Here is a 72,089-nt window from a genome sequence, read left to right as displayed (position 1 = left end):
ATTCTACTGCGGCTAGGACTCAACTCGGAATCTACTGCAGCTACGTCTCAACTCGGAATCTACTGCGGCTATGTCTCATCTCAGAATCTACAGCGGCAACGACTCAACTCGGAATCTACTGCGGCAACGACTCAACTCGGAATCTACTGCGGCTACGTCTCAACTCGGAATATACTGCAGCTACGTCTCAACTCGGAATCTACTGCGGCTACGTCTCAACTCGGAATCTACTGCGGCTATGTCTCATCTCAGAATCTACAGCGGCAACGACTCAACTCGGAATCTACTGCGGCAACGACTCAACTCGGAATCTATTGCGGCTACGTCTCAACTCGGAATCTACTGCTGTTACGTCTCAACTCGGAATCTACTGCGGCTACCTCTCAACTCGGAATCTACTGCGGCTAGGACTCAACTCGGAATCTACTGCGGCTACGTCTCAACTCGGAAACTACTGCGGCTACGTCTCAACTCGGAAACTACTGCGGCTACATCTCAACTCGGAATCTACTGCAGCTACGTCTCAACTCGGAATCTACAGCGGCTACGTCTCAACTCGGAATCTACTGCGGCTACGTCTCAACTCTGAATCTACTGCGGCTACGTCTCAACTCGGAATCTACAGCGGCTAGGACTCAATTCGGAATCTACTGCGGCTACGTCTCAACTCGGAATCTACTGCAGCTACGTCTCAACTCGGAATCTACTGCGGCTACGTCTCAACTCGGAATCTACTGCGGATATGTCTCAACTCAGAATCTACAGCGGCTACGTCTCAACTCGGAATCTACTGCGGTTACATCTCAACTCGGAATCTACTGCGGCTACGTCTCAACTCGGAATCTACTGCGGCTAGGACTAAACTCGGAATCTACTGCAGCTACGTCTCAACTCGGAATCTACTGCGGCTACGTCTCAACTCGGAATCTACTGCGGATATGTCTCAACTCAGAATCTACAGCGGCAACGACTCAACTCGGAATCTACTGCGGCAACGACTCAACTCGGAATCTACTGCGGCTACGTCTCAACTCGGAATCTACAGCGGCTACGTCTCAACTCGGAATCTACTGCGGCTACGACTCAACTCGGAATCAACTGCGGCTAGGACTCAACTCGGAATCTACTGCGGCTACGTCTCAACTCGGAATCTACTGCGGCTACGTCTCAACTCGGAATCTACTGCGGCTAGGACACAACTCGGAATCTACTGCGGTAACGACTCAAATCAGAATCTACTGCGGCTAGGTCTCAACTGGGAATCTACTGTGGCTACGTCTCAACTCGGAATCTACTGCGGCTACGTCTCAACTCGGAATCTACTGCTGCTATGTCGCAACTCGGAATCTACTGCAGCTACGCCTCAACTCGGAATCTACTGCGGCTAGGACTCAACTCGGAATCTACTGCAGCTACGTCTCAACTCGGAATCTACTACGGCTACGTCTCAACTCGGAATCTACTGCGGCTAGGACTCAACTCGGAATCTACTGCGGCTACGTCTCAACTCGGAATATACTGCGGCTAGGTCTCAACTCGGAATCTACTGCGGCTAGGACTCAACTCGGAATCTACTGCGGCTACGTCTCAACTCTGAATCTACTGCGGCTACGTCTCAACTCGGAATCTACAGCGGCTAGGACTCAACTCGGAATCTACTGCGGCTACGTCTCAACTCGGAATCTATAGCAGCTACGTCTCAACTCGGAATCTACTGCGGCTACGTCTCAACTCGGAATCTACAGCGGCAACGACTCAACTCGGAATCTACTGCGGCTACGTCTCGACTCGGAATCTACAGCGGCTACGTCTCAACTCGGAATCTACTGCGGCTACGAATCAACTCGGAATCTACTGCGGCTAGGACTCAACTCGGAATCTACTGCGGCTACGTCTCAACTCCGAATCTACTGCGGCTACGTCTCAACTCGGAATCTACAGCGGCTACCTCTCAACTCGGAATCTACTGCGGCTACGTCTCAACTCGGAATCTACTGCGGCTACGTCTCAACTCGGAATCTACAGCGGCAACGACTCAACTCGGAATCTACTGCGGCTACGTCTCGACTCGGAATCTACAGCGGCTACGTCTCAACTCGGAATCTACTGCGGCTACGAATCAACTCGGAATCTACTGCGGCTAGGACTCAACTCGGAATCTACTGCGGCTACGTCTCAACTCCGAATCTACTGCGGCTACGTCTCAACTCGGAATCTACAGCGGCTACCTCTCAACTCGGAATCTACTGCGGCTACGTCTCAACTCGGAATCTACTGCGGCTAGGACTCAACTCGGAATCTACTGCAGCTACGTCTCAACTCGGAATCTACTGCGGCTACGTCTCAACTCGGAATCTACTGCGGATATGTCTCAACTCAGAATCTACAGCGGCAACGACTCAACTCGGAATCTACTGCGGCAACGACTCAACTCGGAATCTACTGCTGTTACGTCTCAACTCGGAATCTACTGCGGCTACGTCTCAACTCGGATTCTACTGCGGCTAGGACTCAACTCGGAATCTACTGCAGCTACGTCTCAACTCGGAATCTACTGCGGCTACGTCTCAACTCGGAATCTACAGCGGCTACATCTCAACTCGGAATCTACTGTGGCTACGTCTCAACTAGGAATCTACTGCGGCTACGTCTCAACTCGGAATCTACTGCGGCTACGTCTCAACTCGGAATCTACTGCGGCTAGGACTCAACTCGGAATCTACTGCAGCTACGTCTCAACTCGGAATCTACAGCGGCTACGTCTCAACTCGGAATCTACTACGGCTACGTCTCAACTCGAAATCTACTACGGCTAGGACTCAACTCGGTATCTACTGCGGCAACGACTCAACTCGGAATCTACAGCGGCAATGACTCAACTCGGAATCTACTGCGGCAACGACTCAACTCGGAATCTACTGCGGCTACGTCTCAACTCGGAATCTACTGCTGCTACTTCTAAACTTGGAATCTACTGCAGCTACGTCTCAACTCGGAATCTACTGCGGCTAGGACTCAACTCGGAATCTACTGCGGCTACGTCTCAACTCGGAATCTACTGCGGCTACGTCTCAACTAGGAATCTACTGCGGCTACGTCTCAACTCGGAATCTACTGCGGCTACGTCTCAACTCGGAATCTACTGCGGCTAGGACTCAACTCGGAATCTACTACAACTACGTCTCAACTAGGAATCTACTGCGGCTACGTCTCAACTCCGAATCTACTGCGGCTACGTCTAAACTCGGAATCTACTGCGGTTACATCTCAACTCGGAATCTACTGCGGCTACGTCTCAACTCGGAATATACTGCAGCTACGTCTCAACTCGGAATCTACTGCGGCTACGTCTCAACTCGGAATCTACTGCGGCTATGTCTCATCTCAGAATCTACAGCGGCAACGACTCAACTCGGAATCTACTGCGGCAACGACTCAACTCGGAATCTACTGCGGCTACGTCTCAACTCGGAATCTACTGCTGTTACGTCTCAACTCGGAATCTACTGCGGCTACGTCTCAACTCGGAATCTACTGCGGCTAGGACTCAACTCGGAATCTACTGCGGCTACGTCTCAACTCGGAAACTACTGCGGCTACGTCTCAACTCGGAATCTACTGCAGCTACGTCTCAACTCGGAATCTACTGCGGCTACGTCTCAACTCGGAATCTACTGCGGCTAGGACTCAACTCGGAATCTACTGCAGCTACGTCTCAACTCGGAATCTACTACGGCTACGTCTCAACTCGAAATCTACTACGGCTAGGACTCAACTCGGAATCTACTGCGGCAACGACTCAACTCAGAATCTACTGCGGCTAGGACTCTACTCAGAATCTACTGCGGCAAGGACTCAACTCGGAATCTACTGCGGCTACGTCTCAACTCGGAATCTACTGCGGCTACGTCTCAACTCTGAATCTACTGCGGCTACGTCTCAACTCGGAATCTACAGCGGCTAGGACTCAACTCGGAATCTACTGCGGCTACGTCTCAACTCGGAATCTATAGCAGCTACGTCTCAACTCGGAATCTACTGCGGCTACGTCTCAACTCGGAATCTACAGCGGCAACGACTCAACTCGGAATCTACTGCGGCTACGTCTCGACTCGGAATCTACAGCGGCTACGTCTCAACTAGGAATCTACTGCGGCTACGAATCAACTCGGAATCTACTGCGGCTAGGACTCAACTCGGAATCTACTGCGGCTACGTCTCAACTCGGAATCTACTGCGGCTACGTCTCTACTCGGAATCTACTGCGGCTAGGACTCAACTCGGTATCTACTGCGGCAACAACTCAACTCAGAATCTTCTGCGGCTATGACTCTACTCAGAATCTACTGCGGCAAGGACTCAACTCGGAATCTACTGCGGCTACGTCTCAAGTCGGAATCTACTGCGGCTACGTCTCAACTCGGAATCTACTGCGGCTACATCTCAACTCGGAATCTACTGCGGCTACGTCTCAACTCGGAATCTACTGCGGCTAGGACTCAACTCGGAATCTACTGCAGCTACGTCTCAACTCGGAATCTACTGCAGCTACGTCTCAACTCGGAATCTACAGCGGCTACATCTCAACTCGGAATCTACTGCGGCTAGGACTCAACTCGGAATCTACTGCGGCTACGTCTCAACTCGGAATATACTGCGGCTAGGTCTCAACTCGGAATCTACTGCGGCTAGGACTCAACTCGGAATCTACTGCGGCTACGTCTCAACTCGGAATCTACTGCGGCTATGTCTCAACTCAGAATCTACAGCTGCAACGACTCAACTCGGAATCTACTGCGGCAACGACTCAACTCGGAATCTACTGCGGCTAGGACTCAACTCGGAATCTACTGCGGCTACGTCTCAACTCGGAATCTACTGCGGCTATGTCTCAACTCAGAATCTACAGCTGCAACGACTCAACTCGGAATCTACTGCGGCAACGACTCAACTCGGAATCTACTGCGGCTACGTCTCAACTCGGAATCTACTGCGGCTACGTCTCAACTCCGAATCTACTGCGGCTACGTCTCAACTCGGAATCTACTGCGGCTATGTCTCAACTCAGAATCTACAGCTGCAACGACTCAACTCGGAATCTACTGCGGCAACGACTCAACTCGGAATCTACTGCTGTTACGTCTCAACTCGGAATCTACTGCGGCTACGTCTCAACTCGGATTCTACTGCGGCTAAGACTCAACTCGGAATCTACTGCAGCTACGTCTCAACTCGGAATCTAATGCGGCTACGTCTCAACTCGGAATCTACTGTGGCTACATCTCAACTCGGAATCTACTGCGGCTACGTCTCAACTAGGAATCTACTGCGGCTACGTCTCAACTCCGAATCTACTGCGGCTACGTCTCAACTCGGAATCTACTGCGGTTACATCTCAACTCGGAATCTACTGCGGCTACGTCTCAACTCGGAATCTACTGCGGCTAGGACTCGGAATCTACTGCAGCTACGTCTCAACTCGGAATCTACTGCGGCTACGTCTCAACTCGGAATCTACTGCGGATATGTCTCAACTCAGAATCTACAGCGGCAACGACTCAACTCGGAATCTACTGCGGCTACGTCTCAACTAGGAATCTACTGCGGCTACGTCTCAACTCCGAATCTACTGCGGCTACGTCTCAACTCGGATTCTACTGCGGCTAGGACTCAACTCGGAATCTACTGCAGCTACGTCTCAACTCGGAATCTACTGCGGCTACGTCTCAACTCGGAATCTACAGCGGCTACGTCTCAACTCGGAATCTACTGCGGTTTGAACTCAACTAGGAATCTACTTCGGCTACGTCTCAACTCGGAATCTACTGCGGCTACGTCTCAACTCGGAATCTACTGCGGCTAGGACTCAACTCGGAATCTACTGCAGCTACGTCTCAACTCGGAATCTACAGAGGCTACGTCTCAACTCGGAATCTACTACGGCTACGTCTCAACTCGAAATCTACTACGGCTAGGACTCAACTCGGTATCTACTGCGGCAACGACTCAACTCGGAATCTACAGCGGCAATGACTCAACTCGGAATCTACTGCGGCAACGACTCAACTCGGAATCTACTGCGGCTACGTCTCAACTCGGAATCTACTGCTGCTACTTCTAAACTTGGAATCTACTGCAGCTACGTTTCAATTCGGAATCTACTGCGGCTAGGACTCAACTCGGAATCTACTGCGGCTACGTCTCAACTCGGAATCTACTGCGGCTAGGACTGAACTCATAATCTACTGCGGCTACGTCTCAGCTCGGAATCTACAGCGCTAAGGACTCAACTCGGAATCTACTGCGGCTACGTCTCAACTCGGAATCTACTGCGGCTAGGACTCAACTCGGAATCTACTGCAGCTACGTCTCAACTCGGAATCTACAGCGGCTACGTCTCAACTCGGAATATAATACGGCTACGTCTCAACTCGAAATCTGCTACGGCTAGGACTCAACACGGAATCTATTGCGGCAACGACTCAACTCAGAATCTACTGCGGCAAGGACTCTACTCAGAATCTACTGCGGCAAGGACTCAACTCGGAATCTACTGCAGCTACGTCTCAACTAAGAATCTACTGCGGCTACGTCTCAACTCGGAATCTACTGCGGCTACGTCTCAACTCCGAATCTACTGCGGCTACGTCTCAACTCGGAATCTACTGCGGCTACGTCTCAACTCGGAATCTACTGCGGCTATGTCTCAACTCAGAATCTACAGCTGCAACGACTCAACTCGGAATCTACTGCGGCAACGACTCAACTCGGAATCTACTGCTGTTACGTCTCAACTTGGAATCTACTGCGGCTACGTCTCAACTCGGAATCTACTGCGGCTACGTCTCAACTAGGAATCTACTGCGGCTACGTCTCAACTCGGAATCTACTGCGGCTACGTCTCAACTCGGAATCTACTGCGGCTAGGACTCAACTCGGAATCTACTACAACTACGTCTCAACTAGGAATCTACTGCGGCTACGTCTCAACTCCGAATCTACTGCGGCTACGTCTAAACTCGGAATCTACTGCGGTTACATCTCAACTCGGAATCTACTGCGGCTACGTCTCAACTCGGAATATACTGCAGCTACGTCTCAACTCGGAATCTACTGCGGCTACGTCTCAACTCGGAATCTACTGCGGCTATGTCTCATCTCAGAATCTACAGCGGCAACGACTCAACTCGGAATCTACTGCGGCAACGACTCAACTCGGAATCTACTGCGGCTACGTCTCAACTCGGAATCTACTGCTGTTACGTCTCAACTCGGAATCTACTGCGGCTACGTCTCAACTCGGAATCTACTGCGGCTAGGACTCAACTCGGAATCTACTGCGGCTACGTCTCAACTCGGAAACTACTGCGGCTACGTCTCAACTCGGAATCTACTGCAGCTACGTCTCAACTCGGAATCTACTGCGGCTACGTCTCAACTCGGAATCTACTGCGGCTAGGACTCAACTCGGAATCTACTGCAGCTACGTCTCAACTCGGAATCTACTACGGCTACGTCTCAACTCGAAATCTACTACGGCTAGGACTCAACTCGGAATCTACTGCGGCAACGACTCAACTCAGAATCTACTGCGGCTAGGACTCTACTCAGAATCTACTGCGGCAAGGACTCAACGCGGAATCTACTGCGGCTACGTCTCAACTCGGAATCTACTGCGGCTACGTCTCAACTCTGAATCTACTGCGGCTACGTCTCAACTCGGAATCTACAGCGGCTAGGACTCAACTCGGAATCTACTGCGGCTACGTCTCAACTCGGAATCTATAGCAGCTACGTCTCAACTCGGAATCTACTGCGGCTACGTCTCAACTCGGAATCTACAGCGGCAACGACTCAACTCGGAATCTACTGCGGCTACGTCTCGACTCGGAATCTACAGCGGCTACGTCTCAACTAGGAATCTACTGCGGCTACGAATCAACTCGGAATCTACTGCGGCTAGGACTCAACTCGGAATCTACTGCGGCTACGTCTCAACTCGGAATCTACTGCGGCTACGTCTCTACTCGGAATCTACTGCGGCTAGGACTCAACTCGGTATCTACTGCGGCAACAACTCAACTCAGAATCTTCTGCGGCTATGACTCTACTCAGAATCTACTGCGGCAAGGACTCAACTCGGAATCTACTGCGGCTACGTCTCAAGTCGGAATCTACTGCGGCTACGTCTCAACTCGGAATCTACTGCGGCTACATCTCAACTCGGAATCTACTGCGGCTACGTCTCAACTCGGAATCTACTGCGGCTAGGACTCAACTCGGAATCTACTGCAGCTACGTCTCAACTCGGAATCTACTGCAGCTACGTCTCAACTCGGAATCTACAGCGGCTACATCTCAACTCGGAATCTACTGCGGCTAGGACTCAACTCGGAATCTACTGCGGCTACGTCTCAACTCGGAATATACTGCGGCTAGGTCTCAACTCGGAATCTACTGCGGCTAGGACTCAACTCGGAATCTACTGCGGCTAGGACTCAACTCGGAATCTACTGCGGCTATGTCTCAACTCAGAATCTACAGCTGCAACGACTCAACTCGGAATCTACTGCGGCAACGACTCAACTCGGAATCTACTGCGGCTAGGACTCAACTCGGAATCTACTGCGGCTACGTCTCAACTCGGAATCTACTGCGGCTATGTCTCAACTCAGAATCTACAGCTGCAACGACTCAACTCGGAATCTACTGCGGCAACGACTCAACTCGGAATCTACTGCGGCTACGTCTCAACTCGGAATCTACTGCGGCTACGTCTCAACTCCGAATCTACTGCGGCTACGTCTCAACTCGGAATCTACTGCGGCTATGTCTCAACTCAGAATCTACAGCTGCAACGACTCAACTCGGAATCTACTGCGGCAACGACTCAACTCGGAATCTACTGCTGTTACGTCTCAACTCGGAATCTACTGCGGCTACGTCTCAACTCGGATTCTACTGCGGCTAAGACTCAACTCGGAATCTACTGCAGCTACGTCTCAACTCGGAATCTAATGCGGCTACGTCTCAACTCGGAATCTACTGTGGCTACATCTCAACTCGGAATCTACTGCGGCTACGTCTCAACTAGGAATCTACTGCGGCTACGTCTCAACTCCGAATCTACTGCGGCTACGTCTCAACTCGGAATCTACTGCGGTTACATCTCAACTCGGAATCTACTGCGGCTACGTCTCAACTCGGAATCTACTGCGGCTAGGACTCGGAATCTACTGCAGCTACGTCTCAACTCGGAATCTACTGCGGCTACGTCTCAACTCGGAATCTACTGCGGATATGTCTCAACTCAGAATCTACAGCGGCAACGACTCAACTCGGAATCTACTGCGGCAACAATTCAACTCGGAATCTACTGCTGTTACGTCTCAACTCGGAATCTACTGCGGCTACGTCTCAACTCGGATTCTACTGCGGCTAGGACTCAACTCGGAATCTACTGCAGCTACGTCTCAACTCGGAATCTACTGCGGCTACGTCTCAACTCGGAATCTACAGCGGCTACGTCTCAACTCGGAATCTACTGCGGTTTGAACTCAACTAGGAATCTACTTCGGCTACGTCTCAACTCGGAATCTACTGCGGCTACGTCTCAACTCGGAATCTACTGCGGCTAGGACTCAACTCGGAATCTACTGCAGCTACGTCTCAACTCGGAATCTACAGCGGCTACGTCTCAACTCGGAATCTACTACGGCTACGTCTCAACTCGAAATCTACTACGGCTAGGACTCAACTCGGTATCTACTGCGGCAACGACTCAACTCGGAATCTACAGCGGCAATGACTCAACTCGGAATCTACTGCGGCAACGACTCAACTCGGAATCTACTGCGGCTACGTCTCAACTCGGAATCTACTGCTGCTACTTCTAAACTTGGAATCTACTGCAGCTACGTTTCAATTCGGAATCTACTGCGGCTAGGACTCAACTCGGAATCTACTGCGGCTACGTCTCAACTCGGAATCTACTGCGGCTAGGACTGAACTCATAATCTACTGCGGCTACGTCTCAGCTCGGAATCTACAGCGCTAAGGACTCAACTCGGAATCTACTGCGGCTACGTCTCAACTCGGAATCTACTGCGGCTAGGACTCAACTCGGAATCTACTGCAGCTACGTCTCAACTCGGAATCTACAGCGGCTACGTCTCAACTCGGAATATAATACGGCTACGTCTCAACTCGAAATCTGCTACGGCTAGGACTCAACACGGAATCTATTGCGGCAACGACTCAACTCAGAATCTACTGCGGCAAGGACTCTACTCAGAATCTACTGCGGCAAGGACTCAACTCGGAATCTACTGCAGCTACGTCTCAACTAAGAATCTACTGCGGCTACGTCTCAACTCGGAATCTACTGCGGCTACGTCTCAACTCCGAATCTACTGCGGCTACGTCTCAACTCGGAATCTACTGCGGCTACGTCTCAACACGGAATCTACTGCGGCTATGTCTCAACTCAGAATCTACAGCTGCAACGACTCAACTCGGAATCTACTGCGGCAACGACTCAACTCGGAATCTACTGCTGTTACGTCTCAACTCGGAATCTACTGCGGCTACGTCTCAACTCGGATTCTACTGCGGCTAAGACTCAACTCGGAATCTACTGCAGCTACGTCTCAACTCGGAATCTAATGCGGCTACGTCTCAACTCGGAATCTACTGTGGCTACATCTCAACTCGGAATCTACTGCGGCTACGTCTCAACTAGGAATCTACTGCGGCTACGTCTCAACTCCGAATCTACTGCGGCTACGTCTCAACTCGGAATCTACTGCGGTTACATCTCAACTCGGAATCTACTGCGGCTACGTCTCAACTCGGAATCTACTGCGGCTAGGACTCAACTCGGAATCTACTGCAGCTACGTCTCAACTCGGAATCTACTGCGGCTACGTCTCAACTCGGAATCTACTGCGGATATGTCTCAACTCAGAATCTACAGCGGCAACGACTCAACTCGGAATCTACTGCGGCAACAACTCAACTCGGAATCTACTGCTGTTACGTCTCAACTCGGAATCTACTGCGGCTACGTCTCAACTCGGATTCTACTGCGGCTAGGACTCAACTCGGAATCTACTGCAGCTACGTCTCAACTCGGAATCTACTGCGGCTACGTCTCAACTCGGAATCTACAGCGGCTACGTCTCAACTCGGAATCTACTGCGGTTTGAACTCAACTAGGAATCTACTTCGGCTACGTCTCAACTCGGAATCTACTGCGGCTACGTCTCAACTCGGAATCTACTGCGGCTAGGACTCAACTCGGAATCTACTGCAGCTACGTCTCAACTCGGAATCTACAGCGGCTACGTCTCAACTCGGAATCTACTACGGCTACGTCTCAACTCGAAATCTACTACGGCTAGGACTCAACTCGGTATCTACTGCGGCAACGACTCAACTCGGAATCTACAGCGGCAATGACTCAACTCGGAATCTACTGCGGCAACGACTCAACTCGGAATCTACTGCGGCTACGTCTCAACTCGGAATCTACTGCTGCTACTTCTAAACTTGGAATCTACTGCAGCTACGTTTCAATTCGGAATCTACTGCGGCTAGGACTCAACTCGGAATCTACTGCGGCTACGTCTCAACTCGGAATCTACTGCGGCTACGTCTCAACTCGGAATCTACTGCGGCTATGACTGAACTCATAATCTACTGCGGCTACGTCTCAGCTCGGAATCTACAGCGCTAAGGACTCAACTCGGAATCTACTGCGGCTACGTCTCAACTCGGAATCTACTGCGGCTAGGACTCAACTCGGAATCTACTGCAGCTACGTCTCAACTCGGAATCTACAGCGGCTACGTCTCAACTCGGAATCTACTACGGCTACGTCTCAACTCGAAATCTGCTACGGCTAGGACTCAACACGGAATCTATTGCGGCAACGACTCAACTCAGAATCTACTGCGGCAAGGACTCTACTCAGAATCTACTGCGGCAAGGACTCAACTCGGAATCTACTGCAGCTACGTCTCAACTAAGAATCTACTGCGGCTACGTCTCAACTCGGAATCTACTGCGGCTATGTCTCATCTCAGAATCTACAGCGGCAACGACTCAACTCGGAATCTACTGCGGCAACGACTCAACTCGGAATCTACTGCGGCTACGTCTCAACTCGGAATATACTGCAGCTACGTCTCAACTCGGAATCTACTGCGGCTACGTCTCAACTCGGAATCTACTGCGGCTATGTCTCATCTCAGAATCTACAGCGGCAACGACTCAACTCGGAATCTACTGCGGCAACGACTCAACACGGAATCTACTGCGGCTACGTCTCAACTCGGAATCTACTGCTGTTACGTCTCAACTCGGAATCTACTGCGGCTACGTCTCAACTCGGAATCTACTGCGGCTAGGACTCAACTCGGAATCTACTGCAGCTACGTCTCAACTCGGAATCTACTGCGGCTACGTCTCAACTCGGAAACTACTGCGGCTACATCTCAACTCGGAATCTACTGCAGCTACGTCTCAACTCGGAATCTACTGCGGCTACGTCTCAACTCGGAATCTACTGCGGCTAGGACTCAACTCGGAATCTACTGCAGCTACGTCTCAACTCGGAATCTACTACGGCTACGTTTCAATTCGGAATCTACTGCGGCTAGGACTCAACTCGGAATCTACTGCGGCTACGTCTCAACTCGGAATCTACTGCGGCTAGGACTGAACTCATAATCTACTGCGGCTACGTCTCAGCTCGGAATCTACAGCGCTAAGGACTCAACTCGGAATCTACTGCGGCTACGTCTCAACTCGGAATCTACTGCGGCTAGGACTCAACTCGGAATCTACTGCAGCTACGTCTCAACTCGGAATCTACAGCGGCTACGTCTCAACTCGGAATATAATACGGCTACGTCTCAACTCGAAATCTGCTACGGCTAGGACTCAACACGGAATCTATTGCGGCAACGACTCAACTCAGAATCTACTGCGGCAAGGACTCTACTCAGAATCTACTGCGGCAAGGACTCAACTCGGAATCTACTGCAGCTACGTCTCAACTAAGAATCTACTGCGGCTACGTCTCAACTCGGAATCTACTGCGGCTACGTCTCAACTCCGAATCTACTGCGGCTACGTCTCAACTCGGAATCTACTGCGGCTACGTCTCAACACGGAATCTACTGCGGCTATGTCTCAACTCAGAATCTACAGCTGCAACGACTCAACTCGGAATCTACTGCGGCAACGACTCAACTCGGAATCTACTGCTGTTACGTCTCAACTCGGAATCTACTGCGGCTACGTCTCAACTCGGATTCTACTGCGGCTAAGACTCAACTCGGAATCTACTGCAGCTACGTCTCAACTCGGAATCTAATGCGGCTACGTCTCAACTCGGAATCTACTGTGGCTACATCTCAACTCGGAATCTACTGCGGCTACGTCTCAACTAGGAATCTACTGCGGCTACGTCTCAACTCCGAATCTACTGCGGCTACGTCTCAACTCGGAATCTACTGCGGTTACATCTCAACTCGGAATCTACTGCGGCTACGTCTCAACTCGGAATCTACTGCGGCTAGGACTCAACTCGGAATCTACTGCAGCTACGTCTCAACTCGGAATCTACTGCGGCTACGTCTCAACTCGGAATCTACTGCGGATATGTCTCAACTCAGAATCTACAGCGGCAACGACTCAACTCGGAATCTACTGCGGCAACAACTCAACTCGGAATCTACTGCTGTTACGTCTCAACTCGGAATCTACTGCGGCTACGTCTCAACTCGGATTCTACTGCGGCTAGGACTCAACTCGGAATCTACTGCAGCTACGTCTCAACTCGGAATCTACTGCGGCTACGTCTCAACTCGGAATCTACAGCGGCTACGTCTCAACTCGGAATCTACTGCGGTTTGAACTCAACTAGGAATCTACTTCGGCTACGTCTCAACTCGGAATCTACTGCGGCTACGTCTCAACTCGGAATCTACTGCGGCTAGGACTCAACTCGGAATCTACTGCAGCTACGTCTCAACTCGGAATCTACAGCGGCTACGTCTCAACTCGGAATCTACTACGGCTACGTCTCAACTCGAAATCTACTACGGCTAGGACTCAACTCGGTATCTACTGCGGCAACGACTCAACTCGGAATCTACAGCGGCAATGACTCAACTCAGAATCTACTGCGGCAACGACTCAACTCGGAATCTACTGCGGCTACGTCTCAACTCGGAATCTACTGCTGCTACTTCTAAACTTGGAATCTACTGCAGCTACGTTTCAATTCGGAATCTACTGCGGCTAGGACTCAACTCGGAATCTACTGCGGCTACGTCTCAACTCGGAATCTACTGCGGCTACGTCTCAACTCGGAATCTACTGCGGCTATGACTGAACTCATAATCTACTGCGGCTACGTCTCAGCTCGGAATCTACAGCGCTAAGGACTCAACTCGGAATCTACTGCGGCTACGTCTCAACTCGGAATCTACTGCGGCTAGGACTCAACTCGGAATCTACTGCAGCTACGTCTCAACTCGGAATCTACAGCGGCTACGTCTCAACTCGGAATCTACTACGGCTACGTCTCAACTCGAAATCTGCTACGGCTAGGACTCAACACGGAATCTATTGCGGCAACGACTCAACTCAGAATCTACTGCGGCAAGGACTCTACTCAGAATCTACTGCGGCAAGGACTCAACTCGGAATCTACTGCAGCTACGTCTCAACTAAGAATCTACTGCGGCTACGTCTCAACTCGGAATCTACTGCGGCTATGTCTCATCTCAGAATCTACAGCGGCAACGACTCAACTCGGAATCTACTGCGGCAACGACTCAACTCGGAATCTACTGCGGCTACGTCTCAACTCGGAATATACTGCAGCTACGTCTCAACTCGGAATCTACTGCGGCTACGTCTCAACTCGGAATCTACTGCGGCTATGTCTCATCTCAGAATCTACAGCGGCAACGACTCAACTCGGAATCTACTGCGGCAACGACTCAACACGGAATCTACTGCGGCTACGTCTCAACTCGGAATCTACTGCTGTTACGTCTCAACTCGGAATCTACTGCGGCTACGTCTCAACTCGGAATCTACTGCGGCTAGGACTCAACTCGGAATCTACTGCAGCTACGTCTCAACTCGGAATCTACTGCGGCTACGTCTCAACTCGGAAACTACTGCGGCTACATCTCAACTCGGAATCTACTGCAGCTACGTCTCAACTCGGAATCTACTGCGGCTACGTCTCAACTCGGAATCTACTGCGGCTAGGACTCAACTCGGAATCTACTGCAGCTACGTCTCAACTCGGAATCTACTACGGCTACGTCTCAACTCGAAATCTACTACGGCTAGGACTCAACTCGGAATCTACTGCGGCAACGACTCAACTCAGAATCTACTGCGACTAGGACTCTACTCAGAATCTACTGCGGCAAGGACTCAACTCGGAATCTACTGCGGCTACGTCTCAACTCGGAATCTACTGCGGCTACGTCTCAACTCTGAATCTACTGCGGCTACGTCTCAACTCGGAATCTACAGCGGCTAGGACTCAACTCGGAATCTACTGCGGCTACGTCTCAACTCGGAATCTATAGCAGCTACGTCTCAACTCGGAATCTACTGCGGCTACGTCTCAACTCGGAATCTACAGCGGCAACGACTCAACTCGGAATCTACTGCGGCTACGTCTCGACTCGGAATCTACAGCGGCTACGTCTCAACTCGGAATCTACTGCGGCTACGAATCAACTCGGAATCTACTGCGGCTAGGACTCAACTCGGAATCTACTGCGGCTACGTCTCAACTCGTTATCTACTGCGGCTACGTCTCAACTCGGAATCTACTGCGGCTACGTCTCAACTCGGAATCTACAGCGGCTACATCTCAACTCGGAATCTACTGCGGCTACGTCTCAACTAGGAATCTACTGCGGCTACGTCTCTACTCGGAATCTACTGCGGCTAGGACTCAACTCGGTATCTACTGCGGCAACAACTCAACTCAGAATCTTCTGCGGCTATGACTCTACTCAGAATCTACTGCGGCAAGGACTCAACTCGGAATCTACTGCGGCTACGTCTCAACTCGAAATCTACTACGGCATGGACTCAACTCGGTATCTACTGCGGCAACAACTCAACTCAGAATCTTCTGCGGCTATGACTCTACTCGGAATCTACTGCGGCAAGGACTCAACTCGGAATCTACTGCGGCTACGTCTCAACTCGGAATCTACTGCGGCTACGTCTCAACTCGGAATCTACTGCGGCTACATCTCAACTCGGAATCTACTGCGGCTAGGACTCAACTCGGAATCTACTGCAGCTACGTCTCAACTCGGAATCTACTGCGGCTACGTCTCAACTCGGAATCTACTGCGGCTATGTCTCAACTCAGAATCTACAGCGGCAACGACTCAACTCGGAATCTACTGCGGCTACGTCTAAACTCGGAATCTACTGCTGTTACGTCTCAACTCGGAATCTACTGCGGCTACGTCTCAACTCGGATTCAACTGCGGCTAGGACTCAACTCGGAATCTACTGCAGCTACGTCTCAACTCAGAATCTACTGCTGCTACGTCTCATCTCGGAATCTACAGCGGCTACATCTCAACTCGGAATCTACTGCGGCTACGTCTCAACTAGGAATCTACTGCGGCTACGTCTCTACTCGGAATCTACTGCGGCTACGTCTCAACTCGGAATCTACTGCGGCTAGGACTCAACTCGGAATCTACTGCAGCTACGTCTCAACTCGGAATCTACAGCGGCTACGTCTCAACTCGGAATCTACTACGGCTACGTCTCAACTCGAAATCTACTACGGCTAGGACTCAACTCGGTATCTACTGCGGCAACAACTCAACTCAGAATCTTCTGCGGCTATGACTCTACTCAGAATCTACTGCGGCAAGGACTCAACTCGGAATCTACTGCGGCTACGTCTCAACTCGGAATCTACTGCGGCTACGTCTCAACTCTGAATCTACTGCTGCTACGTCTAAACTCGGAATCTACTGCGGCTAGGACTCAACTCGGAATCTACTGCAGCTACGTCTCAACTCGGAATCTACTGCAGCTACGTCTCAACTCGGAATCTACTGCGGCTACGTCTTAACTTGGAATCTACTGCGGCTACGTCTCAACTCAGAATCTACAGCGGCAACGACTCAACTCGGAATCTACTGCGGCAACGACTCAACTCGGAATCTACTGCGGCAACGACTCAACTCAGAATCTACTGCTGCTACGTCTCAACTCGGAATCTACTGCGGCTACGTCTCAGCTCGGAATCTACTGCGGCTACGTCTCAACTCGGAATCTACTGCTGTTACGTCTCAAATCGGAATCTACTGCGGCTACGTCTCAACTCGGATTCTACTGCGGCTAAGACTCAACTCGGAATCTACTGCAGCTACGTCTCAACTCGGAATCTAATGCGGCTACGTCTCAACTCGGAATCTACTGCGGCTACGTCTCAACTCGGAATCTACTGCGGCTACGTCTCAACTAGGAATCTACTGCGGCTACGTCTCAACTCCGAATCTACTGCGGCTACGTCTCAACTCGGAATCTACTGCGGCTAGGACTCAACTCGGAATCTACTGCAGCTACGTCTCAACTCGGAATCTACTGCGGCTAGGACTCAACTCGGAATCTACTGCAGCTACGTCTCAACTCGGAATCTACAGCGGCTACGTCTCAACTCGGAATCTACTGCGGCTAGGACTCAACTCGGAATCTACTGCGGCTACGTCTCAACTCGGATTCTACTGCGGCTAGGACTCAACTCGGAATCTACTGCGGCTACGTCTCAACTAGGAATCTACTGCGGCTACGTCTCTACTCGGAATCTACTGCGGCTACGACTCAACTCGGAATCTACTGCGGCTAGGACTCAAATCGGAATCTACTGCAGCTACGTCTCAACTCGGAATCTACAGCGGCTACGTCTCAACTCGGAATCTACTGCGGCTAGGACTCAACTCGGAATCTACTGCGGCTACGTCTCAACTCGGATTCTACTGCGGCTAGGACTCAACTCGGAATCTACTGCGGCTACGTCTCAACTAGGAATCTACTGCGGCTACGTCTCAACTCTGAATCTACTGCGGCTACGTCTCAACTCGGAATCTACTGCGGCTAGGACTCAACTCGGAATCTACTGCAGCTACGTCTCAACTCGGAATCTACAGCGGCTACGTCTCAACTCGGAATCTACTACGGCTACGTCTCAACTCGAAATCTGCTACGGCTAGGACTCAACACGGAATCTATTGCGGCAACGACTCAACTCAGAATCTACTGCGGCAAGGACTCTACTCAGAATCTACTGCGGCAAGGACTCAACTCGGAATCTACTGCAGCTACGTCTCAACTAAGAATCTACTGCGGCTACGTCTCAACTCGGAATCTACTGCGGCTATGTCTCATCTCAGAATCTACAGCGGCAACGACTCAACTCGGAATCTACTGCGGCAACGACTCAACTCGGAATCTACTGCGGCTACGTCTCAACTCGGAATATACTGCAGCTACGTCTCAACTCGGAATCTACTGCGGCTACGTCTCAACTCGGAATCTACTGCGGCTATGTCTCATCTCAGAATCTACAGCGGCAACGACTCAACTCGGAATCTACTGCGGCAACGACTCAACACGGAATCTACTGCGGCTACGTCTCAACTCGGAATCTACTGCTGTTACGTCTCAACTCGGAATCTACTGCGGCTACGTCTCAACTCGGAATCTACTGCGGCTAGGACTCAACTCGGAATCTACTGCAGCTACGTCTCAACTCGGAATCTACTGCGGCTACGTCTCAACTCGGAAACTACTGCGGCTACATCTCAACTCGGAATCTACTGCAGCTACGTCTCAACTCGGAATCTACTGCGGCTACGTCTCAACTCGGAATCTACTGCGGCTAGGACTCAACTCGGAATCTACTGCAGCTACGTCTCAACTCGGAATCTACTACGGCTACGTCTCAACTCGAAATCTACTACGGCTAGGACTCAACTCGGAATCTACTGCGGCAACGACTCAACTCAGAATCTACTGCGACTAGGACTCTACTCAGAATCTACTGCGGCAAGGACTCAACTCGGAATCTACTGCGGCTACGTCTCAACTCGGAATCTACTGCGGCTACGTCTCAACTCGGAATCTACTGCGGCTACGTCTCAACTCGGAATCTACTGCGGCTAGGACTCAACTCGGAATCTACTGCGGCTACGTCTCAACTCGGAATCTATAGCAGCTACGTCTCAACTCGGAATCTACTGCGGCTACGTCTCAACTCGGAATCTACAGCGGCAACGACTCAACTCGGAATCTACTGCGGCTACGTCTCGACTCGGAATCTACAGCGGCTACGTCTCAACTCGGAATCTACTGCGGCTACGAATCAACTCGGAATCTACTGCGGCTAGGACTCAACTCGGAATCTACTGCGGCTACGTCTCAACTCGTTATCTACTGCGGCTACGTCTCAACTCGGAATCTACTGCGGCTACGTCTCAACTCGGAATCTACAGCGGCTACATCTCAACTCGGAATCTACTGCGGCTACGTTTCAACTAGGAATCTACTGCGGCTACGTCTCTACTCGGAATCTACTGCTGTTACGTCTCAACTCGGAATCTACTGCGGCTACGTCTCAACTCGGATTCTACTGCGGCTAGGACTCAACTCGGAATCTACTGCAGCTACGTCTCAACTCAGAATCTACTGCTGCTACGTCTCATCTCGGAATCTACAGCGGCTACATCTCAACTCGGAATCTACTGCGGCTACGTCTCAACTAGGAATCTACTGCGGCTACGTCTCTACTCGGAATCTACTGCGGCTACGTCTCAACTCGGAATCTACTGCGGCTAGGACTCAACTCGGAATCTACTGCAGCTACGTCTCAACTCGGAATCTACAGCGGCTACGTCTCAACTCGGAATCTACTACGGCTACGTCTCAACTCGAAATCTACTACGGCTAGGACTCAACTCGGTATCTACTGCGGCAACAACTCAACTCAGAATCTTCTGCGGCTATGACTCTACTCAGAATCTACTGCGGCAAGGACTCAACTCGGAATCTACTGCGGCTACGTCTCAACTCGGAATCTACTGCGGCTACGTCTCAACTCTGAATCTACTGCTGCTACGTCTAAACTCGGAATCTACTGCGGCTAGGACTCAACTCGGAATCTACTGCAGCTACGTCTCAACTCGGAATCTACTGCAGCTACGTCTCAACTCGGAATCTACTGCGGCTACGTCTTAACTTGGAATCTATTGCGGCTACGTCTCAACTCAGAATCTACAGCGGCAACGACTCAACTCGGAATCTACTGCGGCAACGACTCAACTCGGAATCTACTGCGGCAACGACTCAACTCAGAATCTACTGCTGCTACGTCTCAACTCGGAATCTACTGCGGCTACGTCTCAGCTCGGAATCTACTGCGGCTACGTCTAAACTCGGAATCTACTGCTGTTACGTCTCAAATCGGAATCTACGGCGGCTACGTCTCAACTCGGATTCTACTGCGGCTAAGACTCAACTCGGAATCTACTGCAGCTACGTCTCAACTCGGAATCTAATGCGGCTACGTCTCAACTCGGAATCTACTGCGGCTACGTCTCAACTCGGAATCTACTGCGGCTACGTCTCAACTAGGAATCTACTGCGGCTACGTCTCAACTCCGAATCTACTGCGGCTACGTCTCAACTCGGAATCTACTGCGGCTAGGACTCAACTCGGAATCTACTGCAGCTACGTCTCAACTCGGAATCTACTGCGGCTAGGACTCAACTCGGAATCTACTGCAGCTACGTCTCAACTCGGAATCTACAGCGGCTACGTCTCAACTCGGAATCTACTGCGGCTAGGACTCAACTCGGAATCTACTGCGGCTACGTCTCAACTCGGATTCTACTGCGGCTAGGACTCAACTCGGAATCTACTGCGGCTACGTCTCAACTAGGAATCTACTGCGGCTACGTCTCTACTCGGAATCTACTGCGGCTACGACTCAACTCGGAATCTACTGCGGCTAGGACTCAAATCGGAATCTACTGCAGCTACGTCTCAACTCGGAATCTACAGCGGCTACGTCTCAACTCGGAATCTACTACGGCTACGTCTCAACTCGGAATCTACTGCGGCTACGTCTCAACTAGGAATCTACTGCGGCTACGTCTCTACTCGGAATCTACTGCGGCTAGGACTCAACTCGGTATCTACTGCGGCAACAACTCAACTCAGAATCTTCTGCGGCTATGACTCTACTCAGAATCTACTGCGGCAAGGACTCAACTCGGAATCTACTGCGGCTACGTCTCAACTCGGAATCTACTGCGGCTACGTCTCAACTCGGAATCTACTGCGGCTACATCTCAACTCGGAATCTACTGCGGCTACGTCTCAACTGGGAATCTACTGCGGCTAGGACTCAACTCGGAATCTACTGCGGCTACGTCTCAACTCGGAATCTACTGCGGCTACGTCTCAACTAGGAATCTACTGCGGCTACGTCTCTACTCGAAATCTACTACGGCTAGGACTCAACTCGGTATCTACTGCGGCAACAACTCAACTCAGAATCTTCTGCGGCTATGACTCTACTCAGAATCTACTGCGGCAAGGACTGAACTCGGAATCTACTGCGGCTACGTCTCAACTCGGAATCTACTGCGGCTACGTCTCAACTCGGAATCTACTGCGGCTACATCTCAACTCGGAATCTACTGCGGCTACGTCTCAACTCGGAATCTACTGCGGCTAGGACTCAACTCGGAATCTACTGCAGCTACGTCTCAACTCGGAATCTACTGCGGCTACGTCTCAACTCGGAATCTACTGCGGCTATGTCTCAACTCAGAATCTACAGCGGCAACGACTCAACTCGGAATCTACTGCGGCTACGTCTCAACTCGGAATCTACTGCGGCTAGGACTCAACTCGGAATCTACTGCAGCTACGTCTCAACTCGGAATCTACTGCGGCTACGTCTCAACTCGGAATCTACTGCGGCTATGTCTCAACTCAGAATCTACAGCGGCAACGACTCAACTCGGAATCTACTGCGGCAACGACTCAACTCGGAATCTACTGCTGTTACGTCTCAACTCGGAATCTACTGCGGCTACGTCTCAACTCGGATTCTACTGCGGCTAGGACTCGACTCGGAATCTACTGCAGCTACGTCTCAACTCGGAATCTACTGCGGCTACGTCTCAACTCGGAATCTACAGCGGCTACATCTCAACTCGGAATCTACTGCGGCTACGTCTCAACTAGGAATCTACTGCGGCTACGTCTCTACTCGGAATCTACTGCGGCTACGTCTCAACTCGGAATCTACTGCGGCTAGGACTCAACTCGGAATCTACTGCAGCTACGTCTCAACTCGGAATCTACAGCGGCTACGTCTCAACTCGGAATCTACTACGGCTACGTCTCAACTCGAAATCTACTACGGCTAGGACTCAACTCGGTATCTACTGCGGCAACAACTCAACTCAGAATCTTCTGCGGCTATGACTCTACTCAGAATCTACTGCGGCAAGGACTCAACTCGGAATCTACTGCGGCTACGTCTCAACTCGGAATCTACTGCGGCTACGTCTCAACTCTGAATCTACTGCTGCTACGTCTAAACTCGGAATCTACTGCGGCTAGGACTCAACTCGGAATCTACTGCAGCTACGTCTCAACTCGGAATCTACTGCAGCTACGTCTCAACTCGGAATCTACTGCAGCTACGTCTCAACTCGGAATCTACTGCGGCTACGTCTTAACTTGGAATCTACTGCGGCTACGTCTCAACTCAGAATCTACAGCGGCAACGACTCAACTCGGAATCTACTGCGGCAACGACTCAACTCGGAATCTACTGCGGCAACGACTCAACTCAGAATCTACTGCTGCTACGTCTCAACTCTGAATCTACTGCGGCTACGTCTCAACTCGGAATCTACAGCGGCTAGGACTCAACTCGGAATCTACTGCGGCTACGTCTCAACTCGGAATCTATAGCAGCTACGTCTCAACTCGGAATCTACTGCGGCTACGTCTCAACTCGGAATCTACAGCGGCAACGACTCAACTCGGAATCTACTGCGGCTACGTCTCGACTCGGAATCTACAGCGGCTACGTCTCAACTCGGAATCTACTGCGGCTACGAATCAACTCGGAATCTACTGCGGCTAGGACTCAACTCGGAATCTACTGCGGCTACGTCTCAACTCGTTATCTACTGCGGCTACGTCTCAACTCGGAATCTACTGCGGCTACGTCTAAACTCGGAATCTACAGCGGCTACATCTCAACTCGGAATCTACTGCGGCTACGTCTCAACTAGGAATCTACTGCGGCTACGTCTCTACTCGGAATCTACTGCGGCTAGGACTCAACTCGGTATCTACTGCGGCAACGACTCAACTCGGAATCTACAGCGGCAATGACTCAACTCGGAATCTACTGTGGCAACGACTCAACTCGGAATCTACTGCGGCTACGTCTCAACTCGGAATCTACTGCTGCTACTTCTAAACTTGGAATCTACTGCAGCTACGTTTCAATTCGGAATCTACTGCGGCTAGGACTCAACTCGGAATCTACTGCGGCTACGTCTCAACTCGGAATCTACTGCGGCTACGTCTCAACTCGGAATCTACTGCGGCTAGGACTGAACTCATAATCTACTGCGGCTACGTCTCAGCTCGGAATCTACAGCGCTAAGGACTCAACTCGGAATCTACTGCGGCTACGTCTCAACTCGGAATCTACTGCGGCTAGGACTCAACTCGGAATCTACTGCAGCTACGTCTCAACTCGGAATCTACAGCGGCTACGTCTCAACTCGGAATCTACTACGGCTACGTCTCAACTCGAAATCTGCTACGGCTAGGACTCAACACGGAATCTATTGCGGCAACGACTCAACTCAGAATCTACTGCGGCAAGGACTCTACTCAGAATCTACTGCGGCAAGGACTCAACTCGGAATCTACTGCAGCTACGTCTCAACTAAGAATCTACTGCGGCTACGTCTCAACTCGGAATCTACTGCGGCTACGTCTCAACTCCGAATCTACTGCGGCTACGTCTCAACTCGGAATCTACTGCGGCTACGTCTCAACTCGGAATCTACTGCGGCTATGTCTCAACTCAGAATCTACAGCTGTAACGACTCAACTCGGAATCTACTGCGGCAACGACTCAACTCGGAATCTACTGCTGTTACGTCTCAACTCGGAATCTACTGCGGCTACGTCTCAACTCGGATTCTACTGCGGCTAAGACTCAACTCGGAATCTACTGCAGCTACGTCTCAACTCGGAATCTAATGCGGCTACGTCTCAACTCGGAATCTACTGTGGCTACATCTCAACTCGGAATCTACTGCGGCTACGTCTCAACTAGGAATCTACTGCGGCTACGTCTCAACTCCGAATCTACTGCGGCTACGTCTCAACTCGGAATCTACTGCGGTTACATCTCAACTCGGAATCTACTGCGGCTACGTCTCAACTCGGAATCTACTGCGGCTAGGACTCAACTCGGAATCTACTGCAGCTACGTCTCAACTCGGAATCTACTGCGGCTACGTCTCAACTCGGAATCTACTGCGGATATGTCTCAACTCAGAATCTACAGCGGCAACGACTCAACTCGGAATCTACTGCGGCAACAACTCAACTCGGAATCTACTGCGGCTACGTCTCAACTCGGATTCTACTGCGGCTAGGACTCAACTCGGAATCTACTGCAGCTACGTCTCAACTCGGAATCTACTGCGGCTACGTCTCAACTCGGAATCTACAGCGGCTACGTCTCAACTCGGAATCTACTGCGGTTTGAACTCAACTAGGAATCTACTTCGGCTACGTCTCAACTCGGAATCTACTGCGGCTACGTCTCAACTCGGAATCTACTGCGGCTAGGACTCAACACGGAATCTACTGCAGCTACGTCTCAACTCGGAATCTACAGCGGCTACGTCTCAACTCGGAATCTACTACGGCTACGTCTCAACTCGAAATCTACTACGGCTAGGACTCAACTCGGTATCTACTGCGGCAACGACTCAACTCGGAATCTACAGCGGCAATGACTCAACTCGGAATCTACTGCGGCAACGACTCAACTCGGAATCTACTGCGGCTACGTCTCAACTCGGAATCTACTGCTGCTACTTCTAAACTTGGAATCTACTGCAGCTACGTTTCAATTCGGAATCTACTGCGGCTAGGACTCAACTCGGAATCTACTGCGGCTACGTCTCAACTCGGAATCTACTGCGGCTACGTCTCAACTCGGAATCTACTGCGGCTAGGACTGAACTCATAATCTACTGCGGCTACGTCTCAGCTCGGAATCTACAGCGCTAAGGACTCAACTCGGAATCTACTGCGGCTACGTCTCAACTCGGAATCTACTGCGGCTAGGACTCAACTCGGAATCTACTGCAGCTACGTCTCAACTCGGAATCTACAGCGGCTACGTCTCAACTCGGAATCTACTACGGCTACGTCTCAACTCGAAATCTGCTACGGCTAGGACTCAACACGGAATCTATTGCGGCAACGACTCAACTCAGAATCTACTGCGGCAAGGACTCTACTCAGAATCTACTGCGGCAAGGACTCAACTCGGAATCTACTGCAGCTACGTCTCAACTAAGAATCTACTGCGGCTACGTCTCAACTCGGAATCTACTGCGGCTATGTCTCATCTCAGAATCTACAGCGGCAACGACTCAACTCGGAATCTACTGCGGCAACGACTCAACTCGGAATCTACTGCGGCTACGTCTCAACTCGGAATATACTGCAGCTACGTCTCAACTCGGAATCTACTGCGGCTATGTCTCATCTCAGAATCTACAGCGGCAACGACTCAACTCGGAATCTACTGCGGCAACGACTCAACACGGAATCTACTGCGGCTACGTCTCAACTCGGAATCTACTGCTGTTACGTCTCAACTCGGAATCTACTGCGGCTACGTCTCAACTCGGAATCTACTGCGGCTAGGACTCAACTCGGAATCTACTGCAGCTACGTCTCAACTCGGAATCTACTGCGGCTACGTCTCAACTCGGAAACTACTGCGGCTACATCTCAACTCGGAATCTACTGCAGCTACGTCTCAACTCGGAATCTACTGCGGCTACGTCTTAACTCGGAATCTACTGCGGCTAGGACTCAACTCGGAATCTACTGCAGCTACGTCTCAACTCGGAATCTACTACGGCTACGTCTCAACTCGAAATCTACTACGGCTAGGACTCAACTCGGAATCTACTGCGGCAACGACTCAACTCAGAATCTACTGCGACTAGGACTCTACTCAGAATCTACTGCGGCAAGGACTCAACTCGGAATCTACTGCGGCTACGTCTCAACTCGGAATCTACTGCGGCTACGTCTCAACTCTGAATCTACTGCGGCTACGTCTCAACTCGGAATCTACAGCGGCTAGGACTCAACTCGGAATCTACTGCGGCTACGTCTCAACTCGGAATCTATAGCAGCTACGTCTCAACTCGGAATCTACTGCGGCTACGTCTCAACTCGGAATCTACAGCGGCAACGACTCAACTCGGAATCTACTGCGGCTACGTCTCGACTCGGAATCTACAGCGGCTACGTCACAACTCGGAATCTACTGCGGCTACGAATCAACTCGGAATCTACTGCGGCTAGGACTCAACTCGGAATCTACTGCGGCTACGTCTCAACTCGTTATCTACTGCGGCTACGTCTCAACTCGGAATCTACTGCGGCTACGTCTCAACTCGGAATCTACAGCGGCTACATCTCAACTCGGAATCTACTGCGGCTACGTCTCAACTAGGAATCTACTGCGGCTACGTCTCTACTCGGAATCTACTGCGGCTAGGACTCAACTCGGTATCTACTGCGGCAACAACTCAACTCAGAATCTTCTGCGGCTATGACTCTACTCAGAATCTACTGCGGCAAGGACTCAACTCGGAATCTACTGCGGCTACGTCTCAACTCGGAATCTACTGCGGCTACATCTCAACTCGGAATCTACTGCGGCTACGTCTCAACTCGGAATCTACTGCGGCTAGGACTCAACTCGGAATCTACTGCAGCTACGTCTCAACTCGGAATCTACTGCGGCTACGTCTCAACTCGGAATCTACTGCGGCTACGTCTCAACTAGGAATCTACTGCGGCTACGTCTCTACTCGAAATCTACTACGGCATGGACTCAACTCGGTATCTACTGCGGCAACAACTCAACTCAGAATCTTCTGCGGCTATGACTCTACTCGGAATCTACTGCGGCAAGGACTCAACTCGGAATCTACTGCGGCTACGTCTCAACTCGGAATCTACTGCGGCTACGTCTCAACTCGGAATCTATGCGGCTACATCTCAACTCAGAATCTACTGCGGCTAGGACTCAACTCGGAATCTACTGCGGCTAGGACTCAACTCGGAATCTACTGCAGCTACGTCTCAACTCGGAATCTACTGCGGCTACGTCTCAACTCGGAATCTACTGCGGCTATGTCTCAACTCAGAATCTACAGCGGCAACGACTCAACTCGGAATCTACTGCGGCTACGTCTAAACTCGGAATCTACTGCTGTTACGTCTCAACTCGGAATCTACTGCGGCTACGTCTCAACTCGGATTCTACTGCGGCTAGGACTCAACTCGGAATCTACTGCAGCTACGTCTCAACTCAGAATCTACTGCTGCTACGTCTCATCTCGGAATCTACAGCGGCTACATCTCAACTCGGAATCTACTGCGGCTACGTCTCAACTAGGAATCTACTGCGGCTACGTCTCTACTCGGAATCTACTGCGGCTACGTCTCAACTCGGAATCTACTGCGGCTAGGACTCAACTCGGAATCTACTGCAGCTACGTCTCAACTCGGAATCTACAGCGGCTACGTCTCAACTCGGAATCTACTACGGCTACGTCTCAACTCGAAATCTACTACGGCTAGGACTCAACTCGGTATCTACTGCGGCAACAACTCAACTCAGAATCTTCTGCGGCTATGACTCTACTCAGAATCTACTGCGGCAAGGACTCAACTCGGAATCTACTGCGGCTACGTCTCAACTCGGAATCTACTGCGGCTACGTCTCAACTCTGAATCTACTGCTGCTACGTCTAAACTCGGAATCTACTGCGGCTAGGACTCAACTCGGAATCTACTGCAGCTACGTCTCAACTCGGAATCTACTGCAGCTACGTCTCAACTCGGAATCTACTGCGGCTACGTCTTAACTTGGAATCTACAGCGGCAACGACTCAACTCGGAATCTACTGCGGCAACGACTCAACTCAGAATCTACTGCTGCTACGTCTCAACTCGGAATCTACTGCGGCTACGTCTCAGCTCGGAATCTACTGCGGCTACGTCTCAACTCGGAATCTACTGCTGTTACGTCTCAAATCGGAATCTACTGCGGCTACGTCTCAACTCGGATTCTACTGCGGCTAAGACTCAACTCGGAATCTACTGCAGCTACGTCTCAACTCGGAATCTAATGCGGCTACGTCTCAACTCGGAATCTACTGCGGCTACATCTCAACTCGGAATCTACTGCGGCTACGTCTCAACTAGGAATCTACTGCGGCTACGTCTCAACTCCGAATCTACTGCGGCTACGTCTCAACTCGGAATCTACTGCGGCTAGGACTCAACTCGGAATCTACTGCAGCTACGTCTCAACTCGGAATCTACTGCGGCTAGGACTCAACTCGGAATCTACTGCAGCTACGTCTCAACTCGGAATCTACAGCGGCTACGTCTCAACTCGGAATCTACTGCGGCTAGGACTCAACTCGGAATCTACTGCGGCTACGTCTCAACTCGGATTCTACTGCGGCTAGGACTCAACTCGGAATCTACTGCGGCTACGTCTCAACTAGGAATCTACTGCGGCTACGTCTCTACTCGGAATCTACTGCGGCTACGACTCAACTCGGAATCTACTGCGGCTAGGACTCAAATCGGAATCTACTGCAGCTACGTCTCAACTCGGAATCTACAGCGGCTACGTCTCAACTCGGAATCTACTACGGCTACGTCTCAACTCGGAATCTACTGCGGCTACGTCTCAACTAGGAATCTACTGCGGCTACGTCTCTACTCGGAATCTACTGCGGCTAGGACTCAACTCGGTATCTACTGCGGCAACAACTCAACTCAGAATCTTCTGCGGCTATGACTCTACTCAGAATCTACTGCGGCAAGGACTCAACTCGGAATCTACTGCGGCTACGTCTCAACTCGGAATCTACTGCGGCTACGTCTCAACTCGGAATCTACTGCGGCTACATCTCAACTCGGAATCTACTGCGGCTACGTCTCAACTCGGAATCTACTGCGGCTAGGACTCAACTCGGAATCTACTGCAGCTACGTCTCAACTCGGAATCTACTGCGGCTACGTCTCAACTCGGAATCTACTGCGGCTACGTCTCAACTAGGAATCTACTGCGGCTACGTCTCTACTCGAAATCTACTACGGCTAGGACTCAACTCGGTATCTACTGCGGCAACAACTCAACTCAGAATCTTCTGCGGCTATGACTCTACTCAGAATCTACTGCGGCAAGGACTGAACTCGGAATCTACTGCGGCTACGTCTCAACTCGGAATCTACTGCGGCTACGTCTCAACTCGGAATCTACTGCGGCTACATCTCAACTCGGAATCTACTGCGGCTACGTCTCAACTCGGAATCTACTGCGGCTAGGACTCAACTCGGAATCTACTGCAGCTACGTCTCAACTCGGAATCTACTGCGGCTACGTCTCAACTCGGAATCTACTGCGGCTATGTCTCAACTCAGAATCTACAGCGGCAACGACTCAACTCGGAATCTACTGCGGCTACGTCTCAACTCGGAATCTACTGCGGCTAGGACTCAACTCGGAATCTACTGCAGCTACGTCTCAACTCGGAATCTACTGCGGCTACGTCTCAACTCGGAATCTACTGCGGCTATGTCTCAACTCAGAATCTACAGCGGCAACGACTCAACTCGGAATCTACTGCTGTTACGTCTCAACTCGGAATCTACTGCGGCTACGTCTCAACTCGGATTCTACTGCGGCTAGGACTCGACTCGGAATCTACTGCAGCTACGTCTCAACTCGGAATCTACTGCGGCTACGTCTCAACTCGGAATCTACAGCGGCTACATCTCAACTCGGAATCTACTGCGGCTACGTCTCAACTAGGAATCTACTGCGGCTACGTCTCTACTCGGAATCTACTGCGGCTACGTCTCAACTCGGAATCTACTGCGGCTAGGACTCAACTCGGAATCTACTGCAGCTACGTCTCAACTCGGAATCTACAGCGGCTACGTCTCAACTCGGAATCTACTACGGCTACGTCTCAACTCGAAATCTACTACGGCTAGGACTCAACTCGGTATCTACTGCGGCAACAACTCAACTCAGAATCTTCTGCGGCTATGACTCTACTCAGAATCTACTGCGGCAAGGACTCAACTCGGAATCTACTGCGGCTACGTCTCAACTCGGAATCTACAGCGGCTAGGACTCAACTCGGAATCTACTGCTGCTACGTCTAAACTCGGAATCTACTGCGGCTAGGACTCAACTCGGAATCTACTGCAGCTACGTCTCAACTCGGAATCTACTGCAGCTACGTCTCAACTCGGAATCTACTGCAGCTACGTCTCAACTCGGAATCTACTGCGGCTACGTCTTAACTTGGAATCTACTGCGGCTACGTCTCAACTCAGAATCTACAGCGGCAACGACTCAACTCGGAATCTACTGCGGCAACGACTCAACTCGGAATCTACTGCGGCAACGACTCAACTCAGAATCTACTGCTGCTACGTCTCAACTCTGAATCTACTGCGGCTACGTCTCAACTCGGAATCTACAGCGGCTAGGACTCAACTCGGAATCTACTGCGGCTACGTCTCAACTCGGAATCTATAGCAGCTACGTCTCAACTCGGAATCTACTGCGGCTACGTCTCAACTCGGAATCTACAGCGGCAACGACTCAACTCGGAATCTACTGCGGCTACGTCTCGACTCGGAATCTACAGCGGCTACGTCTCAACTCGGAATCTACTGCGGCTACGAATCAACTCGGAATCTACTGCGGCTAGGACTCAACTCGGAATCTACTGCGGCTACGTCTCAACTCGTTATCTACTGCTGCTACGTCTCTACTCGGAATCTACTGCGGCTACGTCTCAACTCGGAATCTACTGCGGCTACGTCTCAACTCGGAATCTATAGCAGCTACGTCTCAACTCGGAATCTACTGCGGCTACGTCTCAACTCGGAATCTACAGCGGCAACGACTCAACTCGGAATCTACTGCGGCTACGTCTCGACTCGGAATCTACAGCGGCTACGTCTCAACTCGGAATCTACTGCGGCTACGAATCAACTCGGAATCTACTGCGGCTAGGACTCAACTCGGAATCTACTGCGGCTACGTCTCAACTCGTTATCTACTGCGGCTACGTCTCAACTCGGAATCTACTGCGGCTACATCTCAACTCGGAATCTACTGCGGCTACGTCTCAACTAGGAATCTACTGCGGCTACGTCTCTACTCGGAATCTACTGCGGCTAGGACTCAACTCGGTATCTACTGCGGCAACAACTCAACTCAGAATCTTCTGCGGCTATGACTCTACTCAGAATCTACTGCGGCAAGGACTCAACTCGGAATCTACTGCGGCTACGTCTCAACTCGGAATCTACTGCGGCTACGTCTCAACTCGGAATCTACTGCGGCTACATCTCAACTCGGAATCTACTGCGGCTACGTCTCAACTCGGAATCTACTGCGGCTAGGACTCAACTCGGAATCTACTGCAGCTACGTCTCAACTCGGAATCTACTGCGGCTACGTCTCAACTCGGAATCTACTGCGGCTACGTCTCAACTAGGAATCTACTGCGGCTACGTCTCTACTCGAAATCTACTACGGCATGGACTCAACTCGGTATCTACTGCGGCAACAACTCAACTCAGAATCTTCTGCGGCTATGACTCTACTCAGAATCTACTGCGGCAAGGACTCAACTCGGAATCTACTGCGGCTACGTCTCAACTCGGAATCTACTGCGGCTACGTCTCAACTCGGAATCTACTGCGGCTACATCTCAACTCGGAATCTACTGCGGCTAGGACTCAACTCGAAATCTACTGCGGCTAGGACTCAACTCGGAATCTACTGCAGCTGCGTCTCAACTCGGAATCTACTGCGGCTACGTCTCAACTCGGAATCTACTGCGGCTATGTCTCAACTCAGAATCTACAGCGGCAACGACTCAACTCGGAATCTACTGCGGCTACGTCTAAACTCGGAATCTACTGCTGTTACGTCTCAACTCGGAATCTACTGCGGCTACGTCTCAACTCGGATTCTACTGCGGCTAGGACTCAACTCGGAATCTACTGCAGCTACGTCTCAACTCAGAATCTACTGCTGCTACGTCTCATCTCGGAATCTACAGCGGCTACATCTCAACTCGGAATCTACTGCGGCTACGTCTCAACTAGGAATCTACTGCGGCTACGTCTCTACTCGGAATCTACTGCGGCTACGTCTCAACTCGGAATCTACTGCGGCTAGGACTCAACTCGGAATCTACTGCAGCTACGTCTCAACTCGGAATCTACAGCGGCTACGTCTCAACTCGGAATCTACTACGGCTACGTCTCAACTCGAAATCTACTACGGCTAGGACTCAACTCGGTATCTACTGCGGCAACAACTCAACTCAGAATCTTCTGCGGCTATGACTCTACTCAGAATCTACTGCGGCAAGGACTCAACTCGGAATCTACTGCGGCTACGTCTCAACTCTGAATCTACTGCTGCTACGTCTAAACTCGGAATCTACTGCGGCTAGGACTCAACTCGGAATCTACTGCAGCTACGTCTCAACTCGGAATCTACTGCAGCTACGTCTCAACTCGGAATCTACTGCGGCTACGTCTTAACTTGGAATCTACTGCGGCTACGTCTAACTCAGAATCTACAGCGGCAACGACTCAACTCGGAATCTACTGCGGCAACGACTCAACTCGGAATCTACTGCGGCAACGACTCAACTCAGAATCTACTGCTGCTACGTCTCAACTCGGAATCTACTGCGGCTACGTCTCAGCTCGGAATCTACTGCGGCTACGTCTCAACTCGGAATCTACTGCTGTTACGTCTCAAATCGGAATCTACTGCGGCTACGTCTCAACTCGGATTCTACTGCGGCTAAGACTCAACTCGGAATCTACTGCAGCTACGTCTCAACTCGGAATCTAATGCGGCTACGTCTCAACTCGGAATCTACTGCGGCTACATCTCAACTCGGAATCTACTGCGGCTACGTCTCAACTAGGAATCTACTGCGGCTACGTCTCAACTCCGAATCTACTGCGGCTACGTCTCAACTCGGAATCTACTGCGGCTAGGACTCAACTCGGAATCTACTGCAGCTACGTCTCAACTCGGAATCTACTGCGGCTAGGACTCAACTCGGAATCTACTGCAGCTACGTCTCAACTCGGAATCTACAGCGGCTACGTCTCAACTCGGAATCTACTGCGGCTAGGACTCAACTCGGAATCTACTGCGGCTACGTCTCAACTCGGATTCTACTGCGGCTAGGACTCAACTCGGAATCTACTGCGGCTACGTCTCAACTAGGAATCTACTGCGGCTACGTCTCTACTCGGAATCTACTGCGGCTACGACTCAACTCGGAATCTACTGCGGCTAGGACTCAAATCGGAATCTACTGCAGCTACGTCTCAACTCGGAATCTACAGCGGCTACGTCTCAACTCGGAATCTACTACGGCTACGTCTCAACTCGGAATCTACTGCGGCTACGTCTCAACTAGGAATCTACTGCGGCTACGTCTCTACTCGGAATCTACTGCGGCAAGGACTCAACTCGGAATCTACTGCGGCTACGTCTCAACTCGGAATCTACTGCGGCTACGTCTCAACTCGGAATCTACTGCGGCTAGGACTCAACTCGGAATCTACTGCAGCTACGTCTCAACTCGGAATCTACTGCGGCTACGTCTCAACTCGGAATCTACTGCGGCTACGTCTCAACTAGGAATCTACTGCGGCTACGTCTCTACTCGAAATCTACTACGGCTAGGACTCAACTCGGTATCTACTGCGGCAACAACTCAACTCAGAATCTTCTGCGGCTATGACTCTACTCAGAATCTACTGCGGCAAGTACTCAACTCGGAATCTACTGCAGCTACGTCTCAACTCGGAATCTACTGCGGCTACGTCTCAACTCGGAATCTACTGCGGCTACATCTCAACTCGGAATCTACTGCGGCTACGTCTCAACTCGGAATCTACTGCGGCTAGGACTCAACTCGGAATCTACTGCAGCTACGTCTCAACTCGGAATCTACTGCGGCTACGTCTCAACTCGGAATCTACTGCGGCTATGTCTCAACTCAGAATCTACAGCGGCAACGACTCAACTCGGAATCTACTGCGGCTACGTCTCAACTCGGAATCTACTGCGGCTAGGACTCAACTCGGAATCTACTGCAGCTACGTCTCAACTCGGAATCTACTGCGGCTACGTCTCAACTCGGAATCTACTGCGGCTATGTCTCAACTCAGAATCTACAGCGGCAACGACTCAACTCGGAATCTACTGCGGCAACGACTCAACTCGGAATCTACTGCTGTTACGTCTCAACTCGGAATCTACTGCGGCTACGTCTCAACTCGGATTCTACTGCGGCTAGGACTCAACTCGGAATCTACTGCAGCTACGTCTCAACTCGGAATCTACTGCGGCTACGTCTCAACTCGGAATCTACAGCGGCTACATCTCAACTCGGAATCTACTGCGGCTACGTCTCAACTAGGAATCTACTGCGGCTACGTCTCTACTCGGAATCTACTGCGGCTACGTCTCAACTCGGAATCTACTGCGGCTAGGACTCAACTCGGAATCTACTGCAGCTACGTCTCAACTCGGAATCTACAGCGGCTACGTCTCAACTCGGAATCTACTACGGCTACGTCTCAACTCGAAATCTACTACGGCTAGGACTCAACTCGGTATCTACTGCGGCAACAACTCAACTCAGAATCTTCTGCGGCTAGGACTCAACTCGGTATCTACTGCGGCAACAACTCAACTCAGAATCTTCTGCGGCTATGACTCTACTCAGAATCTACTGCGGCAAGGACTCAACTCGGAATCTACTGCGGCTACGTCTCAACTCTGAATCTACTGCTGCTACGTCTAAACTCGGAATCTACTGCGGCTAGGACTCAACTCGGAATCTACTGCAGCTACGTCTCAACTCGGAATCTACTGCAGCTACGTCTCAACTCGGAATCTACTGCGGCTACGTCTTAACTTGGAATCTACTGCGGCTACGTCTCAACTCAGAATCTACAGCGGCAACGACTCAACTCGGAATCTACTGCGGCAACGACTCAACTCGGAATCTACTGCGGCAACGACTCAACTCAGAATCTACTGCTGCTACGTCTCAACTCGGAATCTACTGCGGCTACGTCTCAGCTCGGAATCTACTGCGGCTACGTCTCAACTCGGAATCTACTGCTGTTACGTCTCAAATCGGAATCTACTGCGGCTACGTCTCAACTCGGATTCTACTGCGGCTAAGACTCAACTCGGAATCTACTGCAGCTACGTCTCAACTCGGAATCTAATGCGGCTACGTCTCAACTCGGAATCTACTGCGGCTACATCTCAACTCGGAATCTACTGCGGCTACGTCTCAACTAGGAATCTACTGCGGCTACGTCTCAACTCCGAATCTACTGCGGCTACGTCTCAACTCGGAATCTACTGCGGCTAGGACTCAACTCGGAATCTACTGCAGCTACGTCTCAACTCGGAATCTACTGCGGCTAGGACTCAACTCGGAATCTACTGCAGCTACGTCTCAACTCGGAATCTACAGCGGCTACGTCTCAACTCGGAATCTACTGCGGCTAGGACTCAACTCGGAATCTACTGCGGCTACGTCTCAACTCGGATTCTACTGCGGCTAGGACTCAACTCGGAATCTACTGCGGCTACGTCTCAACTAGGAATCTACTGCGGCTACGTCTCTACTCGGAATCTACTGCGGCTACGACTCAACTCGGAATCTACTGCGGCTAGGACTCAAATCGGAATCTACTGCAGCTACGTCTCAACTCGGAATCTACAGCGGCTACGTCTCAACTCGGAATCTACTACGGCTACGTCTCAACTCGGAATCTACTGCGGCTACGTCTCAACTAGGAATCTACTGCGGCTACGTCTCTACTCGGAATCTACTGCGGCAAGGACTCAACTCGGAATCTACTGCGGCTACGTCTCAACTCGGAATCTACTGCGGCTACGTCTCAACTCGGAATCTACTGCGGCTAGGACTCAACTCGGAATCTACTGCAGCTACGTCTCAACTCGGAATCTACTGCGGCTACGTCTCAACTCGGAATCTACTGCGGCTACGTCTCAACTAGGAATCTACTGCGGCTACGTCTCTACTCGAAATCTACTACGGCTAGGACTCAACTCGGTATCTACTGCGGCAACAACTCAACTCAGAATCTTCTGCGGCTATGACTCTACTCAGAATCTACTGCGGCAAGGACTCAACTCGGAATCTACTGCGGCTACGTCTCAACTCGGAATCTACTGCGGCTACGTCTCAACTCGGAATCTACTGCGGCTACATCTCAACTCGGAATCTACTGCGGCTACGTCTCAACTCGGAATCTACTGCGGCTAGGACTCAACTCGGAATCTACTGCAGCTACGTCTCAACTCGGAATCTACTGCGGCTACGTCTCAACTCGGAATCTACTGCGGCTATGTCTCAACTCAGAATCTACAGCGGCAACGACTCAACTCGGAATCTACTGCGGCTACGTCTCAACTCGGAATCTACTGCGGCTAGGACTCAACTCGGAATCTACTGCAGCTACGTCTCAACTCGGAATCTACTGCGGCTACGTCTCAACTCGGAATCTACTGCGGCTATGTCTCAACTCAGAATCTACAGCGGCAACGACTCAACTCGGAATCTACTGCGGCAACGACTCAACTCGGAATCTACTGCTGTTACGTCTCAACTCGGAATCTACTGCGGCTACGTCTCAACTCGGATTCTACTGCGGCTAGGACTCAACTCGGAATCTACTGCAGCTACGTCTCAACTCGGAATCTACTGCGGCTACGTCTCAACTCGGAATCTACAGCGGCTACATCTCAACTCGGAATCTACTGCGGCTACGTCTCAACTAGGAATCTACTGCGGCTACGTCTCTACTCGGAATCTACTGCGGCTACGTCTCAACTCGGAATCTACTGCGGCTAGGACTCAACTCGGAATCTACTGCAGCTACGTCTCAACTCGGAATCTACAGCGGCTACGTCTCAACTCGGAATCTACTACGGCTACGTCTCAACTCGAAATCTACTACGGCTAGGACTCAACTCGGTATCTACTGCGGCAACAACTCAACTCAGAATCTTCTGCGGCTATGACTCTACTCAGAATCTACTGCGGCAACAACTCAACTCAGAATCTTCTGCGGCTATGACTCTACTCAGAATCTACTGCGGCAAGGACTCAACTCGGAATCTACTGCGGCTACGTCTCAACTCGGAATCTACTGCGGCTACGTCTCAACTCTGAATCTACTGCTGCTACGTCTAAACTCGGAATCTACTGCGGCTAGGACTCAACTCGGAATCTACTGCAGCTACGTCTCAACTCGGAATCTACTGCAGCTACGTCTCAACTCGGAATCTACTGCAGCTACGTCTCAACTCGGAATCTACTGCGGCTACGTCTTAACTTGGAATCTACTGAGGCTACGTCTCAACTCAGAATCTACAGCGGCAACGACTCAACTCGGAATCTACTGCGGCAACGACTCAACTCGGAATCTACTGCGGCAACGACTCAACTCAGAATCTACTGCTGCTACGTCTCAACTCGGAATCTACGGCGGCTACGTCTCAACTCGGAATCTACTGCGGCTACGTCTCAACTCGGAATCTACTGCGGCTACGTCTCAAATCGGAATCTACTGCGGCTACGTCTCAACTCGGATTCTACTGCGGCTAAGACTCAACTCGGAATCTACTGCAGCTACGTCTCAACTCGGAATCTAATGCGGCTACGTCTCAACTCGGAATCTACTGCGGCTACATCTCAACTCGGAATCTACTGCGGCTACGTCTCAACTAGGAATCTACTGCGGCTACGTCTCAACTCCGAATCTACTGCGGCTACGTCTCAACTCGGAATCTACTGCGGCTACATCTCAACTCGGAATCTACTGCGGCTACGTCTCAACTCGGAATCTACTGCGGCTAGGACTCAACTCGGAATCTACTGCAGCTACGTCTCAACTCGGAATCTACAGCGGCTACGTCTCAACTCGGAATCTACTGCGGCTAGGACTCAACTCGGAATCTACTGCGGCTACGTCTCAACTCGGATTCTACTGCGGCTAGGACTCAACTCGGAATCTACTGCAGCTACGTCTCAACTCGGAATCTACTGCGGCTACGTCTCAACTCGGAATCTACAGCGGCTACATCTCAACTCGGAATCTACTGCGGCTACGTCTCAACTCGGAATCTACTGCTGTTACGTCTCAAATCGGAATCTACTGCGGCTACGTCTCAACTCGGATTCTACTGCGGCTAAGACTCAACTCAGAATCTACAGCGGCAACGACTCAACTCGGAATCTACTGCGGCAACGACTCAACTCGGAATCTACTGCTGTTACGTCTCAACTCGGAATCTACTGCGGCTACGTCTCAACTCGGATTCTACTGCGGCTAGGACTCAACTCGGAATCTACTGCAGCTACGTCTCAACTCGGAATCTACTGCGGCTACGTCTCAACTCGGAATCTACAGCGGCTACATCTCAACTCGGAATCTATTGCGGCTACGTCTCAACTAGGAATCTACTGCGGCTACGTCTCAACTCGGAATCTACTGCGGCTACGTCTCAACTCGGAATCTACTGCGGCTAGGACTCAACTCGGAATCTACTGCAGCTACGTCTCAACTCGGAATCTACAGCGGCTACGTCTCAACTCGGAATCTACTACGGCTACGTCTCAACTCGAAATCTACTACGGCTAGGACTCAACTCGGTATCTACTGCGGCAACAACTCAACTCAGAATCTTCTGCGGCTATGACTCTACTCAGAATCTACTGCGGCAAGGACTCAACTCGGAATCTACTGCGGCTACGTCTCAACTCGGAATCTACTGCGGCTACGTCTCAACTCTGAATCTACTGCTGCTACGTCTCAACTCGGAATCTACTGCGGCTAGGACTCAACTCGGAATCTACTGCAGCTACGTCTCAACTCGGAATCTACGGCGGCTAAGTCTTAACTTGGAATCTACTGCGGCTACGTCTCAACTCAGAATCTACAGCGGCAACGACTCAATACGGAATCTACTGCGGCAACGACTCAACTCGGAATCTACTGCGGCAACGACTCAACTCAGAATCTACTGCTGCTACGTCTCAACTCGGAATCTACTGCGGCTACGTCTCAACTCGGAATCTACTGCGGCTACGTCTCAACTCGGAATCTACTGCTGTTACGTCTCAACTCGGAATCTACTGCGGCTACGTCTCAACTCGGATTCTACTGTGGCTAAGACTCAACTCGGAATCTACTGCAGCTACGTCTCAACTCGGAATCTAATGCGGCTACGTCTCAACTCGGAATCTACTGCGGCTACATCTCAACTCGGAATCTACTGCGGCTACGTCTCAACTAGGAATCTACTGCGGCTACGTCTCAACTCCGAATCTACTGCGGCTACGTCTCAACTCGGAATCTACTGCGGCTACATCTCAACTCGGAATCTACTGCGGCTACGTCTCAACTCGGAATATACTGCGGCTACGTCTCAACTCGGAATCTACAGCGGCTACGTCTCAACTCGGAATCTACTGCGGCTACATCTCAACTCGGAATCTACTGCGGCTACGTCTCAACTAGGAATCTACTGCGGCTACGTCTCAACTCCGAATCTACTGCGGCTACGTCTCAACTCGGAATCTACTGCGGATACATCTCAACTCCGAATCTACTGCGGCTACGTCTCAACTCGGAATCTACTGCGGCTACGTCTCAACTCCGAATCTACTGCGGCTACGTCTCAACTCGGAATATACTGCGGCTACATCTCAACTCGGAATCTACTGCGGCTACGTCTCAACTCGGAATCTACTGCGGCTAGGACTCAACTCGGAATCTACTGCAGCTACGTCTCAACTCGGAATCTACTGCGGCTACGTCTCAACTCGGAATCTACTGCGGCTATGTCTCAACTCAGAATCTACAGCTGCAACGACTCAACTCGGAATCTACTGCGGCAACGACTCAACTCGGAATCTACTGCTGTTACGTCTCAACTCGGAATCTACTGCGGCTACGTCTCAACTCGGATTCTACTGCGGCTAAGACTCAACTCGGAATCTACTGCAGCTACGTCTCAACTCGGAATCTACTGCAGCTACGTCTCAACTCGGAATCTAATGCGGCTACGTCTCAACTCGGAATCTACTGCGGCTACATCTCAACTCGGAATCTACTGCAGCTACGTCTCAACTAGGAATCTACTGCGGCTACGTCTCAACTCCGAATCTACTGCGGCTACGTCTCAACTAGGAATCTACTGCGGCTACGTCTAAACTCCGAATCTACTGCGGCTACGTCTCAACTCGGAATCTACTGCGGCTACATCTCAACTCGGAATCTACTGCAGCTACGTCTCAACTCGGAATCTACTGCGGCTACGTCTCAACTCGGAATCTACTGCGGCTATGTCTCAACTCAGAATCTACAGCGGCAACGACTCAGCTCGGAATCTACTGCGGCAACGACTCAACTCGGAATCTACTGCTGTTACGTCTCAACTCGGAATCTACTGCGGCTACGTCTCAACTCGGATTCTACTGCGGCTAGGACTCAACTCGGAATCTACTGCAGCTACGTCTCAACTCGGAATCTACTGCGGCTACGTCTCAACTCGGAATCTACAGCGGCTACATCTCAACTCGGAATCTACTGCGGCTACGTCTCAACTAGGAATCTACTGCGGCTACGTCTCAACTCGGAATCTACTGCGGCTACGTCTCAACTCAGAATCTACTGCGGCTAGGACTCAACTCGGAATCTACTGCAGCTACGTCTCAACTCGGAATCTACAGCGGCTACGTCTCAACTCGGAATCTACTACGGCTACGTCTCAACTCGAAATCTACTACGGCTAGGACTCAACTCGGTATCTACTGCGGCAACAACTCAACTCAGAATCTTCTGCGGCTATGACTCTACTCAGAATCTACTGCGGCAAGGACTCAACTCGGAATCTACTGCGGCTACGTCTCAACTCGGAATCTACTGCGGCTACGTCTCAACTCTGAATCTACTGCTGCTACGTCTCAACTCGGAATCTACTGCGGCTAGGACTCAACTCGGAATCTACTGCAGCTACGTCTCAACTCGGAATCTACTGCAGCTACGTCTCAACTCGGACTCTACTGCAGCTACGTCTCAACTCGGAATCTACTGCGGCTACGTCTTAACTTGGAATCTACTGCGGCTACGTCTCAACTCAGAATCTACAGCGGCAACGACTCAACTCGGAATCTACTGCGGCAACGACTCAACTCGGAATCTACTGCGGCAACGACTCAACTCAGAATCTACTGCTGCTACGTCTCAACACGGAATCTACTGCGGCTACGTCTCAACTCGGAATCTACTGCGGCTACGTCTCAACTCGGAATCTACTGCGGCTACGTCTCAAATCGGAATCTCCTGCGGCTACGTCTCAACTCGGATTCTACTGCGGCTAAGACTCAACTCGGAATCTACTGCAGCTACGTCTCAACTCGGAATCTAATGCGGCTACGTCTCAACTCGGAATCTACTGCGGCTACATCTCAACTCGGAATCTACTGCGGCTACGTCTCAACTAGGAATCTACTGCGGCTACGTCTAAACTCCGAATCTACTGCGGCTACGTCTCAACTCGGAATCTACTGCGGCTACATCTCAACTCGGAATCTACTGCGGCTACGTCTCAACTCGGAATCTACTGCGGCTAGGACTCAACTCGGAATCTACTGCAGCTACGTCTCAACTCAGAATCTACAGCGGCTACGTCTCAACTCGGAATCTACTGCGGCTAGGACTCAACTCGGAATCTACTGCGGCTACGTCTCAACTCGGATTCTACTGCGGCTTGGACTCAACTCGGAATCTACTGCAGCTACGTCTCAACTCGGAATCTACTGCGGCTACGTCTCAACTCGGAATCTACAGCGGCTACATCTCAACTCGGAATCTACTGCGGCTACGTCTCAACTCGGAATCTACTGCGGCTATGTCTCAACTCGGAATCTACTGCTGTTACGTCTCAAATCGGAATCTACTGCGGCTACGTCTCAACTCGGATTCTACTGCGGCTAAGACTCAACTCAGAATCTACAGCGGCAACGACTCAACTCGGAATCTACTGCGGCAACGACTCAACTCGGAATCTACTGCTGTTACGTCTCAACTCGGAATCTACTGCGGCTACGTCTCAACTCGGATTCTACTGCGGCTAGGACTCAACTCGGAATATACTGCAGCTACGTCTCAACTAGGAATCTACTGCGGCTACGTCTCAACTCGGAATCTACTGCGGCTACGTCTCAACTCGGAATCTACTGCGGCTAGGACTCAACTCGGAATCTACTGCGGCTACATCTCAACTCGGAATCTACTGCGGCAAGGACTCAACTCGGAATCTACTGCGGCTACGTCTCAACTCGGAATCTACTGCGGCTACGTCTCAACTCTGAATCTACTGCTGCTACGTCTAAACTCGGAATCTACTGCGGCTAGGACTCAACTCGGAATCTACTGCAGCTACGTCTCAACTCGGAATCTACTGCAGCTACGTCTCAACTCGGAATCTACTGCGGCTACGTCTTAACTTGGAATCTACTGCGGCTACGTCTCAACTCAGAATCTACAGCGGCAACGACTCAACTCGGAATCTACTGCGGCAACGACTCAACTCGGAATCTACTGCGGCAACGACTCAACTCAGAATCTACTGCTGCTACGTCTCAACTCGGAATCTACTGCAGCTACGTCTCAACTCGGAATCTACTGCGGCTACGTCTCAACTCGGAATCTACTGCGGCTACGTCTCAACTCGGAATCTACTTCTGTTACGTCTCAACTCGGAATCTACTGCGGCTACGTCTCAACTCGGATTCTACTGTGGCTAAGACTCAACTCGGAATCTACTGCAGCTACGTCTCAACTCGGAATCTAATGCGGCTACGTCTCAACTCGGAATCTACTGCGGCTACATCTCAACTCGGAATCTACTGCGGCTACGTCTCAACTAGGAATCTACTGCGGCTACGTCTCAACTCCGAATCTACTGCGGCTACGTCTCAACTCGGAATCTACTGCGGCTACATCTCAACTCGGAATCTACTGCGGCTACGTCTCAACTCGGAATCTACTGCGGCTACGTCTCAACTCCGAATCTACTGCGGCTACGTCTCAACTCGGAATCTACTGCGGCTACATCTCAACTCGGAATCTACTGCGGCTACGTCTCAACTAGGAATCTACTGCGGCTACGTCTCAACTCCGAATCTACTGCGGCTACGTCTCAACTCGGAATCTACTGCGGCTACATCTCAACTCCGAATCTACTGCGGCTACGTCTCAACTCGGAATCTACTGCGGCTACGTCTCAACTCCGAATCTACTGCGGCTACGTCTCAACTCGGAATATACTGCGGCTACATCTCAACTCGGAATCTACTGCGGCTACGTCTCAACTCGGAATCTACTGCGGCTAGGACTCAACTCGGAATCTACTGCAGCTACGTCTCAACTCAGAATCTACTGCGGCTACGTCTCAACTCGGAATCTACTGCGGCTATGTCTCAACTCAGAATCTACAGCTGCAACGACTCAACTCGGAATCTACTGCGGCAACGACTCAACTCGGAATCTACTGCTGTTACGTCTCAACTCGGAATCTACTGCGGCTACGTCTCAACTCGGATTCTACTGCGGCTAAGACTCAACTCGGAATCTACTGCAGCTACGTCTCAACTCGGAATCTAATGCGGCTACGTCTCAACTCGGAATCTACTGCGGCTACATCTCAACTCGGAATCTACTGCAGCTACGTCTCAACTAGGAATCTACTGCGGCTACGTCTCAACTCCGAATCTACTGCGGCTACGTCTCAACTCGGAATCTACTGCGGCTACATCTCAACTCGGAATCTACTGCGGCTACGTCTCAACTCGGAATCTACTGCGGCTAGGACTCAACTCGGAATCTACTGCAGCTACGTCTCAACTCGGAATCTACTGCGGCTACGTCTCAACTCGGAATCTACTGCGGCTATGTCTCAACTCAGAATCTACAGCGGCAACGACTCAACTCGGAATCTACTGCGGCAACGACTCAACTCGGAATCTACTGCTGTTACGTCTCAACTCGGAATCTACTGCGGCTACGTCTCAACTCGGATTCTACTGCGGCTAGGACTCAACTCGGAATCTACTGCAGCTACGTCTCAACTCGGAATCTACTGCGGCTACGTCTCAACTCGGAATCTACAGCGGCTACATCTCAACTCGGAATCTACTGCGGCTACGTCTCAACTAGGAATCTACTGCGGCTACGTCTCAACTCGGAATGTACTGCGGCTACGTCTCAACTCGGAATCTACTGCGGCTAGGACTCAACTCGGAATCTACTGCAGTTACGTCTCAACTCGGAATCTACAGCGGCTACGTCTCAACTCGGAATCTACTACGGCTACGTCTCAACTCGAAATCTACTACGGCTAGGACTCAACTCGGTATCTACTGCGGCAACAACTCAACTCAGAATCTTCTGCGGCTATGACTCTACTCAGAATCTACTGCGGCAAGGACTCAACTCGGAATCTACTGCGGCTACGTCTCAACTCGGAATCTACTGCGGCTACGTCTCAACTCTGAATCTACTGCTGCTACGTCTCAACTCGGAATCTACTGCGGCTAGGACTCAACTCGGAATCTACTGCAGCTACGTCTCAACTCGGAATCTACTGCAGCTACGTCTCAACTCGGAATCTACTGCGGCTACGTCTTAACTTGGAATCTACTGCGGCTACGTCTCAACTCAGAATCTACAGCAGCAACGACTCAACTCGGAATCTACTGCGGCAACGACTCAACTCGGAATCTACTGCGGCTACGTCTCAACTCAGAATCTACTGCGGCTACGTCTCAACTAGGAATCTACTGCGACTACGTCTCAACTCCGAATCTACTGCGGCTACGTCTCAACTCGGAATCTACTGCGGCTACATCTCAACTCGGAATCTACTGCGGCTACGTCTCAACTCGGAATCTACTGCGGCTAGGACTCAACTCGGAATATACTGCAGCTACGTCTCAACTCGGAATCTACTGCGGCTACGTCTCAACTCGGAATCTACTGCGGCTACGTCTCAACTCGGAATCTACTGCGGCTACGTCTCAACTCGGAATCTACTGCTGTTACGTCTCAACTCGGAATCTACTGCGGCTACGTCTCAACTCGGATTCTACTGTGGCTAAGACTCAACTCGGAATCTACTGCAGCTACGTCTCAACTCGGAATCTAATGCGGCTACGTCTCAACTCGGAATCTACTGCGGCTACATCTCAACTCAGAATCTACTGCGGCTACGTCTCAACTAGGAATCTACTGCGGCTACGTCTCAACTCCGAATCTACTGCGGCTACGTCTCAACTCGGAATCTACTGCGGCTACATCTCAACTCGGAATCTACTGCGGCTACGTCTCAACTCGGAATCTACTGCGGCTAGGACTCAACTCGGAATCTACTGCAGCTACGTCTCAACTCGGAATCTACTGCGGCTACGTCTCAACTCGGAATCTACTGCGGCTATGTCTCAACTCAGAATCTACAGCGGCAACGACTCAACTCGGAATCTACTGCGGCTACGTCTCAACTCGGAATCTACTGCGGCTACGTCTCAACTCTGAATCTACTGCTGCTACGTCTAAACTCGGAATCTACTGCGGCTATGTCTCAACTCGGAATCTACTGCGGCTACGTCTCAACTCTGAATCTACTGCTGCTACGTCTCAACTCGGAATCTACTGCGGCTAGGACTCAACTCGGAATCTACTGCAGCTACGTCTCAACTCGGAATCTACTGCAGCTACGTCTCAACTCGGAATCTACTGCGGCTACGTCTTAACTTGGAATCTACTGCGGCTACGTCTCAACTCAGAATCTACAGCGGCAACGACTCAATACGGAATCTACTGCGGCAACGACTCAACTCGGAATCTACTGCGGCAACGACTCAACTCAGAATCTACTGCTGCTACGTCTCAACTCGGAATCTACTGCGGCTACGTCTCAACTCGGAATCTACTGCGGCTACGTCTCAACTCGGAATCTACTGCGGCTACGTCTCAACTCGGAATCTACTGCTGTTACGTCTCAACTCGGAATCTACTGCGGCTACGTCTCAACTCGGATTCTACTGTGGCTAAGACTCAACTCGGAATCTACTGCAGCTACGTCTCAACTCGGAATCTAATGCGGCTACGTCTCAACTCGGAATCTACTGCGGCTACATCTCAACTCAGAATCTACTGCGGCTACGTCTCAACTAGGAATCTACTGCGGCTACGTCTCAACTCCGAATCTACTGCGGCTACGTCTCAACTCGGAATCTACTGCGGCTACATCTCAACTCGGAATCTACTGCGGCTACGTCTCAACTCGGAATCTACTGCGGCTAGGACTCAACTCGGAATCTACTGCAGCTACGTCTCAACTCGGAATCTACTGCGGCTACGTCTCAACTCGGAATCTACTGCGGCTATGTCTCAACTCAGAATCTACAGCGGCAACGACTCAACTCGGAATCTACTGCGGCAACGACTCAACTCGGAATCTACTGCTGTTACGTCTCAACTCGGAATCTACTGCGGCTACGTCTCAACTCGGATTCTACTGCGGCTAGGACTCAACTCGGAATCTACTGCAGCTACGTCTCAACTCTGAATCTACTGCGGCTACGTCTCAACTCGGAATCTACAGCGGCTACATCTCAACTCGGAATCTACTGCGGCTATGTCTCAACTAGGAATCTACTGCGGCTACGTCTCAACTCGGAATCTACTGCGGCTACGTCTCAACTCGGAATCTAGTGCGGCTAGGACTCAACTCGGAGTCTACTGCAGCTACGTCTCAACTCGGAATCTACAGCGGCTATGTCTCAACTCGGAATCTACTACGGCTACGTCTCAACTCGAAATCTACTACGGCTAGGACTCAACTCGGTATCTACTGCGGCAACGACTCAACTCAGAATCTTCTGCGGCTATGACTCTACTCAGAATCTACTGCGGCAAGGACTCAACTCGGAATCTACTGCGGCTACGTCTCAACTCGGAATCTACTGCGGCTACGTCTCAACTCTGAATCTACTGCTGCTACGTCTAAACTCGGAATCTACTGCGGCTATGTCTCAACTCGGAATCTACTGCGGCTACGTCTCAACTCGGAATCTACTGCAGCTACGTCTCAACTCGGAATCTACTGCGGCTACGTCTTAACTTGGAATCTACTGCGGCTACGTCTAAACTCAGAATCTACAGCGGCAACGCCTCAACTCGGAATCTACTGCGGCTACGTCACAACTCGGAATCTACTGCAGCTACGTCTCAACTCGGAATCTACTGCGGCTACGTCTTAACTTGGAATCTACTGCGGCTATGTCTCAACTCGGAATCTACAGCGGCAACGACTCAACTCGGAATCTACAGTGGCTACGTCTCAACTCGGAATCTACTGCGGCTAAGTCTCAACTCGGAATCTACTGCGGCTACATCTAAACTCGGAATCTACTGCTGCTACGTCTCAAGTCGGAATCTACTGCGGCTACGTCTCAACTCGGAATCTACTGCTGCTACGTCTCAACTCGGAATCTACTGCGGCTACGTCTCAACTCGGAATATACTGCGGCTAGGACTCAACTCGGAATCTACTGCCGCAACGTCTCAACTCGGAATCTACTGCGGCTACGTCTCAACTCGGAATCTACAGCGGCAACGACTCAACTCGGAATCTACTGCGGCAACGACTCAACTCGGAATCTACTGCGGCTACGTCTCAACTCGGAATCTACTGCTGCTACTTCTAAACTCGGAATCTACTGCAGCTACGTCTCAACTCGGAATCTACTGCGGCTAGGACTCAACTCGGAATCTACTGCGGCTACGTCTCAACTCGGAATCTACTGCGGCTACGTCTCAACTCGGAATCTACTGCGGCTAGGACTGAACTCGTAATTACTGCGGTTACGTCTCAGCTCGGAATCTACAGCGCTAAGGACTCAACTCGGAATCTACTGCGGCTACGTCTCAACTCGGAATCTACTGCGGCTAGGACTCAACTCGGAATCTACTACGGCTACGTCTCAACTCGAAATCTGCTACGGCTAGGACTCAACTCGGAATCTATTGCGACAACGACTCAACTCAGAATCTACTGCGGCTATGACTCTACTCAGAATCTACTGCGGCAAGGACTCAACTCGGAATCTTCTGCAGCTACGTCTCAACTAAGAATCTACTGCGGCTACGTCTCAACTCGGAATCTACTGCGGCTATGTCTCATCTCAGAATCTACAGCGGCAACGACTCAACTCGGAATCTACTGCGGCAACGACTCAACTCGGAATCTACTGCGGCTACGTCTCAACTCGGAATATACTGCAGCTACGTCTCAACTCGGAATCTACTGCGGCTACGTCTCAACTCGGAATCTACTGCGGCTATGTCTCATCTCAGAATCTACAGCGGCAATGACTCCACTCGGAATCTACTGCGGCAACGACTCAACTCGGAATCTACTGCGGCTACGTCTCAACTCGGAATCTACTGCTGTTACGTCTCAACTCGGAATCTACTGCGGCTACGTCTCAACTCGGAATCTACTGCGGCTACGTCTCAACTCGGAATCTACTGCAGCTACGTCTCAACTCGGAATCTACTGCGGCTACGTCTAAACTCGGAAACTACTGCGGCTACATCTCAACTCGGAATCTACTGCAGCTACGTCTCAACTCGGAATCTACTGCGGCTACGTCTCAACTCGGAATCTACTGCGGCTAGGACTCAACTCAGAATCTACTGCTGCTACGTCTCATCTCGGAATCTACTGCGGCAACGACTCAACTCAGAATCTACTGCTGCTACGTCTCATCTCGGAATCTACTGCGGCTACGTCTCAACTCGGAATCTACTGCGGCTACGTCTCAACTCGGAATCTACTGCGGCTATGTCTCAACTCGGAATCTACAGCGGCAACGACTCAACTCGGAATCTACAGTGGCTACGTCTCAACTCGGAATCTACTGCGGCTAAGTCTCAACTCGGAATCTACTGCGGCTACATCTCAACTCGGAATCTACTGCTGCTACGTCTCAAGTCGGAATCTACTGCGGCTACGTCTCAACTCGGAATCTACTGCTGCTACGTCTCAACTCGGAATCTACTGCGGCTACGTCTCAACTCGGAATATACTGCGGCTAGGACTCAACTCGGAATCTACTGCCGCAACGTCTCAACTCGGAATCTACTGCGGCTACGTCTCAACTCGGAATATACAGCGGCAACGACTCAACTCGGAATCTACTGCTGCTACTTCTAAACTTGGAATCTACTGCAGCTACGTCTCAACTCGGAATCTACTGCGGCTAGGACTCAACTCGGAATCTACTGCGGCTACGTCTCAACTCGGAATCTACTGCGGCTACGTCTTAACTTGGAATCTACTGCGGCTACGTCTCAACTCAGAATCTACAGCGGCAACGACTCAACTCGGAATCTACTGCGGCAACGACTCAACTCAGAATCTACTGCTGCTACGTCTCATCTCGGAATCTACTGCGGCTACGTCTCAACTCGGAATCTACTGCGGCTACGTCTCAATTCGGAATCTATGGCGGCTATGTCTCAACTCGGAATCTACAGCGGCAACGACTCAACTCGGAATCTACAGTGGCTACGTCTCAACTCGGAATCTACTGCGGCTACGTCTCAACTCGGAATCTACTGCGGCTACGTCTCAACTCGGAATCTACTGCTGTTACGTCTCAACTCGGAATCTACTGCGGCTACGTCTCAACTCGGATTCTACTGTGGCTAAGACTCAACTCGGAATCTACTGCAGCTACGTCTCAACTCGGAATCTAATGCGGCTACGTCTCAACTCGGAATCTACTGCGGCTACATCTCAACTCAGAATCTACTGCGGCTACGTCTCAACTAGGAATCTACTGCGGCTACGTCTCAACTCCGAATCTACTGCGGCTACGTCTCAACTCGGAATCTACTGCGGCTACATCTCAACTCGGAATCTACTGCGGCTACGTCTCAACTCGGAATCTACTGCGGCTAGGACTCAACTCGGAATCTACTGCAGCTACGTCTCAACTCGGAATCTACTGCGGCTACGTCTCAACTCGGAATCTACTGCGGCTATGTCTCAACTCAGAATCTACAGCGGCAACGACTCAACTCGGAATCTACTGCGGCTACGTCTCAACTCGGAATCTACTGCGGCTACGTCTCAACTCTGAATCTACTGCTGCTACGTCTCAACTCGGAATCTACTGCGGCTACGTCTCAACTCGGAATCTACTGCGGCTACGTCTTAACTTGGAATCTACTGCGGCTACGTCTCAACTCAGAATCTACAGCGGCAACGACTCAATACGGAATCTACTGCGGCAACGACTCAACTCGGAATCTACTGCGGCAACGACTCAACTCAGAATCTACTGCTGCTACGTCTCAACTCGGAATCTACTGCGGCTACGTCTCAACTCGGAATCTACTGCGGCTACGTCTCAACTCGGAATCTACTGCGGCTACGTCTCAACTCGGAATCTACTGCTGTTACGTCTCAACTCGGAATCTACTGCGGCTACGTCTCAACTCGGATTCTACTGTGGCTAAGACTCAACTCGGAATCTACTGCAGCTACGTCTCAACTCGGAATCTAATGCGGCTACGTCTCAACTCGGAATCTACTGCGGCTACATCTCAACTCAGAATCTACTGCGGCTACGTCTCAACTAGGAATCTACTGCGGCTACGTCTCAACTCCGAATCTACTGCGGCTACGTCTCAACTCGGAATCTACTGCGGCTACATCTCAACTCGGAATCTACTGCGGCTACGTCTCAACTCGGAATCTACTGCGGCTAGGACTCAACTCGGAATCTACTGCAGCTACGTCTCAACTCGGAATCTACTGCGGCTACGTCTCAACTCGGAATCTACTGCGGCTATGTCTCAACTCAGAATCTACAGCGGCAACGACTCAACTCGGAATCTACTGCGGCAACGACTCAACTCGGAATCTACTGCTGTTACGTCTCAACTCGGAATCTACTGCGGCTACGTCTCAACTCGGATTCTACTGCGGCTAGGACTCAACTCGGAATCTACTGCAGCTACGTCTCAACTCTGAATCTACTGCGGCTACGTCTCAACTCGGAATCTACAGCGGCTACATCTCAACTCGGAATCTACTGCGGCTATGTCTCAACTAGGAATCTACTGCGGCTACGTCTCAACTCGGAATCTACTGCGGCTACGTCTCAACTCGGAATCTAGTGCGGCTAGGACTCAACTCGGAGTCTACTGCAGCTACGTCTCAACTCGGAATCTACAGCGGCTATGTCTCAACTCGGAATCTACTACGGCTACGTCTCAACTCGAAATCTACTACGGCTAGGACTCAACTCGGTATCTACTGCGGCAACGACTCAACTCAGAATCTTCTGCGGCTATGACTCTACTCAGAATCTACTGCGGCAAGGACTCAACTCGGAATCTACTGCGGCTACGTCTCAACTCGGAATCTACTGCGGCTACGTCTCAACTCTGAATCTACTGCTGCTACGTCTAAACTCGGAATCTACTGCGGCTATGTCTCAACTCGGAATCTACTGCGGCTACGTCTCAACTCGGAATCTACTGCAGCTACGTCTCAACTCGGAATCTACTGCGGCTACGTCTTAACTTGGAATCTACTGCGGCTACGTCTAAACTCAGAATCTACAGCGGCAACGCCTCAACTCGGAATCTACTGCGGCTACGTCACAACTCGGAATCTACTGCAGCTACGTCTCAACTCGGAATCTACTGCGGCTACGTCTTAACTTGGAATCTACTGCGGCTATGTCTCAACTCGGAATCTACAGCGGCAACGACTCAACTCGGAATCTACAGTGGCTACGTCTCAACTCGGAATCTACTGCGGCTAAGTCTCAACTCGGAATCTACTGCGGCTACATCTAAACTCGGAATCTACTGCTGCTACGTCTCAAGTCGGAATCTACTGCGGCTACGTCTCAACTCGGAATCTACTGCTGCTACGTCTCAACTCGGAATCTACTGCGGCTACGTCTCAACTCGGAATATACTGCGGCTAGGACTCAACTCGGAATCTACAGCGGCAACGACTCAACTCGGAATCTACTGCGGCTACGTCTCAACTCGGAATCTACAGCGGCAACGACTCAACTCGGAATCTACTGCGGCAACGACTCAACTCGGAATCTACTGCGGCTACGTCTCAACTCGGAATCTACTGCTGCTACTTCTAAACTCGGAATCTACTGCAGCTACGTCTCAACTCGGAATCTACTGCGGCTAGGACTCAACTCGGAATCTACTGCGGCTACGTCTCAACTCGGAATCTACTGCGGCTACGTCTCAACTCGGAATCTACTGCGGCTAGGACTGAACTCGTAATTACTGCGGTTACGTCTCAGCTCGGAATCTACAGCGCTAAGGACTCAACTCGGAATCTACTGCGGCTACGTCTCAACTCGGAATCTACTGCGGCTAGGACTCAACTCGGAATCTACTACGGCTACGTCTCAACTCGAAATCTGCTACGGCTAGGACTCAACTCGGAATCTATTGCGACAACGACTCAACTCAGAATCTACTGCGGCTATGACTCTACTCAGAATCTACTGCGGCAAGGACTCAACTCGGAATCTTCTGCAGCTACGTCTCAACTAAGAATCTACTGCGGCTACGTCTCAACTCGGAATCTACTGCGGCTATGTCTCATCTCAGAATCTACAGCGGCAACGACTCAACTCGGAATCTACTGCGGCAACGACTCAACTCGGAATCTACTGCGGCTACGTCTCAACTCGGAATATACTGCAGCTACGTCTCAACTCGGAATCTACTGCGGCTACGTCTCAACTCGGAATCTACTGCGGCTATGTCTCATCTCAGAATCTACAGCGGCAATGACTCCACTCGGAATCTACTGCGGCAACGACTCAACTCGGAATCTACTGCGGCTACGTCTCAACTCGGAATCTACTGCTGTTACGTCTCAACTCGGAATCTACTGCGGCTACGTCTCAACTCGGAATCTACTGCGGCTACGTCTCAACTCGGAATCTACTGCAGCTACGTCTCAACTCGGAATCTACTGCGGCTACGTCTAAACTCGGAAACTACTGCGGCTACATCTCAACTCGGAATCTACTGCAGCTACGTCTCAACTCGGAATCTACTGCGGCTACGTCTCAACTCGGAATCTACTGCGGCTAGGACTCAACTCAGAATCTACTGCTGCTACGTCTCATCTCGGAATCTACTGCGGCAACGACTCAACTCAGAATCTACTGCTGCTACGTCTCATCTCGGAATCTACTGCGGCTACGTCTCAACTCGGAATCTACTGCGGCTACGTCTCAACTCGGAATCTACTGCGGCTATGTCTCAACTCGGAATCTACAGCGGCAACGACTCAACTCGGAATCTACAGTGGCTACGTCTCAACTCGGAATCTACTGCGGCTAAGTCTCAACTCGGAATCTACTGCGGCTACATCTCAACTCGGAATCTACTGCTGCTACGTCTCAAGTCGGAATCTACTGCGGCTACGTCTCAACTCGGAATCTACTGCTGCTACGTCTCAACTCGGAATCTACTGCGGCTACGTCTCAACTCGGAATATACTGCGGCTAGGACTCAACTCGGAATCTACTGCCGCAACGTCTCAACTCGGAATCTACTGCGGCTACGTCTCAACTCGGAATATACAGCGGCAACGACTCAACTCGGAATCTACTGCTGCTACTTCTAAACTTGGAATCTACTGCAGCTACGTCTCAACTCGGAATCTACTGCGGCTAGGACTCAACTCGGAATCTACTGCGGCTACGTCTCAACTCGGAATCTACTGCGGCTACGTCTTAACTTGGAATCTACTGCGGCTACGTCTCAACTCAGAATCTACAGCGGCAACGACTCAACTCGGAATCTACTGCGGCAACGACTCAACTCAGAATCTACTGCTGCTACGTCTCATCTCGGAATCTACTGCGGCTACGTCTCAACTCGGAATCTACTGCGGCTACGTCTCAATTCGGAATCTATGGCGGCTATGTCTCAACTCGGAATCTACAGCGGCAACGACTCAACTCGGAATCTACAGTGGCTACGTCTCAACTCAGAATCTACAGCGGCAACGACTCAACTCGGAATCTACTGCGGCAACGACTCAACTCAGAATCTACTGCTGCTACGTCTCATCTCGGAATCTACTGCGGCTACGTCTCAACTCGGAATCTACTGCGGCTATGTCTCAACTCGGAATCTACAGCGGCAACGACTCAACTCGGAATCTACAGTGGCTACGTCTCAACTCGGAATCTACTGCGGCTAAGTCTCAACTCGGAATCTACTGCGGCTACATCTCAACTCGGAATCTACTGCTGCTACGTCTCAAGTCGGAATCTACTGCGGCTACGTCTCAACTCGGAATCTACTGCTGCTACGTCTCAACTCGGAATCTACTGCGGCTACGTCTCAACTCGGAATATACTGCGGCTAGGACTCAACTCGGAATCTACTGCCGCAACGTCTCAACTCGGAATCTACTGCGGCTACGTCTCAACTCGGAATCTACAGCGGCAACGACTCAACTCGGAATCTACTGCGGCAACGACTCAACTCGGAATCTACTGCGGCTACGTCTCAACTCGGAATCTACTGCTGCTACTTCTAAACTTGGAATCTACTGCAGCTACGTCTCAACTCGGAATCTACTGCGGCTAGGACTCAACTCGGAATCTACTGCGGCTACGTCTCAACTCGGAATCTACTGCGGCTACGTCTCAACTCGGAATCTACTGCGGCTAGGACTGAACTCGTAATTACTGCGGCTACGTCTCAGCTCGGAATCTACAGCGCTAAGGACTCAACTCGGAATCTACTGCGGCTACGTCTCAACTCGGAATCTACTGCGGCTAGGACTCAACTCGGAATCTACTACGGCTACGTCTCAACTCGAAATCTGCTACGGCTAGGACTCAACTCGGAATCTATTGCGACAACGACTCAACTCAGAATCTACTGCGGCTATGACTCTACTCAGAATCTACTGCGGCAAGGACTCAACTCGGAATCTACTGCAGCTACGTCTCAACTAAGAATCTACTGCGGCTACGTCTCAACTCGGAATCTACTGCGGCTATGTCTCATCTCAGAATCTACAGCGGCAACGACTCAACTCGGAATCTACTGCGGCTACGTCTCAACTCGGAATCTACTGCGGCTACGTCTCAACTCGGAATATACTGCAGCTACGTCTCAACTCGGAATCTACTGCGGCTACGTCTCAACTCGGAATCTACTGCGGCTATGTCTCATCTCAGAATCTACAGCGGCAATGACTCAACTCGGAATCTACTGCGGCAACGACTCAACTCGGAATCTACTGCGGCTACGTCTCAACTCGGAATCTACTGCTGTTACGTCTCAACTCGGAATCTACTGCGGCTACGTCTCAACTCGGAATCTACTGCGGCTACGTCTCAACTCGGAATCTACTGCAGCTACGTCTCAACTCGGAATCTACTGCGGCTACGTCTAAACTCGGAAACTACTGCGGCTACATCTCAACTCGGAATCTACTGCAGCTACGTCTCAACTCGGAATCTACTGCGGCTACGTCTCAACTCGGAATCTACTGCGGCTAGGACTCAACTCAGAATCTACTGCTGCTACGTCTCATCTCGGAATCTACTGCGGCAACGACTCAACTCAGAATCTACTGCTGCTACGTCTCATCTCGGAATCTACTGCGGCTACGTCTCAACTCGGAATCTACTGCGGCTACGTCTCAACTCGGAATCTACTGCGGCTATGTCTCAACTCGGAATCTACAGCGGCAACGACTCAACTCGGAATCTACAGTGGCTACGTCTCAACTCGGAATCTACTGCGGCTAAGTCTCAACTCGGAATCTACTGCGGCTACATCTCAACTCGGAATCTACTGCTGCTACGTCTCAAGTCGGAATCTACTGCGGCTACGTCTCAACTCGGAATCTACTGCTGCTACGTCTCAACTCGGAATCTACTGCGGCTACGTCTCAACTCGGAATATACTGCGGCTAGGACTCAACTCGGAATCTACTGCCGCAACGTCTCAACTCGGAATCTACTGCGGCTACGTCTCAACTCGGAATATACAGCGGCAACGACTCAACTCGGAATCTACTGCTGCTACTTCTAAACTTGGAATCTACTGCAGCTACGTCTCAACTCGGAATCTACTGCGGCTAGGACTCAACTCGGAATCTACTGCGGCTACGTCTCAACTCGGAATCTACTGCGGCTACGTCTTAACTTGGAATCTACTGCGGCTACGTCTCAACTCAGAATCTACAGCGGCAACGACTCAACTCGGAATCTACTGCGGCAACGACTCAACTCAGAATCTACTGCTGCTACGTCTCATCTCGGAATCTACTGCGGCTACGTCTCAACTCGGAATCTACTGCGGCTACGTCTCAATTCGGAATCTATGGCGGCTATGTCTCAACTCGGAATCTACAGCGGCAACGACTCAACTCGGAATCTACAGTGGCTACGTCTCAACTCAGAATCTACAGCGGCAACGACTCAACTCGGAATCTACTGCGGCAACGACTCAACTCAGAATCTACTGCTGCTACGTCTCATCTCGGAATCTACTGCGGCTACGTCTCAACTCGGAATCTACTGCGGCTACGTCTCAACTCGGAATCTACTGCGGCTATGTCTCAACTCGGAATCTACAGCGGCAACGACTCAACTCGGAATCTACAGTGGCTACGTCTCAACTCGGAATCTACTGCGGCTAAGTCTCAACTCGGAATCTACTGCGGCTACATCTCAACTCGGAATCTACTGCTGCTACGTCTCAAGTCGGAATCTACTGCGGCTACGTCTCAACTCGGAATCTACTGCTGCTACGTCTCAACTCGGAATCTACTGCGGCTACGTCTCAACTCGGAATATACTGCGGCTAGGACTCAACTCGGAATCTACTGCCGCAACGTCTCAACTCGGAATCTACTGCGGCTACGTCTCAACTCGGAATCTACAGCGGCAACGACTCAACTCGGAATCTACTGCGGCAACGACTCAACTCGGAATCTACTGCGGCTACGTCTCAACTCGGAATCTACTGCTGCTACTTCTAAACTTGGAATCTACTGCAGCTACGTCTCAACTCGGAATCTACTGCGGCTAGGACTCAACTCGGAATCTACTGCGGCTACGTCTCAACTCGGAATCTACTGCGGCTACGTCTCAACTCGGAATCTACTGCGGCTAGGACTGAACTCGTAATTACTGCGGCTACGTCTCAGCTCGGAATCTACAGCGCTAAGGACTCAACTCGGAATCTACTGCGGCTACGTCTCAACTCGGAATCTACTGCGGCTAGGACTCAACTCGGAATCTACTACGGCTACGTCTCAACTCGAAATCTGCTACGGCTAGGACTCAACTCGGAATCTATTGCGACAACGACTCAACTCAGAATCTACTGCGGCTATGACTCTACTCAGAATCTACTGCGGCAAGGACTCAACTCGGAATCTACTGCAGCTACGTCTCAACTAAGAATCTACTGCGGCTACGTCTCAACTCGGAATCTACTGCTACTATGTCTCATCTCAGAATCTACAGCGGCAACGACTCAACTCGGAATCTACTGCGGCTACGTCTCAACTCGGAATCTACTGCGGCTACGTCTCAACTCGGAATATACTGCAGCTACGTCTCAACTCGGAATCTACTGCGGCTACGTCTCAACTCGGAATCTACTGCGGCTATGTCTCATCTCAGAATCTACAGCGGCAATGACTCAACTCGGAATCTACTGCGGCAACGACTCAACTCGGAATCTACTGCGGCTACGTCTCAACTCGGAATCTACTGCTGTTACGTCTCAACTCGGAATCTACTGCGGCTACGTCTCAACTCGGAATCTACTGCGGCTACGTCTCAACTCGGAATCTACTGCAGCTACGTCTCAACTCGGAATCTACTGCGGCTACGTCTAAACTCGGAAACTACTGCGGCTACATCTCAACTCGGAATCTACTGCAGCTACGTCTCAACTCGGAATCTACTGCGGCTACGTCTCAACTCGGAATCTACTGCGGCTAGGACTCAACTCGGAATCTACTGCAGCTACGTCTCAACTCGGAATCTACTACGGCTACGTCTCAACTCGAAATCTACTACGGCTAGGACTCAACTCGGAATCTACTGCGGCAACGACTCAACTCAGAATCTACTGCGGCTAGGACTCTACTCAGAATCTACTGCGGCAAGGACTCAACTCGGAATCTACTGCGGCTACGTCTCAACTCGGAATCTACTGCGGCTACGTCTCAACTCTGAATCTACTGCGGCTACGTCTCAACTCGGAATCTACAGCGGCTAGGACTCAACTCAGAATCTACTGCGGCTACGTCTCAACTCGGAATCTATAGCAGCTACGTCTCAACTCGGAATCTACTGCGGCTACGTCTCAACTCGGAATCTACAGCGGCAACGACTCAACTCGGAATCTACAGCGGCTGCGTCTCAACTCGGAATCTACTGCGGCTACGTCTCAACTCGGAATCTACTGCGGCTACGTCTCAACTCGGAATCTACTGCGGCTAGGACTGAACTCGTAATCTACTGCGGCTACGTCTCAGCTCGGAATCTACAGCGCTAAGGACTCAACTCGGAATCTACTGCGGCTACGTCTCAACTCGGAATCTACTGCGGCTAGCACTCAACTCGGAATCTACTGCAGCTACGTCTCAACTCGGAATCTACTGCGGCTACGTCTCAACTCGGAATCTACTGCGGCTACGACTCAACTCAGAATCTACTGCGGCTAGGACTCTACTCAGAATCTACTGCTGCAAGGACTCAACTCGGAATCTACTGCGGCTACGTCTCAACTCGGAATCTACTGCGGCTACGTCTCAACTCTTAATCTACTGCGGCTACGTCTAATCTCGGAATCTACTGCGGCTAGGACTCAACTCGGAATCTACTGCGGCTACGTCTTAACTCGGAATCTACTGCGGCTACGTCTCAACTCAGAATCTACAGCGGCAACGACTCAACTCGGAATCTACTGCGGCAACGACTCAACTCGGAATCTACTGCGGCTACGTCTCAACTCGGAATCTACTGCAGCTACGTCTCAACTCGGAATCTACTGCGGCTACGTCTCAACTCGGAATCTACTGCGGCTAGGACTGAACTCGTAATCTACTGCGGCTACGTCTCAACTCGGAATCTACAGCGGCTACGTCTCAACTCGGAATCTACTGCGGCTACGTCTCAACTCGGAATCTACTGCAGCTAGGACTCAACTCGGAATCTCCTGCGGCAACGCCTCAACTCGGAATCTACTGCGGCTAGGACTCAACTCGGAAACTACCGCAGCTACGTCTCAACTCGGAATCTACAGCGGCTGCGTCTCAACTCGGAATCTACTGCGGCTAGGACTCAACTCGGAATCTACTGCGGCTACGTCTCAACTCGGAATCTACAGCGGCAACGACTCAATTCGGAATCTATGGCGGCTACGTCTCAACTCGGAATCTACTGCGGCTACATCTCAACTCGGAATCTACTGCTGCTAAGTCTCAACTCGGAATCTACTGCTGCTACGTCTCATCTCGGAATCTACTGCGGCTACGTCTCAACTCGGAATCTACTGCGGCTACGTCTCAACTCGGAATCTACTGCGGCTATGTCTCAACTCGGAATCTACAGCGGCAACGACTCAACTCGGAATCTAAAGTGGCTACGTCTCAACTCGGAATCTACTGCGGCTAAGTCTCAACTCGGAATCTACTGCGGCTACATCTCAACTCGGAATCTACTGCTGCTACGTCTCAAGTCGGAATCTACTGCGGCTACGTCTCAACTCGGAATCTACTGCTGCTACGTCTCAACTCGGAATCTACTGCGGCTACGTCTCAACTCGGAATCTACTGCGGCTTGGACTCAACTCGGAATCTACTGCAGCAACGTCTCAACTCGGAATCTACTGCGGCAACGACTCAACTCGGAATCTACTGCGGCTACGTCTCAACTCGGAATCTACTGCTGCTACTTCTAAACTCGGAATCTACTGCAGCTACGTCTCAACTCGGAATCTACTGCGGCTAGGACTCAACTCGGAATCTACTGCGGCTACGTCTCAACTCGGAATCTACTGCGGCTACGTCTCAACTCGGAATCTACTGCGGCTAGGACTGAACTCGTAATTACTGCGGTTACGTCTCAGCTCGGAATCTACAGCGCTAAGGACTCAACTCGGAATCTACTGCGGCTACGTCTCAACTCGGAATCTACTGCGGCTAGGACTCAACTCGGAATCTACTACGGCTACGTCTCAACTCGAAATCTGCTACGGCTAGGACTCAACTCGGAATCTATTGCGACAACGACTCAACTCAGAATCTACTGCGGCTATGACTCTACTCAGAATCTACTGCGGCAAGGACTCAACTCGGAATCTTCTGCAGCTACGTCTCAACTAAGAATCTACTGCGGCTACGTCTCAACTCGGAATCTACTGCGGCTATGTCTCATCTCAGAATCTACAGCGGCAACGACTCAACTCGGAATCTACTGCGGCAACGACTCAACTCGGAATCTACTGCGGCTACGTCTCAACTCGGAATCTACTGCAGCTACGTCTCAACTCGGAATCTACTGCGGCTACGTCTCAACTCGGAATCTACTGCGGCTATGTCTCATCTCAGAATCTACAGCGGCAATGACTCAACTCGGAATCTACTGCGGCAACGACTCAACTCGGAATCTACTGCGGCTACGTCTCAACTCGGAATCTACTGCTGTTACGTCTCAACTCGGAATCTACTGCGGCTACGTCTCAACTCGGAATCTACTGCAGCTACGTCTCAACTCGGAATCTACTGCGGCTACGTCTAAACTCGGAAACTACTGCGGCTACATCTCAACTCGGAATCTACTGCAGCTACGTCTCAACTCGGAATCTACTGCGGCTACGTCTCAACTCGGAATCTAGTGCGGCTAGGACTCAACTCGGAGTCTACTGCAGCTACGTCTCAACTCGGAATCTACAGCGGCTATGTCTCAACTCGGAATCTACTACGGCTACGTCTCAACTCGAAATCTACTACGGCTAGGACTCAACTCGGTATCTACTGCGGCAACGACTCAACTCAGAATCTTCTGCGGCTATGACTCTACTCAGAATCTACTGCGGCAAGGACTCAACTCGGAATCTACTGCGGCTACGTCTCAACTCGGAATCTACTGCGGCTACGTCTCAACTCTGAATCTACTGCTGCTACGTCTAAACTCGGAATCTACTGCGGCTATGTCTCAACTCGGAATCTACTGCGGCTACGTCTCAACTCGGAATCTACTGCAGCTACGTCTCAACTCGGAATCTACTGCGGCTACGTCTTAACTTGGAATCTACTGCGGCTACGTCTAAACTCAGAATCTACAGCGGCAACGCCTCAACTCGGAATCTACTGCGGCTACGTCACAACTCGGAATCTACTGCAGCTACGTCTCAACTCGGAATCTACTGCGGCTACGTCTTAACTTGGAATCTACTGCGGCTATGTCTCAACTCGGAATCTACAGCGGCAACGACTCAACTCGGAATCTACAGTGGCTACGTCTCAACTCGGAATCTACTGCGGCTAAGTCTCAACTCGGAATCTACTGCGGCTACATCTAAACTCGGAATCTACTGCTGCTACGTCTCAAGTCGGAATCTACTGCGGCTACGTCTCAACTCGGAATCTACTGCTGCTACGTCTCAACTCGGAATCTACTGCGGCTACGTCTCAACTCGGAATATACTGCGGCTAGGACTCAACTCGGAATCTACTGCCGCAACGTCTCAACTCGGAATCTACTGCGGCTACGTCTCAACTCGGAATCTACAGCGGCAACGACTCAACTCGGAATCTACTGCGGCAACGACTCAACTCGGAATCTACTGCGGCTACGTCTCAACTCGGAATCTACTGCTGCTACTTCTAAACTCGGAATCTACTGCAGCTACGTCTCAACTCGGAATCTACTGCGGCTAGGACTCAACTCGGAATCTACTGCGGCTACGTCTCAACTCGGAATCTACTGCGGCTACGTCTCAACTCGGAATCTACTGCGGCTAGGACTGAACTCGTAATTACTGCGGTTACGTCTCAGCTCGGAATCTACAGCGCTAAGGACTCAACTCGGAATCTACTGCGGCTACGTCTCAACTCGGAATCTACTGCGGCTAGGACTCAACTCGGAATCTACTACGGCTACGTCTCAACTCGAAATCTGCTACGGCTAGGACTCAACTCGGAATCTATTGCGACAACGACTCAACTCAGAATCTACTGCGGCTATGACTCTACTCAGAATCTACTGCGGCAAGGACTCAACTCGGAATCTTCTGCAGCTACGTCTCAACTAAGAATCTACTGCGGCTACGTCTCAACTCGGAATCTACTGCGGCTATGTCTCATCTCAGAATCTACAGCGGCAACGACTCAACTCGGAATCTACTGCGGCAACGACTCAACTCGGAATCTACTGCGGCTACGTCTCAACTCGGAATATACTGCAGCTACGTCTCAACTCGGAATCTACTGCGGCTACGTCTCAACTCGGAATCTACTGCGGCTATGTCTCATCTCAGAATCTACAGCGGCAATGACTCCACTCGGAATCTACTGCGGCAACGACTCAACTCGGAATCTACTGCGGCTACGTCTCAACTCGGAATCTACTGCTGTTACGTCTCAACTCGGAATCTACTGCGGCTACGTCTCAACTCGGAATCTACTGCGGCTACGTCTCAACTCGGAATCTACTGCAGCTACGTCTCAACTCGGAATCTACTGCGGCTACGTCTAAACTCGGAAACTACTGCGGCTACATCTCAACTCGGAATCTACTGCAGCTACGTCTCAACTCGGAATCTACTGCGGCTACGTCTCAACTCGGAATCTACTGCGGCTAGGACTCAACTCAGAATCTACTGCTGCTACGTCTCATCTCGGAATCTACTGCGGCAACGACTCAACTCAGAATCTACTGCTGCTACGTCTCATCTCGGAATCTACTGCGGCTACGTCTCAACTCGGAATCTACTGCGGCTACGTCTCAACTCGGAATCTACTGCGGCTATGTCTCAACTCGGAATCTACAGCGGCAACGACTCAACTCGGAATCTACAGTGGCTACGTCTCAACTCGGAATCTACTGCGGCTAAGTCTCAACTCGGAATCTACTGCGGCTACATCTCAACTCGGAATCTACTGCTGCTACGTCTCAAGTCGGAATCTACTGCGGCTACGTCTCAACTCGGAATCTACTGCTGCTACGTCTCAACTCGGAATCTACTGCGGCTACGTCTCAACTCGGAATATACTGCGGCTAGGACTCAACTCGGAATCTACTGCCGCAACGTCTCAACTCGGAATCTACTGCGGCTACGTCTCAACTCGGAATATACAGCGGCAACGACTCAACTCGGAATCTACTGCTGCTACTTCTAAACTTGGAATCTACTGCAGCTACGTCTCAACTCGGAATCTACTGCGGCTAGGACTCAACTCGGAATCTACTGCGGCTACGTCTCAACTCGGAATCTACTGCGGCTACGTCTTAACTTGGAATCTACTGCGGCTACGTCTCAACTCAGAATCTACAGCGGCAACGACTCAACTCGGAATCTACTGCGGCAACGACTCAACTCAGAATCTACTGCTGCTACGTCTCATCTCGGAATCTACTGCGGCTACGTCTCAACTCGGAATCTACTGCGGCTACGTCTCAATTCGGAATCTATGGCGGCTATGTCTCAACTCGGAATCTACAGCGGCAACGACTCAACTCGGAATCTACAGTGGCTACGTCTCAACTCAGAATCTACAGCGGCAACGACTCAACTCGGAATCTACTGCGGCAACGACTCAACTCAGAATCTACTGCTGCTACGTCTCATCTCGGAATCTACTGCGGCTACGTCTCAACTCGGAATCTACTGCGGCTATGTCTCAACTCGGAATCTACAGCGGCAACGACTCAACTCGGAATCTACAGTGGCTACGTCTCAACTCGGAATCTACTGCGGCTAAGTCTCAACTCGGAATCTACTGCGGCTACATCTCAACTCGGAATCTACTGCTGCTACGTCTCAAGTCGGAATCTACTGCGGCTACGTCTCAACTCGGAATCTACTGCTGCTACGTCTCAACTCGGAATCTACTGCGGCTACGTCTCAACTCGGAATATACTGCGGCTAGGACTCAACTCGGAATCTACTGCCGCAACGTCTCAACTCGGAATCTACTGCGGCTACGTCTCAACTCGGAATCTACAGCGGCAACGACTCAACTCGGAATCTACTGCGGCAACGACTCAACTCGGAATCTACTGCGGCTACGTCTCAACTCGGAATCTACTGCTGCTACTTCTAAACTTGGAATCTACTGCAGCTACGTCTCAACTCGGAATCTACTGCGGCTAGGACTCAACTCGGAATCTACTGCGGCTACGTCTCAACTCGGAATCTACTGCGGCTACGTCTCAACTCGGAATCTACTGCGGCTAGGACTGAACTCGTAATTACTGCGGCTACGTCTCAGCTCGGAATCTACAGCGCTAAGGACTCAACTCGGAATCTACTGCGGCTACGTCTCAACTCGGAATCTACTGCGGCTAGGACTCAACTCGGAATCTACTACGGCTACGTCTCAACTCGAAATCTGCTACGGCTAGGACTCAACTCGGAATCTATTGCGACAACGACTCAACTCAGAATCTACTGCGGCTATGACTCTACTCAGAATCTACTGCGGCAAGGACTCAACTCGGAATCTACTGCAGCTACGTCTCAACTAAGAATCTACTGCGGCTACGTCTCAACTCGGAATCTACTGCGGCTATGTCTCATCTCAGAATCTACAGCGGCAACGACTCAACTCGGAATCTACTGCGGCTACGTCTCAACTCGGAATCTACTGCGGCTACGTCTCAACTCGGAATATACTGCAGCTACGTCTCAACTCGGAATCTACTGCGGCTACGTCTCAACTCGGAATCTACTGCGGCTATGTCTCATCTCAGAATCTACAGCGGCAATGACTCAACTCGGAATCTACTGCGGCAACGACTCAACTCGGAATCTACTGCGGCTACGTCTCAACTCGGAATCTACTGCTGTTACGTCTCAACTCGGAATCTACTGCGGCTACGTCTCAACTCGGAATCTACTGCGGCTACGTCTCAACTCGGAATCTACTGCAGCTACGTCTCAACTCGGAATCTACTGCGGCTACGTCTAAACTCGGAAACTACTGCGGCTACATCTCAACTCGGAATCTACTGCAGCTACGTCTCAACTCGGAATCTACTGCGGCTACGTCTCAACTCGGAATCTACTGCGGCTAGGACTCAACTCAGAATCTACTGCTGCTACGTCTCATCTCGGAATCTACTGCGGCAACGACTCAACTCAGAATCTACTGCTGCTACGTCTCATCTCGGAATCTACTGCGGCTACGTCTCAACTCGGAATCTACTGCGGCTACGTCTCAACTCGGAATCTACTGCGGCTATGTCTCAACTCGGAATCTACAGCGGCAACGACTCAACTCGGAATCTACAGTGGCTACGTCTCAACTCGGAATCTACTGCGGCTAAGTCTCAACTCGGAATCTACTGCGGCTACATCTCAACTCGGAATCTACTGCTGCTACGTCTCAAGTCGGAATCTACTGCGGCTACGTCTCAACTCGGAATCTACTGCTGCTACGTCTCAACTCGGAATCTACTGCGGCTACGTCTCAACTCGGAATATACTGCGGCTAGGACTCAACTCGGAATCTACTGCCGCAACGTCTCAACTCGGAATCTACTGCGGCTACGTCTCAACTCGGAATATACAGCGGCAACGACTCAACTCGGAATCTACTGCTGCTACTTCTAAACTTGGAATCTACTGCAGCTACGTCTCAACTCGGAATCTACTGCGGCTAGGACTCAACTCGGAATCTACTGCGGCTACGTCTCAACTCGGAATCTACTGCGGCTACGTCTTAACTTGGAATCTACTGCGGCTACGTCTCAACTCAGAATCTACAGCGGCAACGACTCAACTCGGAATCTACTGCGGCAACGACTCAACTCAGAATCTACTGCTGCTACGTCTCATCTCGGAATCTACTGCGGCTACGTCTCAACTCGGAATCTACTGCGGCTACGTCTCAATTCGGAATCTATGGCGGCTATGTCTCAACTCGGAATCTACAGCGGCAACGACTCAACTCGGAATCTACAGTGGCTACGTCTCAACTCAGAATCTACAGCGGCAACGACTCAACTCGGAATCTACTGCGGCAACGACTCAACTCAGAATCTACTGCTGCTACGTCTCATCTCGGAATCTACTGCGGCTACGTCTCAACTCGGAATCTACTGCGGCTACGTCTCAACTCGGAATCTACTGCGGCTATGTCTCAACTCGGAATCTACAGCGGCAACGACTCAACTCGGAATCTACAGTGGCTACGTCTCAACTCGGAATCTACTGCGGCTAAGTCTCAACTCGGAATCTACTGCGGCTACATCTCAACTCGGAATCTACTGCTGCTACGTCTCAAGTCGGAATCTACTGCGGCTACGTCTCAACTCGGAATCTACTGCTGCTACGTCTCAACTCGGAATCTACTGCGGCTACGTCTCAACTCGGAATATACTGCGGCTAGGACTCAACTCGGAATCTACTGCCGCAACGTCTCAACTCGGAATCTACTGCGGCTACGTCTCAACTCGGAATCTACAGCGGCAACGACTCAACTCGGAATCTACTGCGGCAACGACTCAACTCGGAATCTACTGCGGCTACGTCTCAACTCGGAATCTACTGCTGCTACTTCTAAACTTGGAATCTACTGCAGCTACGTCTCAACTCGGAATCTACTGCGGCTAGGACTCAACTCGGAATCTACTGCGGCTACGTCTCAACTCGGAATCTACTGCGGCTACGTCTCAACTCGGAATCTACTGCGGCTAGGACTGAACTCGTAATTACTGCGGCTACGTCTCAGCTCGGAATCTACAGCGCTAAGGACTCAACTCGGAATCTACTGCGGCTACGTCTCAACTCGGAATCTACTGCGGCTAGGACTCAACTCGGAATCTACTACGGCTACGTCTCAACTCGAAATCTGCTACGGCTAGGACTCAACTCGGAATCTATTGCGACAACGACTCAACTCAGAATCTACTGCGGCTATGACTCTACTCAGAATCTACTGCGGCAAGGACTCAACTCGGAATCTACTGCAGCTACGTCTCAACTAAGAATCTACTGCGGCTACGTCTCAACTCGGAATCTACTGCTACTATGTCTCATCTCAGAATCTACAGCGGCAACGACTCAACTCGGAATCTACTGCGGCTACGTCTCAACTCGGAATCTACTGCGGCTACGTCTCAACTCGGAATATACTGCAGCTACGTCTCAACTCGGAATCTACTGCGGCTACGTCTCAACTCGGAATCTACTGCGGCTATGTCTCATCTCAGAATCTACAGCGGCAATGACTCAACTCGGAATCTACTGCGGCAACGACTCAACTCGGAATCTACTGCGGCTACGTCTCAACTCGGAATCTACTGCTGTTACGTCTCAACTCGGAATCTACTGCGGCTACGTCTCAACTCGGAATCTACTGCGGCTACGTCTCAACTCGGAATCTACTGCAGCTACGTCTCAACTCGGAATCTACTGCGGCTACGTCTAAACTCGGAAACTACTGCGGCTACATCTCAACTCGGAATCTACTGCAGCTACGTCTCAACTCGGAATCTACTGCGGCTACGTCTCAACTCGGAATCTACTGCGGCTAGGACTCAACTCGGAATCTACTGCAGCTACGTCTCAACTCGGAATCTACTACGGCTACGTCTCAACTCGAAATCTACTACGGCTAGGACTCAACTCGGAATCTACTGCGGCAACGACTCAACTCAGAATCTACTGCGGCTAGGACTCTACTCAGAATCTACTGCGGCAAGGACTCAACTCGGAATCTACTGCGGCTACGTCTCAACTCGGAATCTACTGCGGCTACGTCTCAACTCTGAATCTACTGCGGCTACGTCTCAACTCGGAATCTACAGCGGCTAGGACTCAACTCAGAATCTACTGCGGCTACGTCTCAACTCGGAATCTATAGCAGCTACGTCTCAACTCGGAATCTACTGCGGCTACGTCTCAACTCGGAATCTACAGCGGCAACGACTCAACTCGGAATCTACAGCGGCTGCGTCTCAACTCGGAATCTACTGCGGCTACGTCTCAACTCGGAATCTACTGCGGCTACGTCTCAACTCGGAATCTACTGCGGCTAGGACTGAACTCGTAATCTACTGCGGCTACGTCTCAGCTCGGAATCTACAGCGCTAAGGACTCAACTCGGAATCTACTGCGGCTACGTCTCAACTCGGAATCTACTGCGGCTAGCACTCAACTCGGAATCTACTGCAGCTACGTCTCAACTCGGAATCTACTGCGGCTACGTCTCAACTCGGAATCTACTGCGGCTACGACTCAACTCAGAATCTACTGCGGCTAGGACTCTACTCAGAATCTACTGCTGCAAGGACTCAACTCGGAATCTACTGCGGCTACGTCTCAACTCGGAATCTACTGCGGCTACGTCTCAACTCTTAATCTACTGCGGCTACGTCTAATCTCGGAATCTACTGCGGCTAGGACTCAACTCGGAATCTACTGCGGCTACGTCTTAACTCGGAATCTACTGCGGCTACGTCTCAACTCAGAATCTACAGCGGCAACGACTCAACTCGGAATCTACTGCGGCAACGACTCAACTCGGAATCTACTGCGGCTACGTCTCAACTCGGAATCTACTGCAGCTACGTCTCAACTCGGAATCTACTGCGGCTACGTCTCAACTCGGAATCTACTGCGGCTAGGACTGAACTCGTAATCTACTGCGGCTACGTCTCAACTCGGAATCTACAGCGGCTACGTCTCAACTCGGAATCTACTGCGGCTACGTCTCAACTCGGAATCTACTGCAGCTAGGACTCAACTCGGAATCTCCTGCGGCAACGCCTCAACTCGGAATCTACTGCGGCTAGGACTCAACTCGGAAACTACCGCAGCTACGTCTCAACTCGGAATCTACAGCGGCTGCGTCTCAACTCGGAATCTACTGCGGCTAGGACTCAACTCGGAATCTACTGCGGCTACGTCTCAACTCGGAATCTACAGCGGCAACGACTCAATTCGGAATCTATGGCGGCTACGTCTCAACTCGGAATCTACTGCGGCTACATCTCAACTCGGAATCTACTGCTGCTAAGTCTCAACTCGGAATCTACTGCTGCTACGTCTCATCTCGGAATCTACTGCGGCTACGTCTCAACTCGGAATCTACTGCGGCTACGTCTCAACTCGGAATCTACTGCGGCTATGTCTCAACTCGGAATCTACAGCGGCAACGACTCAACTCGGAATCTAAAGTGGCTACGTCTCAACTCGGAATCTACTGCGGCTAAGTCTCAACTCGGAATCTACTGCGGCTACATCTCAACTCGGAATCTACTGCTGCTACGTCTCAAGTCGGAATCTACTGCGGCTACGTCTCAACTCGGAATCTACTGCTGCTACGTCTCAACTCGGAATCTACTGCGGCTACGTCTCAACTCGGAATCTACTGCGGCTTGGACTCAACTCGGAATCTACTGCAGCAACGTCTCAACTCGGAATCTACTGCGGCAACGACTCAACTCGGAATCTACTGCGGCTACGTCTCAACTCGGAATCTACTGCTGCTACTTCTAAACTCGGAATCTACTGCAGCTACGTCTCAACTCGGAATCTACTGCGGCTAGGACTCAACTCGGAATCTACTGCGGCTACGTCTCAACTCGGAATCTACTGCGGCTACGTCTCAACTCGGAATCTACTGCGGCTAGGACTGAACTCGTAATTACTGCGGTTACGTCTCAGCTCGGAATCTACAGCGCTAAGGACTCAACTCGGAATCTACTGCGGCTACGTCTCAACTCGGAATCTACTGCGGCTAGGACTCAACTCGGAATCTACTACGGCTACGTCTCAACTCGAAATCTGCTACGGCTAGGACTCAACTCGGAATCTATTGCGACAACGACTCAACTCAGAATCTACTGCGGCTATGACTCTACTCAGAATCTACTGCGGCAAGGACTCAACTCGGAATCTTCTGCAGCTACGTCTCAACTAAGAATCTACTGCGGCTACGTCTCAACTCGGAATCTACTGCGGCTATGTCTCATCTCAGAATCTACAGCGGCAACGACTCAACTCGGAATCTACTGCGGCAACGACTCAACTCGGAATCTACTGCGGCTACGTCTCAACTCGGAATCTACTGCAGCTACGTCTCAACTCGGAATCTACTGCGGCTACGTCTCAACTCGGAATCTACTGCGGCTATGTCTCATCTCAGAATCTACAGCGGCAATGACTCAACTCGGAATCTACTGCGGCAACGACTCAACTCGGAATCTACTGCGGCTACGTCTCAACTCGGAATCTACTGCTGTTACGTCTCAACTCGGAATCTACTGCGGCTACGTCTCAACTCGGAATCTACTGCAGCTACGTCTCAACTCGGAATCTACTGCGGCTACGTCTAAACTCGGAAACTACTGCGGCTACATCTCAACTCGGAATCTACTGCAGCTACGTCTCAACTCGGAATCTACTGCGGCTACGTCTCAACTCGGAATCTACTGCGGCTAGGACTCAACTCAGAATCTACTGCTGCTACGTCTCATCTCGGAATCTACTGCGGCAAAGACTCAAATCAGAATCTACTGCTGCTACGTCTCATCTCGGAATCTACTGCGGCTACGTCTCAACTCGGAATCTACTGCGGCTACGTCTCAACTCGGAATCTACTGCGGCTATGTCTCAACTCGGAATCTACAGCGGCAACGACTCAACTCGGAATCTACAGTGGCTACGTCTCAACTCGGAATCTACTGCGGCTAAGTCTCAACTCGGAATCTACTGCGGCTACATCTCAACTCGGAATCTACTGCTGCTACGTCTCAAGTCGGAATCTACTGCGGCTACGTCTCAACTCGGAATCTACTGCTGCTACGTCTCAACTCGGAATCTACTGCGGCTACGTCTCAACTCGGAATATACTGCGGCTAGGACTCAACTCGGAATCTACTGCCGCAACGTCTCAACTCGGAATCTACTGCGGCTACGTCTCAACTCGGAATATACAGCGGCAACGACTCAACTCGGAATCTACTGCTGCTACTTCTAAACTTGGAATCTACTGCAGCTACGTCTCAACTCGGAATCTACTGCGGCTAGGACTCAACTCGGAATCTACTGCGGCTACGTCTCAACTCGGAATCTACTGCGGCTACGTCTTAACTTGGAATCTACTGCGGCTACGTCTCAACTCAGAATCTACAGC

Source organism: Coturnix japonica, chromosome W, assembly GCF_054131305.1.
Source record: "Coturnix japonica strain WE chromosome W, WE-NBRP24, whole genome shotgun sequence".
In the NCBI taxonomy this organism is placed as follows: Eukaryota; Metazoa; Chordata; class Aves; order Galliformes; family Phasianidae; genus Coturnix; species Coturnix japonica.
Note: the sequence above shows the minus strand (reverse complement) of the source record.